Raw genomic sequence first — 72,089 nt, forward strand, 5'->3', positions numbered from 1 at the left:
TTTATTGAATGAGCTGAGTGACAAGATTATCAAGATAAGCATTGGAAGTCAGAAGGGTCAAGCTCTAGAGGACGCAGTGAACAAGCCAACAAAGAGGCCGTTGATGCCAACAAAGGCTTGGAAAAAGGTGACAAGGAGCCACCCTTGGGCACAACTACTACTACTGAGCAACCTAAGGATGCTAAGGCTTTCCCATGAATTACGCAACAAAGAGAGAAAACTAGCCCTAGGGGATGGAATTCCCAGACCTAAACGTCGATGCTTTTGAGGAACCACCACGTCTATAAGAGGGCAACAAACCACAAGAAGGAGAACCCAACACTGACTAGAGAACCACACCGCAAAAGGTGCATGAATCCCTACCTAATCATTTTAATCATGCTAGTTTATTCTTTGAGGTGAAAGAAAGAGTGTAAGAGGAAATTCCAAAGGATCTCTATGAACCCATCTAAAGACTCTTCCTCATCGAGATCACATTCACAGTGTACATATTCTTGAGGTCCCGCTCATGCGACTCTACCTTTAGTAACCCTTCAAAAAGTGTTGCAAAATATACCCATCAATGAGCATGGAGGATATAGAAGTCCAACAGATGATAGGGCATTCAATAGTGCAAAGATGAAAAATTAGCCCAAGTGGCAACTCCGCAATCCAGATTTCCTAGCCACATATGGCCTTGCCCCAATGAACCATAGAGTAAATCCAATGTACATACTACTGCATGGGTGCATGAGGTGGAAAGAATATGAAGTCAAAAAGAAGATCAACCCTCTCCTCAACTTCCCTAAATTCGAGTCTCCATCCTTTGGCATGATTCCAATAGAAGAGTGGATGTGTGGGTTGAAAGTCCAATTTATTGCCTCATATCACGATACCCTAGATGTTGCCACGTCCAAGTTGCCATCAAGTTTCTCAACATAGTCTACATCTATTTACAAGATCTCAAAGAAGAGGAGAGTCCCATGTAATGGCACAATAGAATGAATCTCATGCGTAAGGCCTACCTTCAACATCAATTGTAGGCCCACACTTTGCCACACCTATGGGTTGTTTGCACGCATTAAATTTTTGGAAGCATTCAAGATGCAGTTCTTTCAAGGAGATGTTCTCATCCAAGTGCATCCTCTCCAAGTATAATTTTGTGTTCACTCGCAATAATGCCCGTCCAACGTCTAAAGGCAATGCAACACTTCCACATGATGAGGCCGTCAAAGATAAAGTGATGATCCTCTCAACAACATGCCCATCATTCACAGCTTCCGAGGACAGAAGCATGTCTAGGCAAGGGGGTTGTTAACTCTTTTCCCTACATCTAAAATCCCCACCTCTAGCCTAGGATTTATTCACATTACATATGGCCGTGGAGCAATGATGTATTAAAAGCCAGCCATAGCACAAGCCTTGCATATATGGGATTGACCTTCTCTCGTGTCTCTTCTTCCATGTTACCTTTGTAACTTTTACCTTTATCTCCTTACAGTCAAACTGTATATAATTCTTATGTGCTGAAGAATTGTCCTGCCATTCATCCACGGCATGCACCATCTCATGGCTATTAAACAAAGGCAATTTTTCTGACAGTTGTTACTTATATATTGGTTCTGAGAGAACCACTTCACAAAAGCCACGAGCAGCATAATAAACCCCATCGATATAGCATCCACCAAACAAATTCTTAATCCACCGAGAGGCATTTTGCCAAAGAAAAACATATTGACTACGCATTCCAAGAATTTCTTAAATAGTCTGGACAGAAATTTTGTATTTCAAAGTTGGTTTAGGTTTGTCCCAAGCAGTCTGATTTTTTTCAAAATCTTTATGCAATACATCGAACACATATTGCGCATCTGGGTAATCATGGTTCACAGATACTGATTCTTTGAGTCTCTTGGGATCCATTTCCCCCAGAACCTTATCTCCACGACGGACGACTTGCTGAGGCTGCGAATCCATGTCAAAAAAAGAACAGGAAAAGAAAAACAGAAACACTGACACCGACACAAGCAAAAGACAGACAGCAGCTATTAAACAAGAAGAGGCTACAGCCAGCAAGCGGTAAGGAAATAGCAGCAGAATGAGACGAAGAAACAGCACACGCGCCCATGCACACAAATACATAAATATATCAACTGTTGCATGTACACATATGCAAGATTAGCCACTTGTCAAGATACTAGCAATTTTATACTACCTTCATGATGATTAGCACTTTGATAATGAAGCACCGGCTAGACCCGTGGCTATGATCTTCACTTGTATACGTTATGAAGTATTTCTTACCATTCTAAGAGTTCTGTACCTGAAATTTGAAATATCTGGTTCAAGGTCTTGACTTTCTCAAAAAACGTATATATTCAAAACTCATCAGCTCACACCTTACATACGTAACAATGTAATCTGTGCCTCAAGACAACATGGGAGAATCAACAACAAAAGATACTAAACTGATATACATGATGGGCCTACGTCCCACCACCTCCACAGAACTTTTCAAATGCTTTTCCCAAGTTAGTCCAGCAACCTGCAGTTGCACCTTCATTACCATGTTGTGATGGCTTTTGGATCGTGTTGCCATGCTTCTCATGTAAGGTTTCTATGATTGCTTCAACCTCTTCCTTGACTCGTTGAAACATATCAGGTGCCCTGACATCTGCAACATCCAGCTCTTCACTGTGACTTTGACTTCTCTCATGCTGTTCTGCGTGTTCCCCATCATGCTTCTCATGAGATTCATGTTGAATAGCTTCAAATTCTTCCCTCACACGTTGAGCTATGTTAGGCGCTCTGACATCCTTCACATCTGAATCAACATTCCTGGACTGATGGTTGGCCTACACATAATTACCTAGTTCAGCACCTTTTTTAATGAATTGCAATTGTTGGCTACCTTTGAGACCAGTGAATCAGGCTGTAAAAAACATTCACAGTGGCGAATGTAACATATGTGAAGCACTTTGAATTTGAAGTTCATACAAGAAAACTAATGTATATTTTCTGTTGGGACTAGATGGATGAGAAGAATGCTTGCTTCCAAGCAAGCATCATAACACGCCATAAAATAAGAGTTAAGAAAGGGCTTTTAGGCATGTTATGATCCTAACACAACCATGTACCATCATATCAATGATGCACACATGACCCAAAAAGAAAGTTAATTACCTCTACAATATGTGCTTGGCTATCCTGTCTTAACTCCTCTGCATGTAAAGGAATAAGAAACACGCATAAGAAGTTAATAATGCTTCATGTTGATGCAGCAATAAAACAGCCATAAGAAAATTAGGTGCATCAGTGGAGCACACCAAACATAACTCAGAGAGACTTATTTTCATAGGGCTGATTAGAGTAAATCACAATCTGATCCCCAATGAAAGTGCAAAAGTACAAGGAGATGGTGTACACATGAAGAAAAGTTTCAATTTGAACCAGATAGCAACGTGAAAGCAAGACATGACAAAAAGCATTGCTCTAAATATGGATGTGAACCACTGTCACAGCAGGTCTTGTCACCATTTTTCTCCGTAAGCATGATTAGCTATGATGTGAATGCATCATTTGTATCCAAAAGCTTTTGCCTGGGACACTACAAGCTAGTGTGACTAGCCATTGTGTTTATGTTTACCCAATGCAACTCGTACAATTCTTGCTCTAGTGTGGCTAGAGTCAGGGCACTGTTATTGTTACTAGCATTCCCTGAAGGCTCTGCTAGTGTGACTAGTATTCCTCACCTCCAATGTAGCTGAAGTTTCCTGGAGTTGGCTAGTGTGACTAGCTTTCTTCTCTCTCTATCTAGTGTAACTAGATGAGAGATAGTGTACGACAGTGTGACTGGGAACACACCAAGGAAGCCTAGAGTGACTAAAGCCCTGTGGACGAGTACAAGTGAGAACAGAAGATTTCCAATTTACATGTGTATATGCATAACTCATGAGTGCATGTGCTGATTAGATGATTTGCTAAAAGTATGCCTTGTTTTTATGTGCTGCTGTGGGTCAGTCTTGTAGTGCTGGGGATGCTTGGAACATGAAGTGTGAGTGCCCTTGTCTGTTGACAAACTGGCAATTTTGGAGGGCCCCAAAGATGTGCCAGAATTCAGCCCAAAACCTTGTTTGGGACATCGGCATTTGAACCAGCCCTTATTTTGAACCATGTGTGGGAAGCCCAGGACCACAATAAGAATGTGTGGGCTCTCTTGTAATAAGCTGCTCAAAACTCTTGACACCGTTTTCCCTGCATGGCCACCTACTAAACCTACCACCCTCTCCAATCTAACCCCTGGAGCAAGCCGCCTACATTCAGCTGTACAACCAGCCCCCTACACTACTGTGGCTCTGATACCACTGTTGGCAAGGGAAGACTAGCTAGCCTACAAGGCCATACCAAGGTACAAGTGGCAACATTCACCATATCCATAAGCTATCCTGAGATATATGTCCATATAGCTTGCCCGTAAGCTAGATTATATAATCCATGGAAAGAGTGCTAAACACAGGCATATAAAGTCATACTTCGAGAGTAAATTCTTTGAATCCATATATCCTTAGACTGAGCTATCTACTGCTCATGCTTCAATAAGTGAATAGGTTCGCCATGCTCAATAGCAATGATGGTCAATGTGGTCCCCACTTCTGATCTTTTCTCTTCCTCATTGTTGGAAGGAAGCCTCTACTTCCAAGGAAGCCTATGCTCTGATACCACTGTAACTGGTAGGCACAAAAACCCGGACTAGAAGAAACTTCAAGTACACAAAGTATAAAAGCAAGAAGCCACAAAATATATCGACAACACACCGAGCCGGAATGACCAGCCCCCCGTAGGTAACTTCTTTATTACGTAGAAGCTTTACTAGAAATCCAAGGTGGGGGTGCAATCTGCAGCAGATTTTCCACACGTGTCCTGTGTAGCTTTCCACAAAGCTCACATGAGACCGTGTGCAAGCTCTTTTCACAAGGCCAAAGAGCATCCAGTCTTCTGCATCTGCTCAGAACAGAGTCCATGACATTCCAAAAGAGAGCCTCAAACACTGAGCCAAAATCAGCCTCCGAAAACAACTCAAACAGTCCCCAAATCTGTTCCACAACAGATCAAACAATCCCCAAATCTGACCCAAAACAGCCCACTGCTTACAGCCTGTTCTCAGGACAGGAGAGAGAAGAAAACTGTGTAGTCAGCTCTTACAAACCACCATAAAGAACAGCCAGCAGGAACACGCTGCTGTACAACCAGTCTATGAGAGCGACCAGCAAGAAGCACACAGCTGTACAACCAGCTTTTGTCAACCAGCAGGAAGGAGGGTACTGTTGCTGTACGGCCTGATCCTTGCAAGGGTGCTGCTGTACACCTCTGCAGCAGCCAGTCGAGCAAGAGAGAGAAAAGAAACACACTGCTGTCAGCCAGCCTGTGGGCAGCTTGCAAAAGAAAACCACAACGCTACTGTCAACCCATTCAAAGGCAAGAGAGAGAGTACTAGCTGCTGCCGGCCTGTGCACCTGTGCACATATCCCCAAAAGAGCTGCTTTTTCAACGCTTCAGCTCATCCTCTTTTTTTGCTGTAGTTTGCTTTTCCTTTTCTCCGAAAGTGGCTTTCGTTGCTTAAAATATCCCCTTTTAGCTTTTTTAGCCAGTGTCTCTATAAATGACAGAATTTGGCCTTTTTTAGTGTCCAAGCTATAAAAATATCCCTCAAAGGTGGGCGCCTAGCTTTGTGGCCCAACAAACTAGCCACATGTCCATACAAGCTTTTAATGATACCCAAAGCCCATAAAAGCTCCTATCGAGTGCCCAAGCTTCAATGCTTTTATCCTTGAGCTTAATCCTGCTTCTGTGGAAAATCCCCCTTCTCACCTTGGTTCCATTTTGTGTGTGGGCTTCCCCCAAAACACTAATCAAAGCTAGTAAAAGGCCAAAATGGTGACATCCCCTCCGCCTTACAAGCAGTTTACCACAATTGTATAAGTCTGGTACCACCACCAACTCTTCAAGTGTAGTAGATCCACTGCCAATTTGCAGTATCCAACCACAGCCATACAAAAGAATACTTCCACCAAAAGTTTCTGTAGCCAACATGCACCTTTTATACTAGAAAATGTCCAAGCTAGTGACACCACTATCTGTGAGAAAAGGACGAGGTCGCCAACGCCTCAGGAAACCTTCCCGACAGTTTTGCATATGATCAGAACCACCCTGAGGCTTCCCCCACTGGCCGTGGAGGGTATGAATGATGTCAAGCCATATGCTCTTGATAGACTCTGCAAGAAGGGTGTGGGTGCCTTCGATGGCTTCGCTACATGGAGCTCTCCAAATGTGCTATGCGGCAATACTGCTACGAATCTCCTATCTCTGGCTCGAGCCAGGAGTCCAATGACAAGAGGTGGGGCTAGAACTGGCACTATCGAGATGTGAAGGTGAAAGACCTCCAAAGGGCTAGCCCCGAACCTTCCTCCTCGTAAGCCATGATAACCTCAGCCTCAGTGGCCCAAGCGATAATGCCCCAAGTAATAGTATGGGAAGAGGCCATGTCCATAGTGAAGATACGGAGAATCCGCTGCCAAACTTGCTAAGCCTTCGGGCAATCCCAAAGGCAATATCGTTGAGACTCCTAGGGATGGCCACATCTCGGACATGATGCTGGTCTACCTCCAATGGTGCCAACCGCCAAACTCCTATGTGCCACAGTAACCACAAAAAAGAGTGATCTTTCGAGGTCAAAAACAATCGCAGAGCCTCTTCCAGAAATCTGAGAGAGTGTGCGGTGAGAGGCCCTGAGACTACCACCATCCTACTGCTACCAAAGTGCCCTCGACCTCGAGCATCTGAATTCTACAACCAAGCCATGCGGTGTATGAAAAAAATGGGGTGCCCGGAGTCTCCTCCTTGTCTGCAAGATCAGACCAAGTCCACTCCCCCAGGTCCCACTAGAGGCGCATGATGGACTGGCTCTCCCAAATCCATAAACGCCAAAGGCTCTCCCTGGCCACCTTGGCCCGGTAGTGGGTCAATGTGCCACTCATGTGCATGGAATCCGATCACCCTCACCCTCTGTAACGTACATCCCTTGAAGTCCTCCAGGGGGGCCTCTGCAGGGGGGCCTCTGATCTTGCTAATCTGTCGTGAGGTCCAATCGAAAAAGTGAGCGAGGAGGAGCTCTCATCCACGTCAAGAACAACCAGGAGAATATCATGCCTATTGAACACTCCCAACCCCTGCGGGGGAATAGGGTCAGGGATCAGGGTGAGCCACTCCAGAGGAATGGCAAAGTCGATATCAAGGTTGAGTCTGTCCCTACCCCAGATCCCAATCATGCCCCTCTCCTGAACCACTGGGGGGAGCTGTCTCAATGTAAGCCAATCTCCAAGGGATCTAGCAGGGCCCGTGCTCAAAGCTCCCTAGGATACATGAGGACGATCCCCTAGCATGTGACCACTAGGTAAAGGGATCACGGGTTCCAAATCAAGGACTCTTGGAGACGCTCCTCGAAGGCTACCGAAATAGACTGTTGGAGGGCCAGCCTGAGATGATCCCAAGTTCGTAATAGACTGGCTGCAAATCTGTCCTCAAAAGCTAGGCTAAAGCCACGAGCCCACGTCTCCATGAAGATCCATCTAGTGCTCTACAGCGAGGGGCCTCCCAAACTTGGTGTACGGACAAAAATGCTAGCCAAGAAGAAATCTTCCTAAGGCTCACCGCCTAGAAGAAGTCCTCTAACAATCAGCTTGCCCAAAAGGGCACGGCTCTGAATGGCAGGGTCGATGATGCCCAAGCTCCCTCCATGGCACGATTGTATGATCACTCTCCATGCCACCTTGGCCCAGGCAGGCCTCCCATCCCTACCAGCTCACAGACAATTGCGGATCAACTGTTGAACCTAACCAATGCAGGCTCGTGACTCGTGAGAAGGCACGGCAAGAAGTAATGTACCACATGGTGGCAAGAAGAACCTGGTTCGCCACCACTACTCGGCTGGCTAAGGAAAGCCTCGTTGAACTCCACTATAAGAAGTTTCTTCCAAATGCTCAGAAGAGGAGGGGCTGACTGCTGCTCTGGGGACATATCGATGCCCACCTGGCATACAAGATAACGGACTAGAGTGCCCCTCGAGATCCACTGGAAAGCCTCAACTGGATGCCAATTTGGGACGGGCGACGAGCCAACCCAAAATCCACACGACTTGTGCCAGTTGATCTACGCTAGTGATGTGCGACAAAAGATTTCTATCGCCTCTACAAATCTCTGAAGGTTCCCCTCGTCTCTTGATAAGTATGCTGCTATGTCAACTGTGAACTCGAAGTCTAGCAACTCCTCCTGTGCGCAGATGGGAGACGCAATCCCTAAAACCTAATCTCCTAAGCTGAGAGAACACTGCTCATGGCCTCGACAACAAATAGAAAGAGATATGGTGCTGGAGGGCAACCCTGCTAGACCGAGCGAGAAAGGGGAAATCTATCACCTCTGGCTCCCTAAATGAGAACTTGACTGTGAGAGGCCGAATAAAGTCCAGAAACACCATGGATCCAGTCCTCTGGAAATCCCATCTGGCACATTGTTCCCTCTAGAAAGCCCCAATCAACTCTATTGTAGGCTTTCTCGAAATCCAAGAGGAGCACAATGAGATCTTGCTAGTGCATCCTAGCCGAAGCAGTCTCCTCCCAATAAGTGAAGATGTTGTCCAAAATGCTCCGATCCTGAACAAAACCTATCTAAGTATCATAAATCAAGTTGAGGAGGAAGGGCTAAAGTCTCCAACTGATGGCCTTGGCCAAAATCTTTGTAAGTGGTCCTGAGGGTGATGAGTCTCCACTGCCAAATCTCCAATCTGTCACCACTCTCTTTTGAAATCAAGTGTATCAAACCACCTGAAAGCCTCTCTGACATGGCACCCGTAGTCATAATCTCGCTGAAGGTTGCTCTGAGGAGGCCTTTCATGAGATCCCGGTGACGAAGAAAAAAGGAGATTGAAAGCCCGTCCGCTCCCGGGCATTTTCCCCTAGGGAGTGCCATCAAGGCCCTCGCTAGCTCCTCAACTGTGAAGGGAGTCAATAGGAAAGTAGTGAATTGGTATCGTGGGTGACCCTGCATTAAATACTAGTTTCCTAGTATTATTGGTATAGCTTGAGACCATGCTTGATGGGTGTTATGTTATTGAGATGTAATAAGTAGTTCCATGCTTGAGGACTGTGTGTGGTCGAAGTGAAACAAGTGGACTACGCTAGACAACTGCATACGGTTGAAGTGTAACAAGTGGCTTATGCAAATGATGTGTCATGCTAATTGAAGTGTAATAAGCGGTAATACAGGCCATGCTAGATGATGTGTATAATGATACTCTCATCATAGTGTAACAAGTGGTGAGCGTATGTTGTGTTTGTGCCTATCAACGTTTCATATTGGGATTAATTTGCTTATGGAGGATCCGCTCGAATTTTTCCCACGTTGTAACCGATTTTCCGGCGTGCTGTCGTCGTTGCCACCACAATAAAGCAGTGTCTTTGAGGAGGGATACCGCAAAAATCACCTTTTTGGAATCAGAAAGGGTCATGGTTTCAAGGTATAACCGCAGTTTGTAGAGCCATTGGTCTAAGATGCGCTTATTGCGCTGACCACCATAAGAGTCAAGGGGTTTAATTTCCAATTTCTTTGTTTTACTAGCTTGTAAAAGACGATAAAGAGTTTTAAGGTCGTCGCCTTCTACCTCGGAAGGAATGACGTCTGCGTCCGCTGGTACTGTTGCTGAAACATCTACTGCTGGTATGGAACTCGTGTAGGAGTGGCGATCCGTGTGGAGCTGCTGGATCTGCGAAGCCAAGGATGCCATAGACTCCTGGAGTTGCTGTTGGAACTACTGCTGAAGTTCCTGCAAAGCTGGCTGCCATTCCGGAGGGGCTGGTATGTCAACAAGTTCTACCATGAGAGAAGATATTGATATAGAGGCTACAGGGTGACGAGGCTCTGGGGGTTTTTGCTGTTGATGACGCCGCTGGGCTCTAGTAAGAACCATCGGCTGGAGGGTACGGCATCTGGAAATCCCGAGAGGAGAGGCTACATACTGGTGAAGTGGCTATAGACCATCCAGTATAGTAAGGATGATCCTTTGGGATTGGGCTCGCATGAGAGTCTGCTACTGGAGAAGAAGGTACAGGGATACGGGCAGCTACTGGTGTCAAGGGTGTATATTCTGGTGTAGAGGGGGGCACCGTGAATGAAGATGGATAAACGTCCTCAGAATAGGTGCAATATTCATGAAAAACGATGCTACACTCGGGGAGGATAGCACCCAGATAAGGATGACGCCTGAGTATAAAACCGTAATGATCGGGATCCTGTGTAGAAGTACGAACACGGATCACCCACATGTCGAATTCTCGGAGGTGATAAGTCTGTGTGGCTATCTGAATACGGTAATGAGTGGGCTGGAAAAAGGGGGACACACTCACTGGAACAGGGGTTAAGACCAGTGGAGAAACACGGATAGGAGAGGGCACTATGGACTAAGAGGGTGTATCCTGTAAATAACTGAAATCATAGGTTTCCTCTGCCATAAGCCGTCGGAGAAGAGGGTAATGTGTGTCCACGTGATCTGAGAGGTGCTCTTGAACCCATAAAAAGTGATAGCCCCGGATGAGTGGAGAGCCCGCAAAGGAATGAAATGGCGGGTTTCTGATATGTTAATACTCCACATTATGTGAGATTTTTATGCCCAAGAAAATGGAAAAATCACACCTGAAGGAGGTTGCCATAATAAATATTGTTGCTGGAGAAGAAGCACCAAGGATAGTAGCCGTCAATTCAACAGAAAGCACCAACTACAAGTGGCTGGTCCAAACGCAGGCATAGACAGAAGGATGCCAACGATGAAGAGGGGTACGGATACTGAATCCGTGGAAGAGAGGGACGGCTGCAGGTTGGCGCGCGTAGAACCTTGTGCAGGATGGCAGCGGGGCAGGCTGAAACTGCTCAGGCAGGTGGCGTCGTTTCGTAGGGGCCCGTAAGGTGAGTTTGTGGTTTTTTTTTTTTGTAGGCGTGGCATTAAAGCCTAAGGGTCAGAACCCTTGGGTAATTAATAATGTAGGATTGCCCCTTTTTTTTTAATTAAAAAAAATCAGCAACCAAACGGCGCTTCTCAATGGCAGCCGTCTAGGGAAACTTCCACGAAGGGGTGCGACTGCTCTTGGGAGGGGTGCCTGTTCATGAAGGGGTGCCGCCTGAAGAGATTAGCCTCCTAATTGAAGGCTTTTTTTGTCTCCTTTATTCAAGAGTGTCCTGCATATGGCTGGCCCAAACTTAATCAGGAAAAATTGGGAGTTGGGGGCTGAATTTGATAGGGCATTCTCTCCTACTCTTCCATTCAACACTTGCTACACCCAATTTTAGGATTTGGGCGGGCTGATTTTAGGGTTAGGGTTAGGATTGATTTTAGGGTTAGGGTCAGGGCTTGGGCATGTCACAGGGCGGAAAAAGTTTGCTATGATACCACTGTAAAGCTTTTATAGCTTTATTAACATGATTAGGATTTAATTAATGAACATAAGACAAATATTGCAAGAAAAGACTGAGTTGTTTGCATTGAGACAGGGGCCTTTCTTAGATAGAGGCCGAAAGGGTACAAATGAAGAGACACGTCCCTGGGAAGGGGTGTGGCTCTTGAACCAATGGTTATGTCCTTTGGACTTAGGGGTGTGTCTTTTAATGAATAGACATGTCCTTTCATAGTGACCCATGTGTAAGGGTGTGACCCTTCACAGGTGTCTTTCCAGTTAATGAGAGATTAAGGAGTAATTACAGAGAGATTAAGAGAGTAATTACCGAGAGATTAAGAGAGTTAGTCACAATCATGACAAGCCCCCTCTCACCTTCCGGCTCCTCATACCCCCTCCTCGCCTTTCCCCCTTTAGCATTTTCTCAAGGTAGATTTCCAGCTTTAGGATAGTTTTTCCTATCGACAAGTTTTGGCCTCTTCTAGTCTTGAACCCCATGGAGGCTGCTTCATCATCCCCGACCGAGGCCACCTTCCCTTGTCTTTCCTTTTCAGAAGCGGACCTCCAGATCCTTGCTTTAACAGTCACATTATTAGAGGCCTCCACCTTGGTATGCAAGATTGCGGGTAGCCAACTTGCGCGCGGACACCTCAAGGATCTGTTATACAGGCTAGCCTCCTTGGCGTGCATGGAAAGATCACTGATATTCATCCTCTGGGATGTGCTACTACCAAGTTGAGTTCGACTCGCCAGCAACGTCACACAGAGTCATGCAGCTGAGCCCCATCGCACTGCGTAATGCCCAGGCCTTCTTTGCAAGGTGGCAGCACGGCTTTGACCTAGCATCCGACCCTCTGGCTGGCGTTTCAGGCTTTCTCGTGGGTGACAGTCTGTTTCCCAAGCCTTAGGAAGGAGTATCTTCCTCTCCTCCCGGTGCTAGGTGGTGCTATCGAGAGAGTAATGGAATCCCCACCGCCACTTTAGTTTTTGTTCAGGCGGCTAGGATTGCATCCCTTCGTATCTGTGTAGCCTCTTCGGAGACAGTGCCGCATACCATATCTCTTCCTTGCCTCCGAGGAGCCCCTATTCTGCAGAGAGTGGAGTACTTTGGCCTCCCAGGCCAAAGCTTCATATGCAAGCAGATGAGACATCTTGCTACCAGGAGACCACATCCAGTGGTCCCCTGCCTGGTCCCAGCTCAGATCCTCTTCACGGGGGTGGGAGGGAAGCTGGCCCCAGGTAGCAAAGCACCAGGATCCGGCCATGGCCACCACTGATGCAGGAGAGTGACAGACCGTTGGCCCAAGATGGAGCCGCCAGTCAACATCCAGAGGTGAGCGGCGCCGTTGAGCGCGCCAGGCTGGCAGAGCACAGGAGGATACGGTTTCGTTAGAGAACAATTTCGAGCATTTATCTCAACAGTCCCCTAACGGTGATGGTCCCTCCCCCCCTGGTTACCTCAAGGAACCCACCTCCGGCCGCTCTCCTGTTTGGAGGCCGTTACCTCGCCAAGATTCCTTTCTAGGATCCCAGTCCCAGTGAGGCCCTCTGGCCCTACCGAGCCTTCGGCGGACCCTTCCTCGCATCCCCTCCCTCCCTCCCAAGAGGATTCCTCTCCTTCTCTTCCTTCTCCCACCCCTCAACTACCCCGTCCCTCCCCCCACCCCCCACCTTTATCTTTAGCTCTCCCCTCAACAGCTTCTTCTGATACGATTCCTTCGGAGACCCCTCCCCCCCCCCCTCCTTCCGCCTCTCCGGAGAATTCCCACTGCCCTATGGCTGTGCCGAACCCAGAGCAGAGCTAGTTGGCGAGTTCAATCTACCGCTTGATTTATTGTTTCTCGGAGCCAGTTGAGATGACCATCGTCGCCTCTCTAGTGAGGGCTCTCCTGCCACAGTCGCATGGTGGCCCTCCCAGGGTTCTGGGTGAGCAAGTGGATTACGGTTTCTTCTGATGTCTCCCCGTCGAAGGAACTGGTATTTTTGAGAAGACAATGGCTCCCATTCGGATTTGTGTGGTTTTTCATCACTACAGGCCCTCCACGCCAAAGAGTGGCACGATGATCTTCTCCTTCCCCTTGAGTGCAGCATCCGGGATGGAATGGGATACAGAGTCGGTGTTTGCCACCATCCAATGATAGGCAGTCGAGCTCTCTCATCATTTGCATGATCTGCGCATCACCGACATGGTTACCTATCTCTAGCCCTTGGCTTGGATGGAGTTGGGAGGCTCAGGCCACAGAGATTAGGATGGGGAGGTGGTGTCCTCCCGCTTAGAGGTGCTACTTTTTGTGTTCATATCTCAGCAGTAGTACCCTTTCTCCCCTCCTACAGATACCTGCATTGCGACACGTGGAGCCCAGATTATGCTTATTCTCGGGCTCCAATAGTGGCATCACATGGAGGGCAGGATCCACGCCCACTTGGTGTGCCTTCGTCCCAGGACTGACTGTGATTACTCCCCGTCGAAACCCACGTCCAAGACTCTTTGAGTGGAGGGCAATTTCGATAGTGCTCCCTAGATAGCCTGTGGATTGAGAGTCAGTTGGTTGCCGCCCGTACAGAGCTCAAATTCATAGAGGAGCGGAGGTTGGAGTACAGATACCATGCCAAAGCTTGCTTTTGAACGTAGGCGGGAGATAGGGTCACTGGGGATTTCTTTGAGATTATGCACACCCCCACAGGCGGAGAGATGGTATCCGTAGGTTGTGAGGCCAAGATGGATCCATTGTTTCGCAACCCCCCCATGTGAGATCCATAGCCATAGATTTCTTCAAATCCCTTCTCACGGGTGCTCCCATATCCTCCCAGGTGGTGAATGTGTGAGAGCGGGTCTAGCGGCAAACGAGAGAGGTGGCTCCTCCACCCTCCGGAGCATGGCACATTAGCATCCAAGTATCCCCGTTCAGCTAAAGGATGGACATTATGTAACATTCCTCCTGCCTGGATAAGCAACTGACCTCAGTTGTGTGTTTGCTTATTGCGAGCAAAGTACATCAATGTCTTACAATATACAAATTTTATGCATTGTCTAGTAGTTGATTTTAGGCTGTGTTCTCATCGACAAGCATATTTTTACTGACTTAACAGCCTCTTCTACAATTCTTTTTCCCTCCCTCTTGCTTCTGAACCCTCTCTCTTTCCTGCCTTCTCAGATCTGCAGGCTACGTTTTCTTACACTTTAGAGGAGTTTTCACGCAAAGGATAGCTTCAAATACTTTCACCATTCCCCAATTGGAGAAAGACTCCAAATTTAATGGCTCCAATTATCCCCGGTGGAAGGACGCCATGTTTAACCTTCTGGTGGATCTTGATATTTGGTGGTTCGTCGATGCTTCTACTCCAAAGCTCGACCCCGCAACTAACTCACCATAGACTGTGAATTCCTAGACCAACATGGATCTTTGGGCTCACACAGTCATCTCCTACAACTTAAACCAGCCATATCTCTCGGAATTTTTCGTCATGGATAAAGCTGCCCAAACCTCTAAGGAATTATGGGATGCACTTGCAGCCCGTTTCCAAAGGAACACTTACAAACGCAAGCTTCATTTAAAAGCTCAACTCAACGCAAGCCCGGATCATGTCATGGCCAAAGTGCAAGAACTCAAGAAGATCCGTCAACAATAAGCCATCTTGGGAGATCCATCAACAATAAGCCATCTTCGGAGTCCAAATTTCTGATGATGACTTTGTCATTGAGTTATTGGGCAAACTTCCTCCACCTTATCAATCCTTTAAGGATACCATTGCCTTTCACCCTGGTCTTTCCCCCAGTGGATGCGGTGATTGGCATGCTTCAAGACAGGCTAGATCTCATGAAGATCTATGACTCTTCTCCTACTGAGTCAGCTTTTTCAGCCAAAGGGAAGCCCAAGTGGCAATGTCATGTGCATCCGTTATTCCCGATGCTCATAGACATGTATATTCTCATTAACAAATATATGTGAAGATTTTGTAACCCTACAAGCTCCCGGAAGTGCCCAAGACATAGCCCAATGGTTGGGACACCTTTTGGGCATAGTTTGGACACAAAATATGACCTTTTGGACAATGTCTGGGAAAAATAGGCAAACCCGACTTGATTACGAATTGATAACTTTTCCCTATAAACAAGATCATTAGGCATTCATTAGAATCATCAATCAAAGATCAAGAGGATCCTTTTGTCAGAGTTTGCAAGGCAGCAAGGATATGGTGGTGGATCAAGTTTCAATAGGAGCTTCTCTTGTCTGATTGCAAGTAGAGGGCTGCAAGGATCTTTGGAATGCATCATGAAGTTGTCACTCAAAACATCATTGTATATATAGCATGTTTTGGTTTTGACAATGTACAGTAGATTAGGTCTATCTCTCCTTCTCTTCAATGTCTTTGCTAAACATAGGATTAGCGTTAATCTTCTTTGCATTCCGCAATGCATGTTACATTGGTATCAGAGCTTAGGTCATCCTAGGACAGCCCTTAGCTTACGTTTTGTGCATGCTGAATTAGGGTTTCTAAAATTAGGGTTTGCATTTTACCATTTGCAAGAAAAATTAGGGTTTCCATTTTTGCATCAACTTTTTGCTCATTTTCAGCATAGTATAGTGCTAGAAAGTCTACATTTCAGCCTAGCATGATCCTAGGGAGTTTAGAAAGCATGTAGAACTCTAAGGTTAGGGTTTTTGGGCTGATTACAACAGAAAAAACAGCAAAACAATATCATGAGTTCAGAGGCAATGAACGATGACTTTCTCAAGACTTTATCCAACGAAGAGTTGTGAGAATTTAAAAAGTCGACAGTCAGATTCATCCAACTTTTAGCAAATGGTGGAGCAAAGCCCGATGATCCTAAAAGGCAGAAGGCACCTGGCAAAGGGACACTTGGCCGCAGTTCAACTTGAGATTCAAATTTGACAGACAGCAAGGATGCTAGCACGGAAAATTCTCCAGTGCTTAATACTCACCAGGAGAAAGTTTCCAAGAATACCAGAGAGCTTCCAGGATCGGAAGTAGACCAGGAGACAATTTCCTCGAGAAAGGAGTGTGGACCGGTCAAGGATTCCGAGGAGATGACAACGCCCATGGTGGATAAGTTAGAGCCAGCAAAGGAATCACCCAAGGTTGTGGAGCAGCCCAAGATTGAGAGCATTAATCCGAGTGACGGAGAACTTCCAAGGCAAGAGAAGTTTCACAATGATGCTATCACAAATGGGGAGATTCAAGTACACAACCAGCCATTGCTTGAGATGTCATTGCTCGAGGCCGAACAGATTGATGAGTTATAAGCGCCAGTTGATAAAGTTGCACAATGCGGAAGCAAAACATAGGAGAGAGGGAGAGCAAAGGAGAGAGAGAGAGAGAGAGAGAGAGAGAGAGATCAGACAATGAACATCATGTTATGTAGCAAGAGGCTTTTACAATGGCAATACCAACCAGCAGATGTTGTAGAACTAGTGCCTATGAATGACTGAATTGTTGGATAACAAGTGAGAAGAGAGGAGGCCTTTATATAAGAAAGAAAGTAGCTGGTCGACTGTCCTAAAGCTGGCCGACTGCAGCCCACAACCTGAAAAATCCCCACGACTAGAATAAATATATGAAATAAATGTCCATCCTAATACAAGACCAATATCCCACTCAACACATGAGATGCACAAATTCTACACCCCCTCTGTAGCTCATAGTGTGCAAAAGTCGAAAGAGGAAAATTGATGAAGAAGATGTGACCATGGACACCCCAGTACCGGCCGGATACTGAATACACCATGGAAGATGCACCTGCCAACCTGTCTCTTCGAAACAAAATGCCACCCTAAACAACAAAGAAATATGCCTGGCTTCAAATTCCCGCACCGATGTGCAATGAACTTCAATCACCTCAACAGTGAACTGTGAACACATTGTTAGCACATTCATCCCCAGTTTCTGCCCATGTTGGTGTCCTTTTGGTCCCTTTTGCATGGCCCTTGATTGTGGGCTGGCCACCCTTATTTTATATATTTTTCTGGGATTTTTCCCAACCTAGATGCATTTTCCCAGTCGGCCAACTTCAACATATCCAATCGGCTAGCTCTCCTCACCTATAAATAGGTGGGCTGGCCTCTCAGTTTTGTATCTTGCCTAGTCTATCTTTTGCTCCCTCACTTATGAGACTACTTGTGTCTCTTGCTTGGGATTGTATTGCTTCAGTATATTCAGCATAGTTGCTCCATATCTCTCTCTCTCTTGCACTCTCTATTCACCACACACTAGTGCCCTTTTAGTTCTTAATTTAAATCTGAATTCATTTACTTGTAGCTTGCAGATGGAAGACCAATACCCATGGTGTCTGTGTGCAGCTACTTGAGAGGGACACCAAGGTGCAGCAGCATGTCGAGGAGAAAGAGGAGTAGCTGCCTGTGTAGAAGGTGTAGCCACCTGAAGAAAGGACATGCCGCCTATGTAAAGGAGGCGCAACCGCCTAAAAAGGAGAACAACCACCTGCTGTGCAGGACACAGCCACCTTCTGTGGAGGAGGAGGAGTAGCCGCCACTCTGAAGAGAAGCCGCCTGGCTACAGAGCATAGCCTGTTGGAGATGAAGCGCACAGTGGGCTGTATGAAGAGGCGGCGCAGCCTGTATGGAGATGGCAGCCAGCCGCCTGCAGAATAGGAGAAACAGCCGTCAACCCGTGGTGTAGCCGCTTGATGGATAGGAGGTGCCTGGCTGCAGCCTGTGCCGCCTGTAGTGCAGAGAGTACAGCCGCCTGTAGAGAAAGCACACAGTCACCTACAAGAGAAAGCACACAGCCGCCTGTAGAGAAAGCACACACTCGCCTACAAGAGGCAGCGCAGCCTACTAGTGATGGCACACAGCCGCCTGTGGAGACAGCAGCGAAGCCTTCTGGAGGTGGCAGCCGCCTGCTGCGTAGGCAGCGCAACCTGCTGAAGATGGCAGCCGCCTATACTGAGGGAACAGCAGCCTGTGCCACCTGTATGGGAAAGCACACAGCCGCCTGTGGAGACAGCAACGCAGCCTTCTGGAGGTGGCAGCCGCCTGCTAAGTAGAAACGCAGCCTGCTGGAGGAGGGGCGTGTGCAGCTGGCTGAAGAACAGGCCCACGTTCATGTCCCTTGGGGTGGTCGTGGTACTTCCTTTGTAGAGGATGGAGAGAAGTAAACAATCACAACTGGCCGGCTCCCCAAGATTGCATGGGGGCGGCCAATTCATGGTGTGGTGTGGGTAGGTGGCCATGCACCCACCCCCACCCACACACATAGTTAAGTGTGGCTCCCCACCTTGGCCCATATGTGGGTGCCCATAGTGGGTGCCCACTTTTAAGTGAATGTGAACATAAAAATCTTATAAAACAACAGGTTAGAGATAAAATTAATAAACCAACATGTGCAATACACTTACCACCTGTTCACACGCAATAAAACTCATCGGAAGACAGAGCAAACTTCACGACTCACTGGCAGGCGTCCCCACTCAGTAAGTGACACGTCAAACAGGTAAACACAAAAATACAAGTCATGTGAAAACAGTTTCAAACATGCAAAACATGAGTGCATGTGCAAACAGTATCATGGACATATCTCCCGTTCATGGAACAAGTACAAAATATCTGTCGGGCACAAAAATGGCACGACCTAAAACATAAATCCTGGTCTTCATATGGAGTGACAGTCCCATAGGTAAGACACAGTTCCAGGCACGAGCCTCCCTATGGAGTGACAGTCCCATGGGTAAGACACGGCACAAATACTGGCTCTTCCATGGCGTGCCAATCCCATGGATAGAACACAGTCCAGGTCATACACGGGTGGCACCAATCTGGCTCCCGTCCATACGATACCATCCTGCTAACACGGGTGGCACCAGTCTGGCTCCCGTCCATGTCAAGCAAAAAGAGTTGTCCTCAACTGAAAAGCCTCAAGATATGCCTGCAACAACTATGGGTAGTCAACAAAATAGTCCTCATTTACCCACTTGGCATCAATAGGCAAATAATTTTTAAACTTCACAAGGTATCTCCGGGAAAGCTTTCCGGCAGGTAGCTTTCGCTCCTTGTGAAAGACAATCTGTTCTGGCTGGAGGATCTCCTCAAGCTCATCAATCTCTGGCGGATCTTCTGTGACAGGCTCGTCAAGATCTGGCCCCATATATTTCCGAAAAAGACTCACATGAAATGCGTTGTGAATCTTCCAGTGACTAGGTAAAGCAAGCCTGTATGACACTTGATTGATCTTTTGAATCACCTTGAAGGGTCCATAATAGGAGAAAGCTTAGGATATGATCCTTCTCGTCCTGGCCTCTTCCAAAGCCTAGCCTTCTCAAATTTCAACAAAACCCAATCACCTTCTTTGGCTTGCATGTCCCTTCTATGCTTGTCAGCAGCCATTTTATGCTTATCTTGTGACTTTGCAATGGCTGTCCGCACCTGAGCAAAGGCTACATCCAAGTCACGAACATATTCATCAGCTGCAAAAATCTCATCCTTTGTACGAAGGATGGGTGGTAATACCACTCTACCATGAATAATCTCAAACGGAGCCTTTCCCATGGAAGCATGGATTGTATTGTTGAAGGCAAACTCAACAAGTGAAAGATACTTCTCCCATGCAGTCTTTTGATCTGCCACATAACACTTCAACAAATCCAACACGGCTGAATTTGCAGCTTCACATTGGTCATCCGTTTGGGGATGATAAGCTGATGAAAACTCAAGTTTAGTATCCATGTTATCAAATAAAGCCCTCGAAAAAAGGCTTGTAGTCCTAGGATCTCTATCCCCAACAATGGATTTAGGCATACCATGATGCTTGAAAATATTAGCAAGAAAAAGCTTTACCATGTGATCAACTTTAATGGTTTTCTTGACGGGCAAGAAATGAGCTTGCTTGCTAAACCTGTCCACAATGATCCAAATAGCATCATTCCCATGCTGGGATCTAGGCAAGTCCATAATAAAATCCATAGTAATACTTTCCCAAGGTTGCGAGGGAATAGGCAATGGTTGAAGCAAACTTGGAGGTTTTTGCCTGTCAAATTTCACCTTCTGGCAAGTAATACATGCACGTACATAAGCCTCAATGTCTTTACGCATGCTTGGCCAAAACAAATATCTCGCAATCATGCGTGTAGTGGGCATGATACCTCTATGTCTAGCATAAGATGGAGCGTGACATTCCTCCATAACCTTTGGACGCAAATCCTTCACGACACATAGGCAATTATCCTTCATAAGATAACCCTCGTTGATAACATAAGAAGCATGTGAATGACCAGCCATCAAATCAGTCCATATATGGTAAAAATCAAAATCCAAATGATACAAATCTCGCATAGCAAATAAGTCCCCATGAGAGGCCACTGAGACTGCAGCCACATAAGGCCTCCTGGATAATGCATCGGCCACCACATTTTTCTTTCCTGGAGTATGCACAATCTGAAAATGAAACATGGAAAGAAAGTTTGCCATTCTCATCTGCTTCTCTGAAAGCTTTGTTTGAGATGCTTTGATGATCTGTCTTGACTACAAATTCAGCCCCAAGAAGATAATGTTTCCATATCTTTAAAGCATGAATTACAGCCAAGAGCTCTTTCTCATAGATATCCATATGAAGCTCAGCATCATGCAAATGACGGCTCTCATATGCAACTGCATGCTCTTCTTGATTTAGGACAGCTCCTATACAATCACCACAAGCATCACATTCAACTACGAATGACTTGTGCAAGTCAGGAACAATCAATACAGATCCACATATGATAGCATGCTTAAGCTGCAAGAAAGCATCCTGTTCTTTTGAAGTCTATTTGAAAGTAGTTTTCTTCTTTGTGAGATTATGTAGAGGGGTGGCTATCATAGCAAAATGCCTTATGAAACGCCTATAATATGAGCATAATCCCAGAAAACTACGTACTTGATGTACGTTTTGCAATTCTGGCCAATTCCAAATAGTCTCTATCTTTGCAGGATCCATTGTTACTCCATCCTTGGGTACAATGTGACCTAGATAATGTATCTCTAAAAGGAAGAACTCACTTTTCTTGGCATTAATGAAAAGTTTATGCTTCCGCAACTCTTCGAACACTGTGACCAAATGAGTTCTGTGTTCCTGCTCATTCTTGGAGAAAACCAAGATATCATCAAAGAATACTCCTGTAAATTTGCGATGGGGTCGAAATATCCTATCCATCATACGATTAAACATGGCAAGAGCATTGGTGAGACCAAATGGCATTACCAAAAATTCATATAATCCAAAGAATGTCCTGAATGCAGTTTTATGGACATCTTGTGGCACCACTCGTATTTGGTGATAACCACTCTTCAAATCAAGTCGGTGTTGGGTGTTGGACTTACACACTCACACACACAAACCTGCACATTAGGGTTAGGTGCAAGGTAGAATAGCTCACACACAGAAATGAGAGAGAGAGAGAGAGAGAGAGAGAGAGAGAGCCAAAAGTATGGTATCCACAAAATGCAAGTCAACCCTTGCATGTGTGCCACATCCATATAATATAGAAGTACAAAATATTATATGTTAGAGTGTCCTTTCACACTTGATGTCCAAGGGGAAAAACCACATGGGAAAAAGTACCCTTGGTTAAGCCCTGTTCACACATAGCACTATCATAAGTGAGCATATGCCTACAAATCCCCCCTGTAGTGGAAGTGTGAACCTGTACAAGGTAGCAGATCACTCTTTGTATGAGAGTAAGCCCAAAGCTTTGCGGAAAGCTTCAAACTTTTCTCGAGGTAAAGCCTTTGTGAACAGATCTGCAACATTATCCTGTGTAGGGCAATAAGATAAACTGATCTCCCCTGCATGTAGCCTCTCTCTGGCACAGTGATAATGAATCTCTATGTGCTTGGTACGTGCATGAAATACTGGATTTCGTGCCACGGCCATAGCACTCTGGGGCTATCAGCGAGAATGGTCGTGGGTGTCTGCTGACACTCACGAACATCAGCCAATAGTCTCCTCAACCATACACAATCTACTGTAGCTGTAAAAACTGCCTTGTACTCAGCCTCACAAGTAGATGTAGCAACAGTGGGTTGCTTTTTACTCAACCAAGATATGCATGAACTGCAAAGAAAAAAACAATTCCCACTGGTGGATTGCCTAGTATCATAATCTCCAGCCCAATCTGAATCACTGTATGCATAAAGCTGCAAGCTGCCCCCCCTGGGATAGAACAAACCAAGATCCAGGGTACCCTTAAGATAACGAAAAATGCGTTTGACTGCTTGCCAATGCTTTGTGCCTGGGCTGTGCATGAATTTGCTCAACAAAGACACCCCAAAAGATATGTCTGGCCTTGTGTTACACAAGTAAATGAGGCATCCCACTGCCTGGCTGTAAATGCCGGCCTCAAAAGACTCTCCAATATCATGCATAGTAAGCCGTACACCTGGTTCTACCCGAGTAGAAATGGGCTTACATTCATCCATGTGAAACCTTTTTAGCAAACTTTTTATGTACTTAGTTTGCTACATAACAATGCCATCATCTGTATGCATAAACTGTATGCCGAGATAGTAGTGTAAAGTCCCCAAATCTGACATATCAAATTCAGCTTTCAAATCAACTTTCAAATCTGAAATTTGTGCTTTGCTAGTACCTGTAATGAGCATGTCATCTACATACAAGATGACTATGAGAATATCGGCATCGGTTTTCTTCACATACAATGTGCTTTCAACTGGACTATTCTCATAACCTTGGCTGGTTAGATGAGCATGTATCTTATCATACCAAGCTCTTGGAGCTTGCTTTAACCCATACAATGCTTTGTGTAACCTGCATACTTTATGTTCCTCACCAGGAACTACGAAACCAATGGGCTGATTTACATATATTTCCTCCTGTAAATCCGCATTTAAGAATGCAGTTTTGATGTCCAATTAATGCACTTTCCATCCTTAATGTGCAGCCAATGCAATCACTGATCTTATTGTGGTCATTCTCGAAGTAGGAGCAAAAGTCTCTTCATAATCTATTCCCTTTTTCTAGGAGTAGCCTTTAGCCACAAGTCTTGCTTTGTACCTGTCAATAGTACCATCAGACTTTCTTTTGACTTTGTACACCCACTTTGTTCCAATTACATGCTTGCCTTTAGGCAATTCCACAAGATCCCATGTATTGTTCTTCATGATAGAAGAAATTTCAGCTTGCATAGCTTGCAACAATGCTCATTCTCATGTGCTTCTTCGTAAGAAGAAGGCTCTTCTGAATCAAAGAGACCACCCATTGCTAATGCAGACTCCCCACGATGTATATTCAAAGCATGGCTAGAACTAGCCCTTGTTCTACCTGTGAGTGGAGCTGCAAGTTTGCTTTCTTGCAAAGTTTTCAGCAACCATCTTGGCACTGACTTGGCTGTGTCTATGGCTGTTTGCTCTTCCCTGACAATATCTTCCACTTCTTCCATAGAAGGGGGCTGAATGTTTGGCTGTTCCACATGTTCTACATGAGGATTTTCTTGTGTAGGGGCTGGCTGATCTGATTCCCCCCTAATTGCAATGGGTAAAAGTCCATCAAACATGTCCTGTATGCCTGTATCATTGCTTTTATACAAGTTGTACATGGGCTGTTCTGAATTTTCAGCAAATACCACATCTCTACTGACAAAAATCCCTCGTGTAGTTGGATTATAAAGACGCTATCCTTTGCTGTACGCATATAATCCACTGTTGGCTTTCGGCTATACCAAGCCTCAAATGGTGTTATGGTTTTCAAAGCTTTTGTTGGACACCTGTTCAACAAATTAGCTGCACACATTATAGCTTCCATCCAAAATTTGTGAGGCAACTTTTGTGCTTTCACCATGCATCTTGCCATCTCCATGAGAGATCTATTTTTGCTTTCAAGGGGTAAGCCCAAGCAAACCTGGAGTAGTCATCAATGAATGTGACGAAGTAAAGATGCCCCCCCTATGGATGGTGTCCGCATTGGACCACATACATCACTATGTATGAGCTGTAATTTACTTTCAGCTCTAACAGCTCCATCTTTGGGGAATGGTTTTCGTTGCATCTTTCCCAAAATACACCCCTCACATACATGTCTTGGTGGAGACTCAAGAGGCGGCATATTATCAACCATATGATGCTTCTACAAAAGCATCAAACTCTGAAAATTTACATGCCCAAAACGAGCATGCCATAGCTCTGCATCATGCATAGCAGGAGTGTGGGCAGCCACTGTATTTGCATCATAAGTGCGCTTGTCATAGCTGTCCAGCTTATACAAGCCTTTGTATCGTGTTCGAGAAGTGACTATTTCATAACCCTTCGATGGGTCTTTTACCAAACACTTCCCGTCTTCAAATTCAACCTTTAAACCTTGGTCGTTTATGGCTGAGACGGAGAGCAGATTTTTCTTTATCCCTGGAACATACAATACATTTTTCATACATATATTGGCACCATTGGCTGCAATAAGTATGACATTACCAATTCCCTTTACTGGATATGTGGTATGATCTGCACATGATACAGTGCGGCCATTTGAAGCATAAACCAAGTGCTGAAATACATCTTTGCATGAAGTGATGTGGCTCGAAGCACCACTATCAAAATACCATGATGCATTCTGTCTGTCAAATGCAATGCAAGACATATCAGTGTCTTAAGCACTTGGTGTGTCACTAGTGCATGTGACCAAAAAAGTATACTCTTCCTGGATTACATTAGCTGATTGCTGTTCATTGTCATCAGAAGAGTCTGCTACTGCATTGCTTGCTTCTTTCCTTCTCTTTTGCAATCCGCTTCCTACATTCACTGATGTAGTGTCCAGGCTTATGGCAATAGTGACATTTGCCCTTCTTTTTGGGCTTGTTTGCATCCCCTTTGTCAGACTTTTCACCACCAGAAGAGGGCTGTCCATGACCAGCCTTGCTAGACTGTTGTCCCCCATGCCTAAAGCTCTTTGCTTTACCCTTATCCTTGGCTGTAAATGCCTTGTCTCCACCACGGTTGCTCGATAAGTTTGCTCTTGTTTGCTCTTCCTGCAAGAGTAAACCCACGAGCTCTTCAAAAGTGACGGGATCACCACCTCCTCTCATTGAGAGGTTGAGAGAGGTGTGAAAGCCCAAGTAGGAAGGCGGTAAAGAATGATGAGTGTTGGTGACCATCTGTCTATCTAGGATAACCTCATCAATGTTGAGCAATTGTTCCTGTAAATCTTTTACTTTGGTGAGATGATCTGCCATGGAGTCACCCTCATCCATAGAAAGAAGATCCAATTGCCTCTTCAAGTAGGCAACTCTTGCCTCGTTGCGTACCTGATACATTGCTTCCAATGTGTCCCATGCAAGCTTCGATGTCTTGCAAGAACAAATGTGCGGAATAAAAGTCCTTTTCACTGAAAGGGCTATCAATGACATGGCCTGTGCATCTCTAGAGTCCCATCTCTTCTGCTCTTGTGTGGGAGCGGGTTCTACATCAGGAGCTCTTTGAGCACCTCCCCTTTGAGGCGTGGCTGGCTGTATGGTAAGTGGGCATGTGTCATCACCACACACGATGCCCCAAAGCCCTTTGGCTACCAGCAAATTACGGATCATGAAACTCCAGAGGGAGTAGTTAGATCCATCCAGCTTGTCCTCCTGGGTGAGCACACCAAATACATCTGTAGCATTCTGTGCCATGTCAACAAAATATATCTGCAAGCAAACCAAGCACCATTGTGCACTGCCAGGCAACCAAGTGTCCTGTGCAAATGTATGCCTGCAAATCAAAGCAAGTGTAAACCTGCACCAAATTGTCCAATTACACACAATGTGTATACATACGAGACAAATCGCAGCTGTAATGCCCAATTACATGCTCCAATCTGAAAATCCCCAATTTTTATGCACTCCAATCGCTTCAATGTGCATCTAATTGGCCAATTTTCACAAAAGCCCCAAATTTCTGCAAATGAAAGAGGTTCAATTTGCTGATTTTGACCTCAATTTTGAAAACCCCCAAAGTGCAATTTTTCAATTTTGCCTCAAATTGAGAAATCCCCCAAATTGCACCTGCAATTTTCCTTTGAATTTGACTTGCACAGAAGTGTCTACAAAATCTGCATATGACCTGCACTGGAATGGCTGCAAAATCTGTATTTGTATTTGAAAGAAAATGTGCAGGAAGAATACCTTTGGCAGCACGTGTGAGGAAGCAGGTGCTAGGCGGGGAGCACACAGTCGAGGCTTGCAGCTGTTGTCTGTTGTCGAGGAGTGAGGAGCACAGAGCTGCATACGGGGCTTAGGCACCACTTGGAGCTGCAGGCGGATGCATGCACCTGGCAGCCAGGCGAGGTGTGCAGAGGACGGATGCGAGCTTGGGCGGTGGTGTCGGGCCAGTCAGACGCGAGCACAAGCATGCGTAGCTGCACCAAGACCCAGTGGCAGCGGAACACAGAACGGGCGGAGGTTGCGAAGCACTGAACGGGCGGATTGAGGCGGCGCTAGACGGGTCGACGGCCAGAAGCCGTGGGAACGGAGCAGCGACAGAAGCCGTCGAACGGGAGGCGATGCTGGGGCAGCGGGAACAGAAGACCAATGGACGGAGGCGCTGACGGGCGGAACGTAGCACCCAAACGGGCGACGGCGGCCGGGACAGAGTTGCTGTCGGATGAACAGAGCAGCAGCCGGCACGGAGCGAGTGCGGTGCTGGGCAGCGGCGGGGCTGTGGACACTAAAGCCGCCGGGTGGACAGGGCGGTGCCGCCCGCGAGCTGGGTGGTGGTGGTGGGCTCCCCACTAGTGCCGCCCGTTTTCGGTGGCCAGACGGTGAAGCAACAAAGGAACTGTCGGACGGCGATGGAAAAACGCAGGCGACAGAATTTCATAGTCTGTCGACGGAATTTCGTAGGTTTTCTTCCAGCAACAGAATTTCAGCGCCAGCTCCCAGCTCTGATACCAATTGTTGGGTGTTAGACTCACACACACAAACCTGCACATTAGGGTTAGATGCAGGGTAGAATAGCTCACACACAGAAATGAGAGAGAGAGAGAGAGAGAGAGAGAGAGAGAGAGCCAAAAGTGTGGTATCCACAAAATGCAAGTCAACCCTTGCATGTGTCCCACATCCATATAATATAGAAGTACAAAATATTATATGTTAGAGTGTCCTTTCACACTTGATGTCCAAGGGGAAAAACCACATGGGAAAAAGGCCCTGTTCACACATAGCACTACCATAAGTGAGCATATACCTACAATCGGCTAAAACAAGCCGAACCATCAAGCTTATCCAAAATGTCATCAATGCGCGGAATTGGGAATCTGTTCTTGATGGTAAGCTTGTTTAAAGCTCTATAGTCCACACACATGCGGAATGATCCGTCCTTCTTTTGAACAAGAAGTACAGGAGAGCAATAAGGTGAGGAATTGGGCTGAACCAAACCTTTCTCTAAAAGCTCATTTACCTGCTTCATGATCTCTTGTTGTGCAGCACTCACTCGGTATGCGGGTTTGTTAGGGGGAGAATTACCTCGCACAAGATCTATGCGATGATCTTCGGGCCTTTGGGGAGGTAATTCACCTGGCAATGCATCAGCAAAACAGTCGTTGAATGCATGAAGAAAATTCAGGATAATGTTGCAGATCTGTTCACGAAAGCATTGCCTTGAGAGAAGTTTGAAGCTTTCCACAAAGCTTTAGGCTTACTCTCTTACAGAGAGTGATCTGCTGTCTGCAGACCTTGTACAAGTTCACATTGCCACTACGGGGGGGATTTATTAGCATATATGCTATGAGTAGTGCCACATGTGAACATGGGCTAACCAAGGGCACTTTTCTCTCTTTGGGTTTTTCCCCTTGGATATTAGGTGTGAAAGGACACGTCACACCACATTTATTGTATTTTGATATTGTGGAGTCAACCCCCAAGCTCCACACATTCTATGCTATCACCTTTGTGTAAGCATCTATCACCATCTCTCTCGAGTGTTCTTGCTGCTATTCATTCTCTCTGTCTCTGTCTGTGTGCAGCCCTAACCCTAACAAGGATAGATGCCTCCTCCAAGAGGGAACCCATATCCACAGCAATAGCACACCTCTGCAAGCAAGCCTTTGTGCCACTGATGATCTGATCACTCTACAACCAATCTCCAATGGAACAACGTACGAGGAACAAGCATCCCCCTCTCAAAACTGAGAGAAAGGGGCTGGACAGTAAACAGCCCACTAAAACTTGCCGGGAAACACCCACAAAGGAGGTAGATCCATCGAAGAAGAGGCAAGCTAAAGATGCCACAAGTCTGTGATGCTCCACACGCGAAGAAGAGGACCACCAACTGCTGTCCAGAGATCTGCTCCAAACACCACCACCGCAAAAGCACAAGATTGAGAACCCCCTCTCAAGGGGAGGCAAGGCTGAAGCACACGGGAAGAAACACCTCCACCGCTGCCTAGGGCTGAAATCGCAGCCCACACACCACCAGCAACAATGGATGATGGAGAAGATAGCATAGGGGAGAAAGAGGTGCTGCCACCACAAAAACGCAGCCACCAAAGCTGAAGCACAGCACCCTAGAAGAAAACACAGCCACCAATGTGAAACTCTGCCTTCAGGAGGAAAACGCGACAGCCAGAGCAGAGGAAAACGCAGCAGCCAAATGGTGAGGAAAAACACAGCCACCTAGAAATTTGCACAAAACGCAGCCCTCTGCTGCATATGTAGCAAAAACGCAAGCCTTCTTCTGCTCCCAAAACGCTGAACTTCTTGCAGCAAGAAAACTCGCCACTACCGCCTTGAAGTGCCGGTCACCTAAGCAACTGATACCATGATAACGTTGCTCAAAGCGGAAGCAAAACATAGGAGAAAGGGAGAGCAAAGGAGAGAGAGAGAGACATCAGACAATGAACATCCTGTTATGTAGCAAGAGGATTTTACAATGGCAATACTAGCCAGTAGATGTTGTAGAACTAGTGCCTATGAATGACTGAATTGTTGGATAACAAGTGAGAGGAGAGGCCTTTATACAAGGAAGAAAGTAGCTGGTCAACTGCCCTAAAGCTAGCCGACTGCAGCCAACAACCTGGAAATCCCCACGACTAGAATAAATACATGAGATAAATGTTCATCCTAATACAAGGCCAATATCCCACTCAACACATGAGATGCACAAATTCTAACACCAGTGCCCGAGGATCTCACCGAACCCAATACGGCAAAGGACGACGAGACTAGTGCCACAAGAATTTCCAAGAGTGTAGAGGATTCTCTCGTATTGGAAGAGCATCCATTGGCAAAGGAACCAAAACCACAACCACAACCACAACCCGAACTTGAACCCAAAGAGCAGATTCTAGAGCAAGTAGATCTTTCCGAATCCTATGTGGAGAAGGATAAAGTCGTCTCGATAGTTTTAGAGGAGCTTCCAGAAAATCTCTCCGAACCTGTGAGGAGGAGGAAGATACTACATGTGATTCAGAAGATATTGAGACCAAGCTAGAGAACTTGAAGACCAAGTCAGAGAGCTTGGGGATTGAGTTGATGGATAGGAAGTGCAATCTTCAATTGGACCGGAATGGAATTGGAGCAAAGGTGTATGGATTACCCAAGTGCTCCAAGCTTGGCAAGAGGGGACGTCATGTGCATCCGTTATTCCCGATGCTCATAGACATGTATATTCTCATTAGCAAATATATGGGCAGATTTAGAGCGGATTTTGCAACCCTACAAGCTCTCGGAAGTGCCCAATACATAGCCCAATGGTTGGGACACCTTTTGGGCATAGTTCGGACACAAAATATGACTTTTCGGACAATGTTTTCTGAAAAAAATAGGCAAAACCGACTTGATTACGAATTGATACCTTTTCCCTATGAATAGGATCATTAGGCATTCATTAGAATCATCAATCAAAGATCAAAAGGATCCTTTTGTCAAAGTCTACAAGGCAACAAGGACACAATGGTGGATCGATCAACAGGAGCTTCTCTTGTCCGATTGCAAGTAGAGGGCTGCAAGGATCTTTGGTATGCATCATGAAGCTGTCGATCAACAAGATCATTGTATAGATTAGGTCTATCTCTCCTTCTCTTCTGTGTCTTTGCTAAACATAGGATTAGCGTTAATCTTCTTTGCTTGGCGTTAATCATGAACACGCTTCTGCAACGCATGTTACAGGCAACCCAAAGGAGGTAGCAAATCCAAAGAAGAGTTTGCTTCAGGCTCCAAGGATAAAGATAAAGGAAAAGAAAAGGATAAATCTACGGAGAGGAAATGCCACTACTGTAGCAAGGCTGGTCATCTTTAGCCCGATTGCTTCAAGAAGAAGAGAGACGAGAAGAAAAAGTCAAAACAGAAGGACTCCGACGACAACGAATCAAAACCCAAAGACAAAGATGTAGCCTTTGTTCTAGTCGAAGAGTGCACCTCATCCACTGAGGCGCGGACTACCTCTCTTGAGGACTAGATTGTGGATTTCGAGGCTACTTCTCACATGACTCGCAACAAAGATATCTTGGAGGACTCACTCTATCTCTATGCAGGTCTAACTTGGAAACAATCAAGCTGTTGATACTCCGATCATGGTAATATTCCTCTAGTCACTCCCTCACGAAGGCCCCATTATCTAGAGAATGTTCTTTTTGTTCCAAAGTTATCCAAAAACTTACTTTCTGTCTCCAAGATAGCCCAGAAAGCTACGGCTTATACTTCGATGATCAGGTTTTGGGGACCATTCACAGAGATTCTCACAAGATTATCGCTTGGGGCATACAAGAGGGTAGTCTCTACATGATCACTAGTTTTCAGGAGGAATCCAATCTTGATCACTCTCATATGTTCCAACTTCTAGCCTCTCATCAAGCTCTTCTTACAGAAGAGGATACTGCTCTTTGGCATGCTCGCTATGGGCATCTTCCCTTCTCTTCACTGGAGCTTCTTGTCTCCTGCCAGATGGTGGAAGGCTTGCCTCGACCTGGAGGAGCCAGATATTTTTTCTTATTGGTGGATGATTTTTCCAGGAAGGTCTAGAACTTTTCCTGTCCCAAAAATCTCAGACATTTACAAAGTTCAAAGAATGGGTTGCTATGGTGGAGGCCGACACTAACCTCAAAGTCGTCAAAGTGCGCTCCGACAATGGTGGTGAGTTTACTTCTCGAGCATTCATTGACTTTTATACTTCCCACGGCATACAAAGGCAGTTTTCTACTCCCCACACTCCTCTACAAAACGAGGTAGTAGAACGGAAGAACAGGACCGTGGTTGAGATGGCTCGATCTCTTCTTTCTCATTCTCAGCTTTCTCAAAAGTTTTGGGCTAAAGCAGTTCACACTGCTATGTACATCATCAATCGTTCCCCCACAAAGACAGTCGATGGGAAGACTCCAAAGAAGGCATATTCTAGGAGGAAGCCATCAGTTTCTCATTTCCAGGACGTGCGCTTTGACGAAACCTCGGAGACTTCCAGATCCTAGGAATCACCAACAACTTCATCAACACCTTCCATGGTTCCACCCTCATCGTTAGTTCTTACCTCTCCTCTGTTGAGTACCTCTCTCCCTCCACGGTGGCTTCACTCTACATCGTGGGATTCTCAAGTCCCTTCTCCGACCATTTATCAGTCTAGGATTGCTCCATCCAGATTGAGAAGATCTACCATATTACAACCACAAAGTGTCTTCATGCTTACAGTTAATTCTGCATTGATGACTTCCTTGATGCATCATGCGGAGCCTTCTACACTGGACGAGGCCTTACAAATTCCTCTGTGGCGTCTTGCGATGGAGGCAGAAATGGATGCCATTAACAGAAATCACACATGGGAACTTGTTCCCTGCCCTTCTCATAGGAAGGTTATTGGCGTCAAATGGACTTATAAGTGAAGTTTCTTGCCGATGGTTCACTCAACAAATATAAAGTTTACTTGGTGGCTAAGGGCTATGCCGAGAAGAAAGGCGAGGACTTCTCGGAGACTTTTGCTCACACCGCCAAGTATACCACCATTCACACTATTCTTGCCATTGCTGCTCACTTCTCTTGGCCCATCTTTCATATGGATGTCAAGTCCACCTTTCTCGATGGAGACCTTCAAGAGGAAATATATGTTGAACAACCCCCTAGCTTCATCCACAATAGTTTTGAGGACCATGCAAATCTTTTGCGGAAAGCTCTTTATGACCTTAAACAAGCTCCCAAGGCATGGTACCAAAAGATCAACGCTTTCTTTCTCTCTCATTCCTTTGAGAGAACTCTTGCGGACGATATCCTTTACGTTTTGATAGAGGAGGATCACATTGTGATTATCATTTTGTATGTCGATGATCTTATTCTCATTGGATCCGACCCCGACCGCACTCCTATGACTATAGATCTTCTGAGTCATACCTTTGAGATGACTAATCTTGGTCTACATCACTACTTTCTTGGCATGGAGGTCCGGCAGTACCCACAGGGTGTCACAAATCCCTATATTCTAGGGACATGCGGATGCGTGTCAGGCCTAGAAACATGCGGATGCATGTATGTATTATACCTGGGCATGTGTATGGATCATATGAGTGGATGCATATGAGTCCAAGGACATGGCAGGACATTTGTGGACTTTCGGGCGGTGCCCGTGTGGATTCCGGCCATGCACACATGGTGTGTTATGATGGCAGGCGGAATATTTCCAAGTACAAGAATGATGATAGGTGGTTCTCCAAGTTTACATGTGCACAATGCATAAATGATGCATGCCATAACTTTATTTTACTTAGTGTGACATTGTCTTGCTGCCTTGACAATGCTTGTTATTTTGGCTTGTGAAGTCCGAGGGACCGGGGACGCCCGGGCACCTTGTGGACACGTGTGTGCACTCCTGTTTGGGCCTAAAACTGTGGGCTTATGGGTTTTGCAGGTGATAAGTGCGTCCACACTCAATTTACAGCTTATTTCATTTACTACTAAAGTTTATTGGTTTGCAGGTCCACACTCATTAATAAGTGGCCGGACAACTTATAATGCGTTCGCATTTGGTTGGACCAAAATTAATGAAGTCCGGACAGCTTATGGCCATTTCCCATTTGGTTGGACCTAAACTTATACAAACAGGACAAATGGAGCACTATGGGCTGGACACCTTATGGGGACACTTGTCAGCCTGTATGTGTACCCACCAAGCCCCTTAGGTGGCACTGGAGAAAGGCGCCTCCTTCAAGAGGCCTTTTGGGCTGTTTTATTCATTATTCAACACATTGGAGAGCTGGTTGGAGCTTTGGGAGTTGCTACAGGGCTGGTTGCTTGCTTCCCGGACTCACACAAGCTTGGACAACGATCCCCACACTCTTCTAAAGGGCTGGTTGGTAAATTTCAGACCTGCAATTTCTGGTTATTGCGAGTTTTGGGCTGGTTACAGGTGTCCAAAATCAACTTGGACAATACAGGACAGCTCTAGGGACCTCCACAGGGCTGTAGGACCCTTTACAGGTGGAATTCTCGCGATAGAAAGTTGCTGTTTTGGACTGGTTATTGCACAAAACAGGCCGGACAGCAATGGAATATGTGAGCATGGATGTGTCTCAAGGATTCCTGGTGTAACAGGTGCTTAGGGCAAGCATTGGGGACACTTGCTCGCGGAGAACACAGGTTTCTGGATCAGTTTCTCGCGTGGAAACAGGGCCTAAAGATCCATTTACATCTTGTGCAGGGCGGAGTACCTGTGAGGATTGTGATACTCTTGTGCAGGGCGGATGTACCTGTGAAGAGGCTTGTGCAGGGCGGATGTACCTGTGTGTAGGGCGGATGTACCTACAAATTCTCTTGTTTGAAATGTATTCATTCATGATGTATTTGGAAGAATCAGGTGCAGGCTGGTGGTGAATCCCCAGGCACCCGTAAACTTGTACTTGCAGACTCTTTTGGTAATATAACCTAAAGGGGGGGGGTCAGCCTATCATCGGCCCCTTTATGTGGTGTATTGTCATTTTCAGCTTTGTGGTTGTAATGCTCAAGTGTTAAGTGCTCAGAATCTTGTTCACATTTATTCGATTCCAATACACGCGTTTCCGCCTCCCGTTACATTGGTATCAGAGCTCAGTTTTTCCCCTCATTGGAAAACGGTCTGAGGCTTGGAATCATAAGTGGTGACCTGATTTGAGTATCATGGACAGCCACATTTCTGACAGTGTGGAGAACACACAGGACCGTGAATTTCATGGTACAAGGGATGCAAGAGATGCTGCAGGCAATGATGTCTATGGAGATGCAGGTACTCATGACACTATGCATTCTGATTTGGAATCTTTGAGGCATCAAGTGCGACGCTATAGGGCTGAAACCGAAGAGCTTAGGTCATTGAAAAATGACCCGGATGTACAAAGGGTGTTGGCTGCGAAGGCAAAGGCTTCGGTCCATGAAGTCACTTTTGAAGCAATTGCAAAGAAAATGGATGTTGAGAAACCCCGAGAGCTTGCACTTGCATACCTAATGGTTAAGGGTGATGTATACACTGAAGCAGATGGTAGTTTGGCTTTCAAGAAGCCACCCCTCATGGCTACCTCTGGTGATGCACATGATGCACAGCAAGCAGAAAGAGCACAGCAAGTGCCAAATGCTGAAAGGACAAGAGTCCCTGGTGCTAGGCTTGATGCAGGTCAAGAGAAGAGTAAGGATGAGGGATCCTCTACTCATTCCCGCTTTGCTCCAAGAAGACATATCCGTTCTCGTGTTGAGCTTTCCACTCATTTGGAGAGTGTGACTCAAGAGAGAACGAAGAGGGATCGTGAATCTTCATCGCGGCATCATCATCATGCAGATGAACAGGATGTACATAGGGATGCATATAGAAGGAAGAAGCCTCGAGAGTTCAAGTCCGGTGACAAGGATGTAAAGTTTGAAAACTTTCAGGGACGGATGGACTCTACCAAAGCACTTGCTTTCATTAGACAGTTTGAGATAGCTTTTTGCAATGAAGACTTTTCAGAAAAGTCCATGCTCAGGCATGTGGGAATGCATCTCAAGGATACGGCAAGTGATTGGTGGCTTGCAAAAATACTTGATGGAAGTGCTGCCCCAACTTGGTCTTCTTTCAAAATTCAGTTTTATGATCAATTTTTACCACCAAACTTTGCAAAGGATGTACGCAAGGAGTGGGATTGGCTGTCCCAAGATGAGGGAGAGTCCGTTGCTTCATACATAGCAAAGTTTTGGAAAGTCCTTCTCAAGGTTACTCCTTTCATGAAGATTGGAGAGGACGAGAAGAAGAGAAAGTTTGAATCGGGGCTCCATCACATCATCCAACAAAGCTTGGGAGTGTACCCAAATAAGACCATACAAGAGCTTATACACTCAGCCATGATTGCGGAGAACTTGCACATAAAAGCACCCACAAATAAGCCATTTGCAGGTCAAAACAAGAGCAAATTCAGGGCTGGTTATGGCCAGAAAAAGGGTGGACAGCCACCTAAGAATGCTCCCAAAGATGGCCGAGATGCAAAGGATGACTCTGAAAAGAAGCCGGGGGTAAACGCCACAATTTTGGGCTCTCAAAACAGCAATTGGAAGAGTACAGGAAGGCTGGAAAATGCTTCAAGTGTGGCAGTAAAGATCATATATATCCTAAATGCCCACAGAATCCTAAGAATGCTGAGCCTAATGTGGAAAAGCCTCTTGTGAATGTTGTACCCGATGTGCAGGGTAATACAGGGCATGAGCCCAAGAGTAGAGTCATATGCAAGGCTTGGGGCAAATTGACGGATCAGCCCGCTTTGTTTCTTTTTGATGATGCTTCCACAGATAACTTTATATCCGTACAGATGGCTGCCGCCATAGGTCTCAATGTGGAAGACATGGGAATGCAAATGAATGCAGATGCCGCCTTTGAGGGCAAACAGGTTGATGTAACTCCGGTCATTGGTAAGCTCCGTGTACATATACAGGACTACCTCGACCATGAGAACTTTTTAGTGGCTCCTCTTACAGGTTGTGATGTTTTGTTGGGGATGCCCTGGCATCACCGTTTAGAGCCTATTAAGGCTTACAAAGAGAAGAAAATCAGCTTTGTACATAGAGGTCGTGAGCACTCTATAGATGCTGGTACTACTGGAAGTACCATACCTCTTGTAAGCCATGTACAAATTAATAAGGCAATAAAGAAATCAGCTTGTTCTTACTTGGTTTTTGTACGTGATACCATTGAACATTCTAGTGTTGATGTTAGTGCATTAGATCAAGACAAGCTTAACTTTTTGAATGAGTTCAAAGATTGTTTTGCAAATGCTTTGCCAGCAAGGTTGCCACCAGAGAGGCCGGAAGATCATTGCATAGATCTAATTCCCGGTAGCTCTCCACCTAATAGGCCACCATACAGGGTGAGTGCTAGTCAACAAGAAGAGATTATGGCACAGGTGAATGAACTTTTGGAAAAGGGTTTGATTCGACCTAGTTCCTCGCCATATTGCTCGCCGTTACTTCTTGTTCAAAAGAAGGATGGTACTTCCAGGATGTGTGTTGATTACCGTGCCCTCAATAAGATAACCATCAAGAATCGGTTTCCGATTCCACGCATTGATGACATCTTGGACAAGCTTGAAGGTTCGGCATGTTTCAGCCGAATAGACCTCAAGAGTGGGTATCATCAAGTGAGAGTGGCACCTCAAGATGTACACAAGACTGCATTTAGGACAGCCTTTGGTCTTTATGAGTTTTTGGTGGTGCCTTTTGGCCTTACAAATGCACCCGCTACCTTCTACAGGATGATGGACAGGGTGTTCAGAAAGCATAGAAAGTTCACAGGTATATTCTTTGATGACATTATTGTATTCTCAAAGAATGAAGCCCAACATCGTGAGCACCTGGCTATTGTGTTTAAAGAGCTTAAGGAAAATCAGCTCTACATAAATGCAAAAAAGAGTGAATTCTTCCTCCCAGAGATTCACTATCTTGGTCACATTGTATCAAAGGATGGTGTGCGCATGGATCCCGCAAAGATACAAGCCATGCAAGAATGGCCAGAGCTGAAATCAGTCCATGAAGTGAGGAGCTTCCTTGGTTTATGTGCTTACTACAGGAGGTTCGTCAAGCACTTTGCTTTCATTGCCGCTCCGTTACATGATTTAACGAAGAAGAAAGCAATCTTTAAATGGACACAAGAAGAGAGAGATGCCTTTCAAAAGTTGAAGAGTGCAATCATCTCGGGACCGGTACTCATTATTCCGGATTTGCACAAACCTTTTGTCGTGGAATGTGATGCAAGTGGGGACTGCATAGGGGTTGTTTTGAACCAAGGACATGCCATTGCCTATGAGAGCAGACGCTTGCAACATGCAGAGCTTCACTTACAGGTTTATGAAAAGGAGTTGTTGGCTGTAATTCATGCCCTTACTATTTGGAAACACTATCTTTTAGGGGCTGATTTTATGGTCAAAACTGATCATCAAAGTTTGAGATATTTTTTGACTCAAAGTAAGCTCTCAGAGAAGCATATGAGATGGCCAAATTTTCTCTCAATGTTTCATTTTCAGATTTTACACACTCCAGGGAAAAAGAATGTGGTGGCAGATGCCTTATCTAGACGACCACAGGTTCATGCTATTACAGTTGCATACCATGAGGACTTATCGGATATGCGTAATACTTATCATATGGATGAGGATTTTGCACATGTATGGGCTGATTTGCAAGAGGGTATTGCTGTCCCATCTTATGTCATAAGAGATGGATATCTCATGATGCAAAATCGTATGTGTGTGGTAAAGAACCTTCGCCATAAGGTTATGGATGAGTGCCATGCTCCTCCATATGCAGGTCATAGAGGCATTTTGGCCACAGCACAAGCTTTGGAGAGGTATTTCTTTTGGCCACATATTCGCAAGGATATTGAAGCATATGTACGTGAATGTATGGTATGTCAAAAGGTCAAGTTTGACCAACATAAAGCACCTGGATTGCTTCAACCTTTGCCTATACCAAATGAACCATGGGAAAGCATTGCTATGGATTTCATTATGGATTTGCCAAGGACGCCGCAGGGAAATGATGCTATTTGGACCATTATTGACAGGTTTAGCAAGCAGGCACATTTCATTCCCGTGCGCAAGACAATAAAGCCAGATCATATGGCTAGGATGTTTTTGGCACAGATATTCAAACACCATGGCATGCCTAAATCTATTGTGGGAGATAGAGATCCTAGAACCACAAGCTTATTTTGGCGCGCATTGTTTGACAATATGGGTACAAAGCTGAACTTCTCATCAGCTTACCATCCACAGACAGATGGGCAAAGTGAAATAGCAAATTCAGCCGTCCTCGACTTGCTGAAATCTTATGTATCCGACCGCAAATCGGATTGGGAGAAGTATTTACCACTTGTGGAGTTTGCCTACAACAACACGGTACATACTTCTACAGGCAAGGCGCCCTTTGAGATTATCTATGGCAAGGTGGTACTACCACCCATCCTTCGTACAAAGGATGAGATTTTTGCAGCAGATGAGTACGTCAGAGACTTGGATACTGCATTTGCACAGGTACGAACAGCCATAGAGAGGTCTCAAACCAAGAATAAAAAGGCAGCTGATAAGCATAGAAGGGATGTACAATTCAAACAAGGTGATTGGGTCTTGCTGAAATTTGAAAAGGCACGCCTTCGGAAGAGGCCAGGGAAAGAAGGAAAGTACCCTAAGCTTTCCAACAGGTACTATGGACCTTTTCAGATCTTGGAGAAGATCAATGATGTTGCATTTCGGCTTGTACTCCCAGATCATTGGAACATGCATAATGCTTTTCATGTGAGCCTATTGAGGTGTGGGACCAATACCGTTTGAGCCCGTTTTGGAAGACCCACCCGAGGTGGATGAGCTGGAAGAGATTCTTCAACCTGAACAGATTGTTTTTCACAAGAAACGAAAGCTTGCGGGAGGCAAACTTGTTCGTAGGTACCTTGTGAAGTTCAAGAATTATTCAGCTTTGGATGCGAAATGGATGGATGAGGCCTACTTCGAGGATTACCCAGATCTTTTGAAGGCCTATCTGGAGGCTTTTCAGTTGCGGTCAACTGATTAGAAGCCGGGGGGATGTCACAAATCCCTATATTCTAGGGACATGCGGATGCGTGTCAGGCCTAGAAACATGCGGATGCATGTATGTATTATACCTGGGCATGTGTATGGATCATATGAGTGGATGCATATGAGTCCAAGGACATGGCAGGACATTTGTGGACTTTCGGGCGGTGCCCGTGTGGATTCCGGCCATGCACACATGGTGTGTTATGATGGCAGGCGGAATATTTCCAAGTACAAGAATGATGATAGGTGGTTCTCCAAGTTTACATGTGCACAATGCATAAATGATGCATGCCATAACTTTATTTTACTTAGTGTGACATTGTCTTGCTGCCTTGACAATGCTTGTTATTTTGGCTTGTGAAGTCCGAGGGACCGGGGACGCCCGAGCACCTTGTGGACACGTGTGTGCACTCCTGTTTGGGCCTAAAACTGTGGGCTTATGGGTTTTGCAGGTGGTAAGTGCGTCCACACTCACTTTACAGCTTATTTCATTTACTACTAAAGTTTATTGGTTTGCAGGTCCACACTCATTAATAAGTGGCCGGACAACTTATAATGCGTTCGCATTTGGTTGGACCAAAATTAATGAAGTCCGGACAGCTTATGGCCATTTCCCATTTGGTTGGACCTAAACTTATACAAACAGGACAAATGGAGCACTATGGGCTGGACACCTACCTGGACACCTTATGGGGACACTTGTCAGCCTGTATGTGTACCCACCAAGCCCCTTAGGTGGCACTGGAGAAAAGCGCCTCCTTCAAGAGGCCTTTTGGGCTGTTTTATTCATTATTCAACACATTGGAGAGCTGGTTGGAGCTTTGGGAGTTGCTACAGGGCTGGTTGCTTGCTTCTCGGACTCACACAAGCTTGGACAACGATCCCCACACTCTTCTAAAGGACTGGTTGGTAAATTTCAGACCTGCAATTTCTGGTTATTGCGAGTTTTGGGCTGGTTACAGGTGTCCAAAATCAACTTGGACAATACAGGACAGCTCTAGGGACCTCCACAGGGCTGTAGGACCCTTTACAGGTGGAATTCTCGCGATAGAAAGTTGCTGTTTTGGACTGGTTATTGCACAAAACAGGCCGGACAGCAATGGAATATGTGAGCATGGATGTGTCTCAAGGATTCCTGGTGTAACAGGTGCTTAGGGCAAGCATTGGGGACACTTGCTCGCGGAGAACACAGGTTTCTGGATCAGTTTCTCGCGTGGAAACAGGGCCTAAAGATCCATTTACATCTTGTGCAGGGCGGAGTACCTGTGAGGATTGTGATACTCTTGTGCAGGGCGGATGTACCTGTGAAGAGGCTTGTGCAGGGCGGATGTACCTGTGTGTAGGGCGGATGTACCTACAAATTCTCTTGTTTGAAATGTATTCATTCATGATGTATTTGGAAGAATCAGGTGCAGGCTGGTGGTGAATCCCCAGGCACCCGTAAACTTGTACTTGCAGACTCTTTTGGTAATATAACCTAAAGGGGGGGGGTCAGCCTATCATCGGCCCCTTTATGTGGTGTATTGTCATTTTCAGCTTTGTGGTTGTAATGCTCAAGTGTTAAGTGCTCAGAATCTTGTTCACATTTATTCGATTCCAATACACGCGTTTCCGCCTCCCGTTACACAGGGGATATTTCTCTCTCAACAAAAGTATGCTTCTTAGATTTTAGAGAGGTTTGGTATGAAGGATTGTCGCTCTTTATCTTGCCCTATGGACCCAAATCAGAAGTTGAGTAAAAACAATGGCTCTCCACCCTATCATGATCCTACTCAGTACAGAGAGCTTGTCGGCTCGCTTATTCATCTCACCATTACTAGGCTTGATCTTGCTTAAAGCATTAGTATCCTAAGTCAGTTTCTTTCAGCACCACATACTTCTCATTGGCAGGCTGTTGTTCTGTTCTCAGATATATACAGGACACCTCGACACATGGGATTTCATATGGCTCTCGCAGGTGATTCAGATACCCGGAGGTCTACTATAGGCTATTGTTACATATTGGTACCGGACTCATTTCTTGGCAAACGAAGAAGCAGCCTAGAGTTGCCAGTTCTTCAACAGAAACCGAGTATCGTACTTACTTTGAAACAGTCAGAGCTTTTGTGGCTTCATCAGTTGCTTGATCATCTTCATGCCCCTCCTCCGATGCCTACCATCATCTACTCCGAAAGTTAGAGTGCCATGGCTCTTGCATGGAACCCGGTCTTCCACTCGAAGTCCAGGCACATTGCTGTTCATTATCATATGGTTCGTGACTACTTGGCGCTCAGTACCTTAACACTCGAGTACTGTCCTACTCAATGTTGATTGCCAAAATTGTTGGGAGAAATAGTTGGCAGCACGTCGAAGGGATGAATTAAAAAATTGTTTACTGTTTAGCACTGTCCAGACAAGCTAGAAAATGCATAATTCGGCTTGCCTTAGGCTAGAAAATGACTAGCACGACCTATATTAGCAAAAGGCAGACATCACGATTAACAGCAAGACACCAAACATCAAAACAAGCAATTTGTTGTTTTTAAATATGCAATGAATCCATATTGCTTATTCATTACTACACAAGCATGATGCAAGAGACTAGCAACGCCCATGTCTCTGTTCCTCCAAATGAGTAGAACAAAGGCTAAACAGTTTAGCTCGCTATGGGAGTGCTAGGGTTGATGATAAACTCAAGGAGATTAATTGGAGTTGCATTCCTTCAGACTCATGCCAAGACCTCTACAACCCAACAGTGGGTTTGCTACACAGCTATTGCATATAGATCTATCTAAGATGAGAATGCATGCCCTAATCTAACCTAAATCCAACAGTGGGTTTGCTACACAGTTGTTGCATATGGATGTATCTAAGATGAGAACATGCCCTAATCTAACCTAAATCCCTCACTGAACGGTGCTTCGATACCTTCAAAATCAGGGTTAGTTTGGAAGGATTTATGCATGGTTGTCCTCCTGTTCTGACTAAATGAAGTTGCAAAAAGAATGGAAAGCATCATAAACTCCATGGATTTCTTTCTGTACTTCCTTTATCAAGGCTGCAGCATCCCTTTGCACTTCAGATTCTAGGCCACAAAATTGACACGTACTAGAGTGCCAATAAAATGGCACATGAAAAAAAAAACCAAGAAGAATCAAGATGCAACACTACTGGTAGCCACCCTAGGTAGGTATATAACTTTTTTATGGACACCTGTACAGTTATATACTGCATGAAGAAGCAATCGTTTCACATAACAGAGACACCAGAGAATGATTTAGACTATTGTAGTCTAATAGGGGTGTTGCACTGCAGCAAGCTAAGCAAACAAGCAAGAATCAACATTTTAATTAACACCTCAGTTGTTGCAAGCATTAATTTGAAGTGATATGCTTCTACTATAATTTTCAACAACATGCAAGATCCACGCAGGGCCCTCATAGTGACACAATTGATATGCTTTGTAAGCTAAGTAAACGTGAGGGCGCGCCCTCCATCATAAGCTATTCCATAACTTTGGGTTTGTTGAGAGGAGCAAGCACACGGTTGCAATCGTATGACATTTAACCAAACCAGCCATCTTCGGAATGGCAAATCCTTACTTACGTAGATCTGCTCTTAGGGGAACAACCACATCCCATTCGTCGTTTTAGGTCGTTAGATCTCTCTCTCTCTCTCTCTCGCTCTCTCACTCACTCACTCTAGTACAGTAATACGTACGATCGTTCTTCAAAAACAGGATCTTGGTTTAGCCTATTTGTGAATAAAAAGATGGGAGAGATACCGACCCGGATGTCTTCCGCTCATCGTCGTACTCGACGCTTGGGCTCTCAGAGCTCAATTTGGCATTTACTTTGCAAATAGGCATCAAAGCATCAAATAGGTTCTGCTGCTATTTGTTACTTACACTAGAATGCCTAGGCATTGTGCTTTTGACCTCTCAATTGATGTTGGCCAAGCATGAAGCAAAACAAGCATGAAGCAAAACAAAAACTGGTCAATGGTTCATTTCCATTGTTCATCAAAGAGCACACCTATTAGAATTTTGAGAGAGATTTTCAATTTTCAAGAACAAGTGGATGCTTACATATTCCCCATTTGAATGAGTAGTTTCATTGATGAGAGTGATTTTCAATTCTCAAGAACTAGGTAGATTCTACGATGGAAAAATGTTGTCATCCCCCATTTGAATGATTGTTACACAGTCGTGTATCGTGTAACAATGTATTTATATGGTGGCCACTCGCTTCAAATTTGTTTGGAGCATTCCCCTTGCTTGTTTAATACTGATCCTTGAGTTGTCATTGTTGGTAATAGAAATATTTTATAATCTACAAATAGAATGAAAAGTATGCTTATTTATTATGAAAACGAATAGGTATTGCTTATTCATATAAATTACTTTACATTATCAAGGCTACATTACTTGAGATGAGTAGTTGATATGCGCCAGCAATAAAGGCAACAGAAGATACAAATGTAAGAAGTGCTGATGCTAAACCATGTGTAGAGCAGTAATCACAGGTGCTTAGTGGACCTAGAGAGTCCTCTAGCACTGGATCCAGTGTTAGTCCATGGTCAGGTATGTTGAGGACAGATGTAGGTACATATGTATCATCAAGAGGGAAGGAAAAGGTAGATCAACCTTTTGTGCTTGATCTGTCAGCATGTCACTCATATGTGGATGGTTACTTTAGTGGCTATGAAAAAAGCCTTGATGAGGACCGTGGCATTCTATCTATGGTTACTCCTAGTGTAAGAAGAACCAGAGCTATTTTGAGGACACCTGGCAGTGACCCATGTGTACGCAAGTCTATGAGGGTGAAAAAAGCCTTGATGAGGACCTTGGCATTCTGTCTATGGTTACTCCTAGTGTAAGAAGAACCAGAGCTATTTTGAGGACACCTGGCAGTGACCCATGTGTACGCAAGTCTATGAGGGTTAGATACCATGTTGTTTGACAGGTTAAGATATGATGGATATACTACCCATAATTATGCTCCCATGGTTAAAGTCATACAGGAGTTGGAGCCCACTTGTTTTGAGCAGGCACTTGGAATATAAAAAATGGGAAGATGCCATGAATGAAGAGATGGCAACATTAGATGCAAATGCAACATGAGAGTTAGTACCTTTACTTAAGGAAAATAAGGCAATTAGATGTAAGTGGGTGTATAAGGTCAAGCATAACCTAGATGGTTTAGTGAGCAGATATAAGGCGAGATTGGTTTCCAAGGGCTATGCACAGACTTATGGCATTGACTATTAGGAGACATTTAGCCTGGTTGTGAGAATGGCAACCATGAGAGCTGTCATTGCTCTATGGCTACAGTAAAGGGTTGGTCTTTACATTAGATGGATGTAAAGAATGCCTTCTTGCATGGTGATTTGCAAGAAGAAGTATACACGATGCAGCCACCAGGTTATGAGAGTGATGCACACCCAGATTTTGTGTGCAAGTTATGCAAAGCCTTGTATGGCTTGAAGTAGGCACCCAAAGCATGGTCAAACAAGATCGGGGAGTATCTTGTTACCATTGGATTTCAGATATCCAATGCACATTTTTCACTTTATGTAAAAAAGACAGATAGAGGGATCATGTTATTAGTCATTTATGTGAATGACTTCATTATCGTTGGTGATAGTGATGCTAGCATACATGATGTCAAGAGGCTTTTAAAGCAAAAATTTGAGATGAAAGATTTGGGTGAGCTGCGGTATTTCTTGGGCATAGAGGTGGTGAGATCACCTCATGGCATTTTGTTATTAACAAAGGCAATATGGCTTGGATAGGTTGTCCAAGTATGGTATGACAGGCTATAATCCTATTCCAGTGCCATTGGAACAGAATACAAAGCTTTCTACAAATACAGGCAAGCTTTTAGAGGACCCCACTACGTATAAACGCATAGTGGGTAGCTTGATCTACATGACCATTACTATGCCAGACTTGAGCTATGTTGTTGGACTTGTGAGTCAGTTTATGTAAGCCCCTAAGAAGCCACACTTGGATGTGGCTAGATGGATTCTCAAGTACATAAAGTCCATAATTGATTATGGACATTTCTATGAGATTGGTACACCGATACAACTACTTGGGTACACAGATAGTAATTGGGCTGGTAGTGTCGCAGAGAGACAGGAGGTCTACTAGCGGCTTTATGTTTTCATTTGGGAGTGCTTTTGTGAGTTGGAGTAATAAGAAACAACCAAAACTTGCTTTGTTGAGTACAGAGGCAGAGTAGTACTACAGGGATGCTGCTATGATAGCTTGTGAGGTACCTTGGTTTCAGAAGCTACTTGGTAATATGGGTGAGCCCATGGATAGGGTAGTTATCATTTATTATGACAACATGAGTACCATACAATTGGCCAATAACCTAGTATACCATGCTAGAATGAGGCACATTAAGGTGCATTATCACTTTGTGAGGGAGAAGGTTCTACTATAGCAGGTGATGTAGATCTGGTATATATCAACACAGAGAATCAGGTGGCTGACATCTTCACGAAGGAATTAGGCACAAAGAAGCTCCACAAGTTTAGGAGCTTACTTGGAGTGCAATGTGTGGAGTTGAGCTCCAAGGTGAGTGTTGAGATATCAAGCTTAACTAGTGTTGCGGACATTGATGACCCGCGTGGATGATGGCTTTCATGCTTATGCTATTGGCACGGTTGTGAGATTACGGTTGATATGTTGCCAGTGGATAACAGGATATGTGATAGCTGCTTTGGAGTACTAGAGTTATGGCATAGTTATAGCGCCAACTTATATAGTCAAGTTCACACTATGGACCAACCATTGTATGTTATTGTAGGAGAGTACTTTCCTTTATAGTATGTACTCTTATCTTTTTAGATATATGGTTGTAGAGAAGAGAAGAAGATAGAAGAAAATTTAGCCATCCATATCTCTCTTGTGTCTTGTGTCTTGCTCAAAACTCAAGCTCTCCCTTTCCCCCACATTCTCTTTATGAGGGAGGGGAGGGTTTGTGCTTTATGGAGTAGAGAAACTAAACCTTGTTTTATGTGTGTGTGTGTGTGTGTGTGTGTGTGTGTGTGTGTGTGTGTGTGTGGTCAATGTGAATGAGGAATTTTTTTGCCTTCTTCAAAGGAGGAGATGAATTTGGCATTGATACACGTCAGGGACACACACAAGGGTGTTCTTTACTCAAGTTTATAAAGGGAGAGTGAGTGTGTGAACCACTTTTTTTTAGAAAACTTTTTTATTACATACTACTAAGGTTATGTAACCCCCATTCCCATCACCATCATCATCAAACCATTACCATCATCATCAATGTCATCACTATCACCTACTTTGTGCCCACCATGCTACCACCTATATTGTCAACTTCATTATCATCAATGTCACCACCATTATGCCTTCTTCAAGAAAGCCAAAAATGAGGGTTGTTTCAGATGCAAAAAGGATTGAAGTTTACAATCAAAAATCAGTTTACTATAGAGCTTTAGTACTCTCTTTAAACCTGTAAATACCCCCAAAGATGAAGTCGTACTTCCCATTGAAAAGAGCATTTATGTGCTAGTTACATAATCTAGAAATTTTCTTATTTGTATGGTTTTCTTAAGGTTTTTTGTAATGAGCAATTTGATGAAAGTTTGGGTTAATTTCTCTTGGAAAGAATCCACTCTATGGGGTGATTTGTTTGGTAGCATGTCACAACACTTTGGCTTTGGCCAGACAATTAGAAAGGTTCAATGTCCCTTTTTAAATGGACGTAATGCACTTTAAAAATTATGCAAATCGACCCACAACATAAGATGAGAATAGACACTGATATATCCTTGCTAAATTATCATTATCAAATGAGATTAGGGATACATCAATGTATAGCTTAAAGAGAGCACCTCTATATCCACTGTCATCTCCATAATCAAAGAGAGCACCTCTATATCCACTATCATCTCCATAATTAAAGAGAGAACCTTTATATCCACTATCATCTCCATAATTATCTCAATATCATCCCCATAATTTTCTCCATCACATCACCACAAATCATCTTTTCACCTTTTATAATATCGCCAACCAAATGACCTTTAGACATCACCTTTCTCTTCACCTTTTACAATGTTGCCAACCAAATAAACTTTGAACACACAACATTTAGACATTACACTATACAAATAAACCTTTGTCTAAGGCCCTATATGTTGAAATATACAAGTGAATAGGGTGTGTGCGGGAACAAGCCCTTGGTTAGAGGCTGTAAAAGAGAAGATGTAATCGTGAAAGAACCTGTGAAAAGGTGAGAAGAATCTACTGGGAGAGAATAAAGGGTAGCATGAGAGAATTTAGGAAGTGGAGTTATTCTAGGAGATATTCAGGAAAAAGAGAAGAGGTGGAGAGAATCAGGCAAGAGGTGGAGATATTCTGGGAGTGAATCATGGAGAAATCAATGGGATTTGATGCTTGATGTAAACTCTATAAATTGAGGCATAGCCCTAATGAGAATTTGCTGGTTTTTGAGTATCCATGCCTACATTAATCTATTTGTTAATTACCCACTAATTACGTCTTAATTATTTACTAATCACTTTGTTAATGATGTTGATTCTAGTGTTTGATCCACCATAGCTCATCACAATGCTCAAATCTCAACATGGTATCAGAGCCATGCCTAGAATCCATCAGGTTTATAAGCCCATTAGTTAATCAATTAGGATTAGTAGATAATTAGCAAATAATCAAAATTTTAGTTAGTCTTCACTTCACCCCTTCACCCCCAGCCAGTGGGGGAGGACTCCATTCACCTTGCACACTCACAATTAGGTCAAGCCCTTCCAACACAACCTAGCCAACCCTATGCTCCTCCAGCCTATGCAAAAAACGCAGCAAACCGCCACGTAGAAGCGAAGATTTTCGCAGATTGAAGGGCACCGTTTTTCTGAGCTGATTTGGTGATTTCTACTTCCACAGATCAAAGATCTCTAATTCCTCTTAGCCCAAGGTGTTTTCAAGCATGCTCTACAAGCTGGTGAAGACAGAATTCAATTTCATCAAGTCTACAGTGAGATCCAAGCTCTTCATCAAATCTGCAGGTGACTTTGGTAAAACAGAGATTAAGCTTTCAATATTTGGTCAAATCTTGTGTTTCTTAGCTTAATCCTCTACTACACTCATTGGCTATTGATGCCTTTGAAAGCATTTGAGCTCATTTGAAGTGTAAGGCACCAAATCTGGACTCCCCGCATACTCTGTTTTTTGCACACAAAATAGAGCATTAATTTGCTAATCAGTGATTAATCAGTGCTAATCAATATATTTTGGTACAATTGAGGGTTCAAATTAACCATTAGGTATCTGATACAGATCCCTATAACTTCAGATTGCAAATCGGAGTTGGTTTGATACTCCAACCATCCCGTACAAATTAGTTACCCTTGATTTAGTGTAATTTCTGGTGATTTTATGCTGATAAATTTATTGTAATCATCTATTAAACACCAGATTGAGTTGTAAAAGGGTAGACACTGCCCTTGAATCTTGAAATTGGATTAAGAGGTAAGACCCCCTTCATATCACCATGAGTTCAGCACAGGAAATAGCCAAATTTAATGGGGAACAGTTTTATACATGGCAGACAAAAACCATGTATTTGCTGATGAGGAAAAATCTGTGGGGATTAGTTGAAGGGAGAGATGAATGCCCAGAGAGAGGGAAAAATGAGTGGAAGAGCAGGAATGAAAAAGCATTGGGACTTATTGCACTCAGTTTAAATGATGAAATCATTCATCACATCACAGGGATACAATGGACAAAAGATGCATGGGATGAACTCAATAAATTATTTGGTACACAAGCAAAAAATTCAAAGATAAATCTGTTAATGCAATTCTACAAATTGGACATGAAGGAAAGTGAACCTTTAATCACACACTTGAACAAATATAAAAGCATTAAGCAACAGCTGGCAGCTATTGGCAAAAAGGTAGAAGATGATGAAGCATTAGCTGTACTTCTGAAGAGTGTGGACAAAGGAGATTATGAAAACATTGTAGCAACACTAAAGAATGTACCTGAATTGAAGCTACACGAGATAGAAGCAGCTCTACTAGAGCAAGAGAGCAAAGGCAAAGAGAAGAAAGGGCTCGACTCAACAGTAGGAGAAGAAAAAGCATTCTTCACCCGAGGAGGATTCTCTCGAGGACGAGGACGAGGAAGAGGCAGAGTAGGAGGAAGGACCTTCACTTGCCACAAATGTGGAAAGCCAGGACACATGGCGAGAGACTGCTACAGCAAACCCAGTGAAGAAGGAACGACATCGGCAAACTTCATGGAGGCTCCAAAGGAAGTGGAGTCGGATCATCTTTTCTGAGAGAGAGAGAGAGAGAGAGAGACCCCACAACCCAATGTAACCTACCCCAACAAAGTAAAACCACCTCTGAGCCACCGATGATGTAGGCCACGTGGTAGATGTATGTGTGAGCACTTTAGTCAAGGTCGCGGGCACTTATAGTAGCCTTGGACACATAGAGAGAGAGAGTGTCAAGGACTATGGAGTTTAGGGACTTGAGGCACTGGTCGCGGGCTATCAAGTAAGAGGGAAACTTGGTATAGGGTCCAGGTGTGCTAGGATTATTCACTTGAGGGGAGGTGTTGAAATATACAAGTGAATAGGGTGTGTGCGGGAACAAGCCCTTGGTTAGAGGCTGTAAAAGAGAAGATGTAATTGTGAAAGAACCTGTGAAAAGGTGAGAAGAATCTACTGGGAGAGAATAAAGGGTAGCATGAGAGAATTTAGGAAGAGTGGAGTTATTCTGGGAGATATTCAGGGAAAAGAGAAGAGGTGGAGAGAATCAGGCAAGAGGTGGAGATATTCTGGGAGTGAATCATGGAGAAATCAATGGGATTTGATGCTTGATGTAAACTCTATAAATTGAGGCATAGCCCTAATGAGAATTTGCTGGTTTTTGAGTATCCATGCCTACATTAATATATTTATTAATTACCCAATCTAATTACGTCTTAATTATTTACTAATCACTTTGTTAATGATGTTGATTCTAGTGTTCCACCATAGCTCATCACAATGCTCAAATTTCAACACTATAGACCTCCACACATGCATACACATACAAAGGTTCATGCACTCCCCCTCAAATACACATTGTCCACACCACCACAATTTTTAACTCCCCCCTTAGTGATAAGTGTTCTTTACATCGGTACGTGTGTGACTTATAGACCTCCACACATGTGTATAGAGATACAAGGCTCATTCACTCCCCCTTAAATACACATGTCCATCACCACAATTTTCAACTCCCCCTTAGTGATAAGTGTTCTTTACATCGGTACGTGTGTGACTTATAGACCTCCACACATGTGTATAGAGATACAAGGCTCATTCACTCCCCCTTAAATACACATGTCCATCACCACAATTTTCAACTCCCCCTTAGTGATGAGCCTTTCTTACATTAGGATGTGTGTGTGTCCTTCAACATGACTCAAGTAGATTGGGTAGTTGACTCCATTTCTAGCCTCTCCACACACCTTATCAATGCTCAATGATTGGGAACACTTTACACATTTGGTACGAGATATGATAGACACATGAGGTAAAACTTATGCCAAACAACTAGCTCTCGAGTTGGGAGATGTGAGCCCATAATCCCATTAAAAAAAGAAGTGAGTCAATACACGTGAGCTTTGAGACGAGCTATGAGCCTTGGCACATGAGCTGTGAGTCTAGACATATGAGTCGTGAGTCTGGAGGTATGAGTCTAGAGGTAGGTATACCTAATATTGTTCCAATTAATTATAGCTACCTTGAAGACCTATAAGGACATACCTACTCATGTCCTTTTAGGATTTTCATGTTATAAAATATGTATAGCTACAATTTTCAAGGAAATTTCTTGCCCTTTGTAATTATGATGGCATTAACTATAATTATAGAGAATTAACTATAATTATTACCCAATAATTACACATCAACCCTGCTGTAGGTATATTTCATAAACATAAAATCTATAAGCCTAGTTCATACAAAAAACGCTTGAGGCTACAGACATGAGTCTACAAGCGTGATCCTATATAGATCCATGAGTATAAACATGAGTCTACAAGTGTAGACCTACATCAGTGAGCCTAGAGATATGAGTCTAAAGACATGAACCCCAAGTATGACGTGAGTCTAGCTCACTAGACCTGTTGAGCCTATTACATACAAAAAAATGCATGAGTCTACATATGTGAGTCTAGAGACATAAGCCTACAGACATGAGCTTAGGGATGTGAACCTAGAGATATGCGTTTATAAGTGTGAACCTAGAGACATGAGTCTAGCAAAAATAAAATAAAATAAACACAAACTTAAAAAAAACTTTTAAAAAAAAGCTACAGATGTGTTTGAAATCAGTTTCAGACCTCCTTCACGAAGCCCCTTCATGAAGCTCTAAATATTGTTTTAGCAAAGTAAATCCCTTTGCAGCATGTTGAAAATAAGTATATAAGTCGACTATACTGTATTGTGAACTGTAATGCATCAAATCACACCTCCTCATACCCACCCACCTAATAAATGACTAGCACTTAACTAAGTGCTCCCCTATAAGGAAAGCAAAACTTCTTTGGATCCACCTCAAAATGAGGAGCTTTGGGATAAGATGGGCTAACTAAATGTAGATGTGAGCGAAGGGATAGAGCCACCATGGCCCTCCAAGTCTGTAAGATCCCTCTTTCTATGCCAAAATTTAAATGAGAACTTATTTTTTCTAAGGTATTGTTACATGAGTGCTATGTCCCCCCTGGTTAGTAGGCCCTCCCTGGTTATGTCCCCCTGGTTAGGTCCTCACTCACATCTATGTCATATTGTAAAGATTCTCTAGTGATTCAAAAAATAGGTTAAGTTTGTGGAGGGGCCCTCAGAGTCACCAACAACGAGGTCAGTTGCTATCATTGGGCTCCTTTTCTTGTGGCTTTTCTTGCTACTGACTCAAGTATTGTTCTAATTTTTAAATATGGGAATCTTTCTCAGTGATTGAACAAAGCTATGATGGCTATTCAAGTCTAGACCTCTTGCCTATAGGAGATTGGCATACTTTGTGTTGGCTTCTAAGGCTTGTCTCTTGACATGTCTTTAAGCTACAGTAGGGCCTTCTGAAATCGTACTTTGATTGCACCTCTGCTTTTACTCTTGGATGGAATCTGTTATCAAATGAGTTACTACCTCTAATATACTAACTATTGATGACTGATTCTAGTTGATCCTTGCCTATTTGAACTCTTTGTAGTATTTGAAGGGAGTGGATAGTTCGTGTATCAGCTCTCCTTGTTTCTTCTCCAAATGTTCTATATGTTGCTTTTTTATCTCATTTGCCTTGTATATAGCTTCGCTGTGACCTATTCATCAGTTGGTTTCTAGCTAGCTTCGAAGCATGCCATAGTTTGTTGGAGCAGATAGTCTGTGTATTAGCTCTCCCTATTCCTTTTCCAAATGTTCTATGTGTTGTTTTTTTATCTCATTTGCCTTGTGTATAGCTCCATGACCTATGCATCAGCCAATTTCTTGCTAGCTTTGAAGTCTGCCATAGTTGTTAGAGCCACTAGTTTAGGGAAAATGTACAGTCAAACATCCCTCTAAGAAGAGTCATGTCATCACTTTGCTAGAAAAAGGGAGCCTTGGTGAACCTCATGTTCTATATGTTGCTTTTTTATCTCATTTGCCTTGTGTACAACTTCGTGACCTAGCTTCGTGACCTAGGGGAACCTACCATAGTTTTTTAGAGCCACTAGGGGAAATTTAGACTCAAAAATCCCTCTAAGAAGAGTCATGTCATCACTTTACTAGAAAAAGAGAGCCATGGTGAACCTCATGTATCTTATGTCAAAACCCCCACATGTAAACATACCGTTTAAAAGCTCTTGAAAAGTAGATTAAATATACCACCTTCAACAAATTTGAAGATGATATGTTCAAGGTATACCCCACTAAAAGGTAGATTCCAATGATTATGGCATCTATGTAATGATTGTGATATACCATTTGAAAGCCCTTTAAAAGTAGATTCTAGATCTACCACCTATGACAAATTTGGATATGATATGCTCAAGGTATTCCTTCCCCACTAAAGAGTAGATTCTAACAATTGTGACATCCATGGTATAATTATGACATACAGTTTAAAAACCCTTAAAAACTAGATTCTAAATCTACCACCTTTGATACATTTGGAGATGATACACTCAAGGTATGCCTTCCCCACTAAAGAGTAAATTCCAACAATTGTGACATCCATGTTATAATTATGATATATCATTTGAAATCCCTTAAAAACTAGATTCTAAATCTACCACCTCTGATACATTTGGAGATGATACACTCAAGGTATTCCTTCCCCACTAAAAAGTAGATTCCAACGATTGTGACATCATTGGAATCTACTTTTTAGTGGGGAAGGAATACCTTGAGCGTATCATCTCCAAATTTATTGGAGGTGGTAGATTTAGAATCTACCTTTCAAGGGCTTTCTAATGATATATCACATGTGGGGTTTTTGATGTAAGATACGTGAGGTCCACCACAGCCCCCTTTTTTTAGCAAAGTGATGACATGGCTCTTCTTAGAGGGCCATTTTTTGGTCCAAATTTTGTATGCTTCAACTCATTAGAGTGGGATGTCTTTAGTTTTAGCTTTTGTTCATAATCCTCCCTTAGATCCTGCATGTGCTTCTCTTGTTAGCTCACTTGTTCCTTCAGCTTCTTGGACTCTTCTTTTTGTGTTTTTAAAATCCCTTTGATTTTAAGCATATGTTGAGACGATCAAGTCCATCTCAACATTGATGTCCTTCATCTTATCTTCATGATTTTATTATAGCTCCTAAAGTTCTTGCTTGGCTTTTCGTCTTTGTGATCTTTCTACTATCAGCTTATCTTATATTCTCTCCAATTTCTCTTCACAAGCATTTTTCATTTGTAAATATTGATTATGGTACATAATATAATCGATCATCAGCATCATATGGGAATCCGATACCAGACTCTCATTATCATCATCTTTGTTTTCTAGGGTCGCAATGTAAGAACTTGTATCCCTATACTTCTTACCTAGACTCTCATTATAATCATCTTTCTTTTCTAGGGTCGCAATGTAAGAACTTGTATCCCGATATTTCTTACCCTGACAATGTTCCAATGTAGTCATATAACTTAAGGGGTTTGGCTTTGTATAACTTAAGGGGTTTGGCTTTATATCCCTATATTTCTTACTTAGACAATGTTCCAATGTAGTCATGTAACTTAAGGAGTTTGGCTTTGTATATGTTAACTATTTTTGTACATCTAAAATCCCCACCTCTAGCCTAGGATTGTTCATGTTATGCATGGTTATGGACCTAATGATGTATCAAAAGCTAGCCATAAGCCTTGTATATATGAAAAGAGATAGGCAATTGGTACCTATTTAAGTTGGGCAGCCAACAGTAGAGCAGCTTGAAAAGATTGGGGGAGGAGAGAGAGTTAAGCTCTTGTAAGCACACGTGTACTCACACAACAATGGATAACACACACACAAAGATGGAAGGTTGAAATCTTCTTCTTCTCCTCTCTCAAAAGAAGGCTATAAAAGATAAGTGAAAACCCAACATATGTACAAGTAGCGATCCATAATGTGAACACGCTAAATAGGTGAGTTGGCAAGATAAGTATGCCATAATTATGTAGGTGTAGTCCAGCTGTACAACCGAGAAAAAATCCATTGTGTCAGCTACCAAAAATGCAAGTGATGAAAATGTGGAATAGTCACTTAGGCACGTTATGTGAGTGTCAGTTGGTAAAGCTTGACATCTTAACACTCCCTCTCAAGCTCAAATCTATCTCCAAGACTCTAACCATGCTATAGAATCTGCAAAGCTTCTCATCTCCAAAGGCCTTGGTGAAAATGTCAGCAACCTGCTCCTTTGTGCTGGCATACACGAGATCAATCTCTCCTACCAAGACCTCCTCTCTCTATGTATTTGGTCTGCGTATGAAACATGGGTTCTTGTCCAACTATATGCTACTAAGGTTGTCACAATAAATGACAGCCTACCTGTCTACATGTAGTCCCAAATCTCCAAGTAACATGTGTAACCAAGCTACCTCACATGCTGACGTCTCGTAGCACCTCTATACTGGACAAGGTAATTGTTGGTGCTTCTTGTGCTGCTCCAAGTAACAATACCACTACCAAAGGAAAATATAAATCTATACTCTCGACAAGGTAATTGTTGGTGCTTCTTGTGCTGCTCCAAGTAACAACACCACTACCAAAGGAAAACATAAATCTGCTAATCTGCTACTAGTAGATCTTATGTCCAAGATGCTACTAGCCCAATCTGCATAAGTGTATCCATACACTTGCAACTCTATACCAGCCTCATAGAAGAGACCATAATCCACTTTGGCCCTCATGTGGCATAGTGTGAGCCTCACACCATCCAAATACATCAGTGTATCCATACACCTGTAGCTCTGTACTAGCCTCATAGAAGATACCATAATCCACTGTGGACCTCACGTAGCATAGCGACGATTTTTCGAGGAACCTGCATAAACTGGCTCTCCAACCGAACTGTGTAGTTTAAGTTTGGCCTGGTGATCATCATGTAGATTAAGCTACCCACTATCTTCCTATGCATAATGGGATTCTCTAACATCTCACCTATATTCGCACTCAACTTGTCATTGTGATCTAGTGGTACAAAAATGGGCTTATTATAGCCAACCACACCATATTTGGACATGTCCAATGCATATTGTCAATGTTGTGGCATCCATATGCCCTCAGGTGTCTTGATGACTTCAATGCCAAGAAAGTATCTTAGGTCACCCAAATCCTTCGTGTGCCAAACTTCTTCTTGAGGAGACTCTTCACATGCTCAACGTCTTGCTCATTGTCGCCCCTAACAATCAAGTCATCCACATAAATGATAATGATGAAAATCCCCTTATCACTCTTTTACATATAGAGTGAATGATTTTAATATGCCATATGAAAGCCAATGGTGACAAGATACTTTACGATTTTGTTATGCCATGCTCTTGGCATGTGTTTCAAACCATACAAGGCTTTACATAGCCTGCACACATAATCTAGGTGGCTCAAATCCTCATACCCAAGTGGTTGGTCTAAATACATTCCTTCTTGTAACTCATCCATCATGCAAGAATGCATTCTTTATTTCCATATGATAAGACCCAACCTTCTGACATAGTCACTATAATTAATGCTATCACGGCTGTGCCATCTTGTTAAGGGGTTGAATATCTCCTCATAATCAATGTTGTAGGTTTGAACATAACCTCCAATCTAGCTTTGTACCTACTAATGCTTTAATATAAGTTGTGCTTCACTTTGTACACCCACTTACATCCAATGGCTTTTTACCCTCAAGTAAAGGCACCGATTCCCATGTCTTATTGACATCCAATGCAACCTTTTCTTCATCGATGGTTGTATCCCAATTTGCATGTCCAACAACAGACGTAGCCTGCCATCTCGTGGTCTATCAATAGACCCACTACTAGAGGACTCTCTTGGTCCACTCAATTATTGTGATTGTTGACATGCATTTTGTGCACCCACCTATTCTGCATCAACCCCAATCAAGTCTTTTACTTCAGCATACTAAGCTACTCATCTCATCAAATATAGCATCCCTCCTCACCCTCATCTCTCAGTGAAAGTGTTGTAACATCTCTACCACTTTTGCACAAGGGAGTAACCAACAAAAACATATTTCTCAGCCTTTGGATCTAGCTTACTACGTAGCTCATCAGGAATATATACATACACAATTCATCCAAAAACTTTGAGGTGTGACGAATCGGGTTTTCTACGACTATACTTCTCCTCTGGTGTCATACTATGCACTGTTGCTATGGTGGGGGTCATGTTCATAATGTAAATTGTAGTCACAACTCCTTCAGCCCAATAATGATAAGGCATGCTCTTCTTAGCCACCATTAATGCATGAGAAACTTTTGTAATATGCATGTTTTTCCTCTTAACAACACCATTTTGCCGGTAGAGTGTACATGCATATAAATTGTCTTTGAATTCCATGCTTTTTTAGATATGCGTTGAACTTATTAGAGAAATATTATGCCCTCCATCTCAACTTAGGCACTTAATCTGTAAACCTATTTGTTTTTTGGCCAACATTCTGAATTTTGAAAGTGAGTAAACACTTCACTTTTCTCTTTCGTGAAGTACACCCACACTTTCCTTATCCACCATCAATGAAAGATACATAATAGTAACATCCTCCTATTGATGTCATCTTTGTTGACTTTCATACATCTAAGTGCACCACATCAAGTGCCCTCTTGCTTACATATTTATCATGTGGAAATACATTTTTTGTTTGCTTCTCAATTTTTGATATACTTCACAAAGCTTATGAATTCCATCCACCTTAAACTTTGGCAAACCTGTAACAATTTTAGAATTCTATATGGACTTCAATCCTGCTCATTTACATGACCAATATGTTTGTGCCAAATATTTATATCGGCCATAACACCTATACATTGTGCAAACATAGTAGCTTTGACCTCAAGCATGCTTACATCTATACTAAAACATTTTGCCCAGTCTCTTGCACTTTTTAACCAAATGACATTTGTTCTTGAAGTCCTCTACATAGCAGGCATCAGTGTTAAAGCATACTTGCTACAAACATTGCTCAATCATCTATTGCCCATCTTGCCATCCTACATATCCTACATAGCCAATGGTACAATTTGCCATGTGCTACATAACAAAAAAATGCTCATATCTATCTTCAGCTTCCTTGCTTGAAGATGCATAATTATTCTGCTGCAATTTTCCCTTCGTCATGTCACTCTACTTCTTGCGACATTTTGTAGAAAAATGACCTAGTTTGCCACAATAATTGCATTCTCTAGAACTTGTTACTATTGTTCTCTTTTCTAATTGCCACGGCCTCTTTGATTCCCCTTGCCTTGAGATTGGCCTCTTCCATCTGTGTATGATTGTTGTTGCCTTGAGATTGGCCTCTTCCACCTATGTATGATTGCTGCTGCCTTGAGATTGGCCTCTTCCACCTACTACAAGTCATTGGACTGTTGTTCGTAATTATGGTTTCCATGTCGGTGACCTTGGCCTCGACCACAACCTCTACCTCCTCTGCCTCTACATGAAAGGCCTATTCTGATGTGTTCTTATTTTGTGAAGAAGAGCCCTCACCCAGGGACTTTTCTTCTATGATCATCATAGACACTAAGTCCCAAAAGTTGGGAACATTCTCCCTCACTCCAAGGGAGGACTTGAATGGCTTATACTCTTTGCCAAGCCCATTTAGACAAACTCTCATTAAATCATCATCTTCCATTGTATTAGATTGATAGACCCAAGGGATTCAACAATTCCCTTGATATTTAATGCATACTCATTGATAGACATTTTCTTCTCCATAGCATGCAACTCTTATTTTAGTTGTAGTTTCCTTGCCTTTGTGTTGGTCTAGAACATCTGCACCACAGGTTCTGCCATGCAACTACTGGAGTGTTGGCATGTCTATGACACTGATTGAAAGCTAATACATGACTTTCCTTACAGCCTAGTACCAGTCCTTGAGTGTCTTTACATCTATTGGCATGACATTCTCTTCAAGAAACTCTAGAGGCTCCTCACATCATTGTCTCCTTCAACATAATCCCAAAATCATGGTCATTCAGAACTTCTAAGCATGGAAGTTGTTCTTGTCTAGCTTCTCATTGCTGACAATCTGATTGAGTCCATTTAGCAGAGACATGTTTGCCGATAATAACTAGAAACTTGCAAATAGATAATTTTTGCATGCAACCTGTAATAGAGCAGTATCTTCAGTGGCACTTCTACACAACTTATATATCATCAGATAATGTGACCAGATTACATGTACATACACCCAAGTTCAGCAATACATGTGTAGACACTATTTGCACTCTCAAAATGAATTGTTGCATTGCAATAACTAGGTTTTAAACTGACACAACAATTCCCAATAAAAAATTCTTAGAACTACTCCTAAACATATTATAATGGTCGATTAGGGGCTGAAATGTGCCCAAAATGCAAATCCCACCCAACTATACCTAAATAAGTAGGGATAGTGATGATGATGCTTTTACTTATGTACCACTTCCTTTGCCTTCATAGCTTCCTTTTCTTGTCATTCACCTCCTTAGCTTAAACCAGGATCTGATACCATAAAAAGATTGGGAGAGGAGAGAGAGAGCTTGAGCACTTGCAAGAATATGTGCACTCACATAGCAATGGATAACACACACGCAAAGATGAAAGCTTGAGCTCTTACAAGAACATGCACACTCACACAAGAATGGATAACACACACACACACACACACACACACAAAGAAAGCTTGAGCTCTTTGCAAGCACATGTGCACTCACACAACAATGGATAACACACACACACACAAAGAAATCTTAAGCTCTTGCAAGCACATGCGCACTCACATAATAATGGATAACACGCACACAAAGATGAAAGATTGAAAGCTTGTTCTTCTTCTCTCTCAAAATAAGGCTTACAAAAGATAAGTGAAAACCTAACATAAGTACTAGAGTACTATATACAAGTGGTCCATAATGTAAACATGCTAAATAGGTGAGCTGGCAAGATAAGTATGCCATAACTCAGCGGGTGGACTATGTAGGTGTAGTTTAGCTGTAGAATCATTGATAAAGATTCATCATGTCAGCTGACTACCAAACGCATCAGTGATGTAAATGTGGAATGGTCACCCAGGCATGTTGTGAGTGTCAACTTTGGTTGAGCTTGAAATCTCAACACAGCCCAACAATCATTTTCTCAAGTGCAAAGCTTTATTCTTCTCTTGAAATCTTACCTTATTACTTGCTTGGTTGTAGAATGCATGCTTGTGTGTGTGTTTGGAATGTGTTGAGTGTTCATGCTTGCTAGGTTGAGGGGAACTCAATCATGTGAATAAGGGAACTCAATCATGTGAAAAAGGGAACTCAATCATTTATCAAGTGCAAAGCTTTATTCTTCTCTTGAGATTTTACCTTATTACTTGCTTAGTTGTAGAATGCATGCTTGTGTGTGTGTTTGGAATGTGTTGAGTGTGTATGCTTGCTAGCTTGAGTGAGAGTGTGATTGAGGGGAACTTGATCATGTGAATAGGGGAACTCAATCATCTCTCAAGTGCAAAGCTTTATTCTTCTCTTGAGATCTTACCTTATTACTTGCTTAGTTTTAGAATGCATGCTTGTGTGTGTGTTTGGAATGTGTTGAGTGTGCATGCTTGCTAGCTTGAGTGAGAGTGTGATTGAGCATGAGTGGAGGAGAAGGTGGTTCAAGCTTTCTAGTTTAACCATTGCCTTTTGGAAGGATTACTCAGTTGTTTGAGAGGAGAGGAAGGGCCCAAATAAGAGGGATCGACACACCTCTTGGCCTCTTTAGAGCCTCTCCAATGGAGACTTTCACGATCCAATATAAATGGTCTAACCACTAGTGCTATGGTTTCTTGCTAGAGAGAAAGAAGGTTCTTTTGACACAAATAAATGGTGCCACTACCACCACCAGGGATTGAATTAATCTTGGATCTACTAAAAAATCTTCTATTTTTCTCTCTCTATATTTCGCTTGGATGCCAATCCTTGGTAGAATGTTAAGGAGATGTATTCAAGAGTAGGAATTGAGTTGTTTTGAATGATTATGTGTGCTATTTAGGTGTTTAAGAGAGTAGAGTTGAGTGATTGCATGTGCTATTTGGGTGTTTAGGAGTAGAGTTGTGTTATTTGCTTCTAACCTTAACCTTTTTGTGTGATTAGAATAGGGTTTGCTTCTAACCTTAGCCTTTTTTATGTGATTATAATAGGATTTATGTGATTAGAATAGGCTTTTCTCCTGAATTCTTCCAAAATATGGATGCATAAGAACATCCCATAGATTTTTCAAAGTGTAGGCCCAAGGTTGATGTCAAAGGCAAGGCCATATGTATGTGATTCATTGTATTCGTGCCACTACAAGGGTCTTTCTCTTCCTTGAAGTCGTGAAAGTAGATGTGGATGGTGTCCAAGAACTTTATGAAAATATCCGAGGCATCTTGATATGAAGTAATAAATTGTGTGATCAACCCACACATCCATTCTTCAGTTGGGATCATGCCAAATGGTGGAGATTCAAACGTGGGAAGTTTGAGGAGGAGAGAGGGCTAATCCTCTTCTTAGCCTTGTCGTACTCCTTCCACCTCAAGCACCTACATAGTGGCATATACAAGGGATTGATGTATTGATTAATTGGCATGGCACAATAGTAGGTTGCCCAAAATAATGTATTACAAAGATAGTAGAGCTACCACTTAGGCTGATTCTTCATCTTTGCACTGTTAAAGGCTTTGTCGTCCCCTGCTTGGCCTCCTCCTCTATCCACCACACTCTTTGACTAAGATGTTTTGTAGCCTTTTCTTTAAAGGTTACTTGAGGTAGAGTTGCATAAGTGGGACCTCAAGACTGTGGATGCCATGAATTGGCTCTCTACAAGGAAGATTCATTACTAGCTTGTAACTTGCTTCATGAATGGTAGGCAAGTGGGAGAGGTCCTTGGGAATATTTTTGGGAAATCTCTCTTCTCCTTTAAAAAACAAGCTTATAGGATTAAAAGTGTCAAGTAGGAGGTCACACATTGAGTGTAGTGTTGTTCTCTAATATGTCTCTATGGCAGGACCTCACCTCCTTAACTCTTGCTACCTTCCTTTGAGACCTCACCTCCTCGACTCTTGCTACCTTCCTTTGAGACCCCTACCTTTTAATAACTCTATAAATCTACACTGGAAGATTATAACGAGGGTAGAGCATCCCCCCATTGGGGGCCTCCATATATTAATATCCTTTCGACTATCCAATAGATTCTCTTATAATAACTAAACTTAGATATTAATAAGGCATACACGTCTAATAATGGATAGTCGAAAGGATATTAATATATGGAGGCCCCCAATGGGGGGATGCTCTACCCTCGTTATAATCTTCTAGTGTAGATTTATAGCATTATTGAAAGGTAGGGGTCTCAAAGGAAGGTAGCAAGAGTCAAGGAGGTGAGGTCTCAAAGGAAGGTAGCAAGAGTCAAGGAGGTGAGGTCCTGCCATAGAGACATATTAGAGAACAACACTACACTCAATGTATGACCTCCTACTTGACACTTTTAATCCTATAAGCTTGTTTTTTAAAGGAGAAATGAAATGTTACCATCCATATATTAATATCCTCTTATTAGATAGATCTTATGGTAGGAAATGTTACCATCCATATATTAATATCCTCTTATTAGATAGATCTTATGGTAGGAAATGGACATGATTCCTCCAAGTAAGTGTCTTCTTCATAATTGTCACAGCTAGGACCCTTCAGCTCCTTGAGGCTCAACATGATGTCTTAACTTATCGATTATGAAGATGACCAATTCTACCAAAATTCACTAATTCTCTAAAACTAAAACTAATTCCCGTTTCTCCCAAGTTTCTCAATTTTTAAACAGATTGGGTCTCTTGTTTGGAAAGCACCCATAACTTTGGGTCTACCTGGCCTCCCCCTTTCTAGTTTTGATTCATTACAACTTCAACCAGATCCATAGACTCAGCCTAGCTCTGTCCAGTCCCATAGGTCTAGCCTTCTGATCCACTGGGCCTATGGAGTTAGTGTAAACTCATGCACTTATAATTGAAATTATTATTATTTAAATCACATACACACATAATTGTATATAGAGCTCACTCACCACCTACTCCATGGTAACATTTCATTTCTTCAATAAGGCATACACGTCTAATATATTAAATAAATATAAAAAATATGTCAACATAGAATATTGATTAAATTCATCAAGTAAATGGTTGGAGTCCATATAGGGTGCTCTGCAATACCTAGAGTAGCCATAAGTTCATGAAGAAAGCCATAAAAGCCATGAAAGCTTGGGTGCAAGAAGCTAATAGCTCCAAGAAAGGTAAACAGTACAATATGTCAAAAGTTAATGAGGTAATAAAGGTACCAAATGCACAAGATGTGTACCTTTTATAGTCCCAAGGCCCATGTACCCCATGTATAAATAACCCTAAGCCCCCATGTGCCTAGGCCCATGCCCCCATGTACATATGTACGTAAAATCACTCTAGGTGTCGATGCCATGGTCAAATAGAAGGCCAAAGTGCCAAAACATGAATTGATCCAAAGTCACATAACCCCGGGATCAAATGGAAAGGATTATGAAGTACCATTAAAGATGAGCCTAATCGTGAAACTACGTGGATCAAAAGGCAATCTAATCCATGTAAACTCTAAGACCATGGCTCCATAGTAGAGAACCATCATTGATGATGATGAGGCTAGCTATATATCCTCTTGGGTCAAATGGATAGCTATGGTACACATCAGGGAACCCTAAAATCAATATAATAATAGCTCCGAGGTCAAAGGGAAATCTTGCAAGCCCATCCTTGCACAACTATAGTGTGAATCTGGCATCTAAGGTATCCCATAACTCATGTTCGGAATGTCTAGTGGTCCTAGCACAAAATAATCACCATGTGTAGGCCCAAACCAAGATGTGCATCTGAAAGATATGACACATAATCAAGTACCACACATCCCAAGTGGCATATAATACATCCAAAGACAAATGTCTCTACTCCAAAGAACATAGGATTATGTCGACATCCATGGGAGCCAAATGAACATGATTCATAGTCGGTATATCATGTGGTAAGAATATATGTGACCCAATGTCATCATCCCATGCAGCATCACTCAAACCATCCGAGACATAGTCCACTCATCATCATACGTATGAGCATGATTTGTACCATGTAACATATCATGTGCAAGACCATCCATGTGTGTGATCACCTAAGAAAAAGCATGATCAACAAGATCATCATAAGCCTAATCATCACTGAATATACTAACAATGTATCCACATATGATAAATAAGTAGCATCATCCATATGTGTGTGATCACCCAAGAAAAAGCATGATCAATAAGAACAACATAAGCATAATTATCATTGACTGACAATGTATCCACATATGAGAAATAAGTAGCATCATCCATATGTGTGTGATCACCCAAGAAAAAGCATGATCAATAAGATCAGCATAAGCATAATTATCGTTGAATATACTGACAATGTATCCACATATGAGAAATAGGTAGCATCATCCACCAAGTCACTATCCATGTCACCCTCAAAGTCTCTGAAGTCTTCATCATATGCATTGTCTACCTCCATCCCCATATCCCCTAATAGGTCAACCTCCATAATCATTGGATCTAAGAAAATACCTAAATCAAATACAAAGCTCTCAAGATCCATGTGCATAATCCCCCCTCTCCTACGAGGTCTCACCTCAGTAAATTCATAACCACCCTCATGTATAATGCCTCACTGCTCAAACACATTAACTATATCCACACAAAATGCTAATAGAAAATCTATGAGAACTAGGAGTAGTGGGTCAAATCATGCATGCCTCCACATATGAAAATCTATGAAAACTAGAAATAGTGGGTCAAATCATGCATGCCTCCACATATGAAAACCCTAGAAGAGTAGCCTAAAACATCTAACACAAGAAACTTAGGCCTATGCTCCTCATGGTCCAGCATATACTAATAGGTATCCCATGAACCCACATGTGAAGTATCATCAAACCCATGTGTAGCAATGGATGCATAATCACACACTCATAACGCATCTAATGCATCATCAATCATGCTCATGGTCCTCTAATAATAGGTCATTGAATGCATCCGAATGATCCCTAAAAAGGTAGGTAGGCATAGGCATATTATCACCCACAATGCTCGGTGCCATACATGATCAACATTGTGTTGATGCATACCATCAAAGACCTTTTATGGTGGCTAGAGAGCACAAGAATTGATATTGATGTGTCATACCTTTTTATTATAAGTTTATAGGATAGATGCTTGCTCTTGAAAAAGCAACACTTATGCTTTTTGCCACTCTCCTTGCTTTCTCTTTACACAAAGTAGGTCCCAATACCACACATAATAAACCTTATTCCTAAAAAGAGCAAAGCCTACTATAGGCTCTCCAAATCTCTTCAACTATCTTAAAACTTCCTATGGGCTCTATTGGCTCTCCAGCTATCTTGAACATGCTATGAGCTCTTCAATTATCTTGTTTACAGGATAGATGCTTACTTTTAAAATATAACACTTACTCTTTTTGCCACTCTCCTTGCATTTTCTTTACATGGAGTAGGTACCAATAGCTCACTCTACAAACTTCATCCCAAAAAGAGCAAACCCTATTATAGGCTCTTCAACTATCTTTAAGTATCTTGAAACTTACTATGGGCTCTATTGACTCTTTAACTATCTTTAACCTGCCATGGACTCTTCAACTATCTTGAAACTTACTATGGGCTCTCAATGTATCCACTCAAATAGTTCCCACTAGAGATTGAAAATTTGGGGGAAATGGTGTGAACGCTATAGAATAAGAGCATAAGAGCAAAGAAGATAACAAGATGGTGGGGTCTTTTCACATGCTAATTTTTATCCTCTTAATTTGTGGATCCCTTACTATGAGCCCACCTTTAGGGCTTGCCTGCCCCCACAATGTCAGGTTTTTTAACCAGTTAAGTCCCCATTGACTCGCATTCTACTTGGGGAAGGACAAGGCCCATACCTTGTCATCCACACATGTACGTGTGCACATGCACACACTATATATATGTAATACACGCGCACACACACACACACACACACACATGCATAAACACAATTTTTTAAAATCTATGTTCTATTACTTCACTGTACAAAGAAAGAAGCCTCCAAAGTGATGCAAACTTCTTGAAGATCAGAAACATTGAGCAAACAAATCTAACTGTAGTCTATGGCAATCATATAAAGATTGAGAAAACAACTCTACATGTTAGTCACAAATATAATTCTAAGATCATTAGAGTGAGATGTGAACTTAGCACATAACTTCTAGGGGTTAAAATTTCATAAGTAACACATATATCCATGAAAACATAGGTGGGTATGACTAGTACTCATAGATAGTACTTGCCACCCAACCATAGGCTCCAAATCCTAGCCCACACCCACACAAGATACGTGTCATGTACCACACACCACTAGTCCTCCACAAGGCTATTAGTGATGCAACTAGCCAGTGGTTAGTAGCTAGGTCCTTGGGAGGCCCATCTCCCAAGGTCAAATTCCTACCAAGGAACTCCCTCACAAATGAGCCATAAACCCAACTATACAACCCATAAACCAATTCACATTATAATGAACTATCTAACCGGTCACTATACTAGCCTTGTTATGTATGGGATGTGGGATATAACATTCTGTCACTCCCAACAATGAGAGGAAGATTGGGAGATAAAATCTAAAAATTTCAACCCCAATTGGCTTGTGAGAAAAATGAATGGATGGATCCTCAAGTCTCATAAGCTCTGAGTCAAACACCAAGCTCCAAAAATGACAAAGAAGTATGAATAAAGAATGAAACAAGTAGGGCGATCACATCATTTTTTTCTAAAGTATGCCATCACATCATAAGCCTACAGAGAGGTTCAACATCAGAAGAGAGCCTGACAGGAGCCCAAGGAAACCAAATTTCCATCACATAGGAGGTTATATACAATAATTCTACTTACTCGAGCAATCAAACATATTAATTTTAACAGAAATATAGATGAGGTCAATAATACTAAAATTTCATCATGTTGGAGATTATTGCCCCAACAATTCCACTTACCCCAACAATTAGACAATGGTTTTAGTAGAAACAAAGATGAGGTCAATAATACCAAATTTTTGTGATAGAGGACTTCATTTCCCAACAATTCCACTTGTCCTAGTAATCAGATAGATTGATTTTAAATAAAGATGAGGTCAATAATACCAAACAAGGCCATTGACGAGGAGGAGAACAAGAGATCGAATCGATAGCTCAATAATTTAGAGCAAGAAATGAAGATCTGAAGAGATAACTGCAAATAAAGATAGAATAAAATCAAAAATTAGAAACATTACTAAAAATCTACATAGAGCAAGAAACAATTAAAGAAAGATAAACTGGCAGGAAGGTGTCTTCGTACACAAGAAGCAGAGCCTACTATTATGACAAGACATGCTTATAAATGAGGTTCCAAAAATTAGAAACATACACATCAAGAAGTGATAGAAGAGCACTAAAGCCAATGAGGATGGTGACGTTGACAAAAAAGAAAGGGTGATATAGAGCCCGATGCAAAATTGACACCTTCATTTAAAACCAATGGTGGTGGTGGACAAGCAAATAAAGACTAGCATGGCAAACAACTTTCAATGCCTAATAGGTGATGAGTGTTGGGTATTCATTCAAAGCCTCATGTGTGTGTGAGTAAGCATAAGGTTTCCTCAAAGTGAGCAGTTATTGATTGCTTGAAGTTTCTTTACTAGGCAACCTTCTCTAAATATGGTTTTGAGTGATGTATGGAGATGCAATCAAGTGCAAGAGCTCTTATTATTTTTTGATTCTAGCAAATCCTTGTGATACATAGAAATTTGTAATATGTAAATATTGGTTAAAAAAGGGAATGAATCACTCACGCCCTGAAAGTTGAATGCAAGAGCCAAGCACTGAAAGCTGACTGCGGCCTACTGTGCATTCCAAACACTTCTAGTAGAGAGAGAATGATAGAACCGAAAGTTATGGGTTTTTCAGTGTGGTCAACGTGGCGATAATGACCAAAAGGAGGGTGGAAACTCCCTCTCACAAGTTCCCCCCGTGGCCCTTCCTTCCCCGGGGCGGGAAGCCGAGTGCCAATGTTGGAGGCTGAAGTCGAATGGCTGATTGTGGAGACCGAAGAGTCGAATGCTGAAAGCGGGAAGCCGAGTGCCAATGTTGAAGGCTGAAGTCGAATGGCTGATTGTGGAGGCCGAAGAGCCAAATGCTGAATGCCATAAGCTAAGCGCCGAATGCTCAAAGCGGGAAGCTGAGTGCCAAATGCTGAAGGCTGAAGCTAATGGTTGATTATGGAGACCAAAGAGCTAAAGCTAATGGCTGATTATGGAGACCAAAGAGCCAAATGTTGAATGCTAAGCACCGAATGCTCAAAGCTGAAGCTGAAATAGCTGAATGCTAAAGTCGAATGCTTTAATGTGGAATGCCTGAAGCAGAATGGTTGAATGAGGAAAGCCAAATGCGGAACGATTGACCAGGCAAAGTCGATTGATATAGTTGATGGACGAGGAAGTTTGATGCCAAGAGCTAAAAGCCGCCGAAGGTTCAATTGTTGAGACTGGGCAAAATTGATGGAAGCAGCTGAATGGCTGATCAATGATCAAGTATAACTCAAGCTAACGGTGAATGCAAAATGTTTAAGTGCTAACTGAGCAAAGCCAAAGGTTGATCTGCTGACAAAGCCAAGCTGATAAACACAGCTTAATGGCTGACCAATCATAATCAACAGACACAAAAGTCCAATGCTGAAAGGAGTGCTGAATGGCTAACCAAGTAGAATTGATGGACTCAAAAGTCCAATGCCGAAAGCTGAATGCCAGCATTCAGACCCTTAGACAGCTTAGCATGTTTATGTGTGTGAGAAACCTCTTATAGTTACTTTTATGTGTGAGTGTGATGAGCAATAATGTCATATGTTTAGTCATGTGTGTAAAACAACCCTTAGATAGCTTAGCGTGTTTATGTGTGTAAAACAACCCTTAGATAGCTTAGTGTGTTTATGTGTGTGTGCAATCTCTTATAGTTGCTTTTATGTGTGAGTGTGTGAGCAATCTCTTATAGTTGCTTTTATGTGTGCAATCTCTTATAGTTGCTTTTATGTGTGAGTGTGTGAGCAATCTCTTATAGTTGCTTTTATGTGTGAGTGTGATGGAGTAATGATGTCATATGTTTAGCCATGTGTCATTGCCCGAGTGAGTATGATGTGTCAAAGATAAGGCTTTTAAGCCTATAAAAAGCACTGAAATCCTTGAAGCTTTTATTACATCAATCACATTAATAAGAAATCATTGAGTTATGCATATGCTTTCTCTCTAATTAAGTTTACCTCTACCTCATTCTCTCTCTGTCCACACTACCACACATATGCTTACCTCTACCTCATTCTCTCTCTGTCCACACTACCACACATAGCATGGATAGCTTCCATCCTCCATAGCTACTTCATCTCTCTAACCCTATTGCCCACATATGGTATCAGATCTCGTCTCATCTCTGCCATGTGGACTGTCTGTCACTCACCTTCAGCTTGCGTAACATTTTCGCTTCATCTATCCAACATCCTTGAGGTTGTCTAGAGCTTGCACATCCATTTCAAAGCTAACACACCACCCATTTCTGCCACCAGATGTGGGTGTGATGCTAGAGCAAGGGACACCACCATTGCTCATAGTCAATCAATGGTGCCACCACCCGTCTTCCTAGTGGTGCTAATGTTGAGAGATCTGCCATCGACAGCAAGGCCACTTATGTGGCCTACTTTATTTGCCACTACCTAGTTCTTAGTTTGCCTACCCTTCCCCCCTGCCACCTTCTATATTAAGCTGCCTATTGTGATCATGAAGCCTGAGGTATCCATTCCCATGCTTGCATAAAGGTACAATTCATTAAAGGGGGGGTAGGCCTTCTTCCTCATCATGATGTCTACACTGTCCATTGATTTTTTTTAAGTATCGAGTTTCCAACTTGGCAAACTAAGGTGCAACTTCTTCTCATGTAGGAAGGGGGTACTGTGTTTTCGGTGATAATGTAGATCCAAGATCCAAAGAGCCAAACCAGTCAGCATCATGGCGGTAATGGAATGAGAGAGATATTCCCCTTATCAGACTCAACCTTTCAGACTCTCTTGTAGGAAGGGGGTACTGTGTTTTTGGTGATGATGTAGATCCAAGATCCAAAGAGCCAAAGCAGTCATCAACATCATGGTGGTAATGGAATGAGAGAGATATTCCTCTTATCAGACTCAACCTTTCAGACTCTCTTGTGCATCATATCAACTTCAAGTTTACTTCTAAGGAGCAATCTTTAGTCATCATATCACTAAATTCAATTTTTTTCTCAAGCTCAAGTTTTATGATCTGAAGATGTATGAGAATGAAGAGTTAAGTGACCGTTTGGCCAAGCTTGGGTCATTAGTGCAATGTCTTACCAGCTTAAATTGTGAGCTCGATGATAAATATAAAATGATAGTGCTCATTAAAAGAGCATGTCTCGATTCCAACAAACTTTAGAGGATTTAAGTTTTGCTACTACTACTTTTGGTGATTTGATCAATGTGGGACCATTGGAAGGACTTCCAAGACACAGACCACGTTGTAAGTGCTTGTGTTTTGTATTCCAATGTTGCAAATAAGGTGATTGATATTCTTTTTTTTGCCTTGCATAGATTTGTACCCATCCAATATTCAGGAGTGGGAGCCTGCACAATGCTTGATGGGATTCTTGAATGTCGTACATGGTGAGGTGGGGGAACTTCAATATGAAGGTCGTGCACCAAGTGATCTCGCAAGAAGTAGAACATATTTCTATGACTCATTTTATACCTTGCCCACTCAATCGAGTCGACATGGAAAGTTGGAACGTATTCCTTTGCCTACACTTGATAGTCCTGAGTGGCCATTGCTTGATACAGAAGTGATAGAGTCATACAAGACCAAAATGTTTAATGATATTAAATGTGCTATGAAGCCTAGCATTGGTGCAAGAAATGTCCACTTAAGTTTGTTTGTTCCAATTGCATGCTTTGTTGATTTATTTTCTGATTGTAAACAATTGAGAAAAACTAGAACAACTTTTATGTGCAAAGATATAGATGAAGCCTGGCTTGATCATTTGTTTGACAAAGGTTGGAGAGTGAAATCATCAAAGAGAGATGATTTGATCGAATGTCGATTGAACACCTCCGACATTGCATTTCGATGAGTGTTATAACATTCAAATGTCGTTTTGTGAAACAGTTACAAAGCTTATTTGATTATACTCGGAAAATTATCCTAATGATATTTTGGAATCAGATACTATATTGCCAAGCAACATCTGTGCATGTCATTTACTTATAGAAGGTGGCGATGGATCAACAACAACTGGGAAAGCATGGACCAAGATACAAGAGATGGCAGCCACTCTTGCTTGATAGATATAGTTATGATTCGACAGGGTCACCCATCATTGACATTGGAAGTGGAAGAGAATTGGACTCTCGAATATGTTAGGAAGGAATTAGAAGTAGCTATTGAGAATCCTCCATATCAATTTTGCTTCAAGCTCGATGGTCAGAAGGTAAGTAGAAGAAGAGAGCATCAGATCATTTGTAAACATGTTGCAGCCCCACATGAATTGGAGACACTAGAAGATATATGATGTGACCATGTATATGTATACAGTGACAATGTATTTTCCATATGCAATAAACTTATCTATTCAAAACATTGCTTTTGTAATGCTTTATTGTTTAAAACAATGTATTGAAGGCAAAAATTCCCCAATTAAATTTTTATGTACACAAAAAGGCCTAAAGTAAGAAAACAAGCAGTGAAGGAACACAGTATCAAATTTGATCCTCTGATTTTCAAATTAAAAGTGCATTTACAATTGATGTTCTCTCTCCAATAACACTAAATA

General features: G+C 42.9%; 1 protein-coding gene across 1 annotated transcript; it reads right to left on the bottom strand.

Moving 5' to 3' along the window:
- Positions 1-1,733: 1,733 nt before the first annotated feature.
- LOC147614925 (uncharacterized) lies at positions 1,734-43,433 on the bottom strand. The gene is made up of 3 exons (XM_086780240.1): positions 43,208-43,433; positions 3,160-3,197; positions 1,734-2,831 (listed from the first exon to the last, which is right to left on the bottom strand). Exons 1-3 carry the CDS (start codon positions 43,224-43,226, stop codon positions 2,463-2,465), a joined length of 426 nt encoding a protein of 141 aa, XP_086636366.1. The 5' UTR covers positions 43,227-43,433; the 3' UTR covers positions 1,734-2,462.
- Between the last annotated feature and the right edge of the window lie 28,656 nt (positions 43,434-72,089).

This window comes from Cibotium barometz, chromosome 41, assembly GCF_041138505.1.
Source record: "Cibotium barometz isolate CiBa-2024 chromosome 41, ASM4113850v1, whole genome shotgun sequence".
NCBI classification, from domain to species: Eukaryota; Viridiplantae; Streptophyta; class Polypodiopsida; order Cyatheales; family Cibotiaceae; genus Cibotium; species Cibotium barometz.

Bases quoted from the DNA above. Each gene is read 5' to 3' on its own strand.
- LOC147614925 (XM_086780240.1), bottom strand. The intron at 2,832-3,159 runs GTAATTAACTTT...AATTATGTGTAG, and splicing joins GCCAAGCACATATTGTAGAG to GCCAACCATCAGTCCAGGAA.